The 65,746-nt window shown below is 41.3% G+C and overlaps 3 protein-coding genes across 3 annotated transcripts; all 3 read right to left on the minus strand.

The window, feature by feature from the left end:
- Positions 1-28,736: 28,736 nt before the first annotated feature.
- LOC111562954 (zinc finger protein ZFP2) lies at positions 28,737-32,036 on the minus strand. The gene is made up of 3 exons (XM_023261767.3): positions 31,917-32,036; positions 31,173-31,633; positions 28,737-30,916 (listed from the first exon to the last, which is right to left on the minus strand). Exons 2-3 carry the CDS (start codon positions 31,606-31,608, stop codon positions 29,532-29,534), a joined length of 1,821 nt encoding a protein of 606 aa, XP_023117535.1. The 5' UTR covers positions 31,609-31,633; positions 31,917-32,036; the 3' UTR covers positions 28,737-29,531.
- Positions 32,037-32,648: 612 nt separating this feature from the next.
- megf8 (multiple EGF-like-domains 8) lies at positions 32,649-54,243 on the minus strand. Its single transcript, XM_023261765.3, has 44 exons — positions 53,799-54,243; positions 52,854-53,043; positions 52,541-52,704; positions 52,231-52,440; positions 51,912-52,092; positions 51,549-51,637; positions 50,330-50,543; positions 50,033-50,216; positions 49,550-49,695; positions 49,349-49,459; positions 49,051-49,202; positions 48,776-48,877; positions 48,429-48,576; positions 47,888-48,051; positions 47,322-47,525; positions 46,529-46,726; positions 45,887-46,147; positions 45,645-45,763; positions 45,396-45,527; positions 44,885-44,998; positions 44,666-44,749; positions 43,835-44,074; positions 43,528-43,712; positions 43,124-43,337; positions 42,752-42,992; positions 42,499-42,631; positions 42,119-42,369; positions 41,717-41,827; positions 41,492-41,610; positions 40,474-40,711; positions 40,211-40,382; positions 39,397-39,560; positions 39,132-39,267; positions 38,811-39,042; positions 38,556-38,682; positions 38,255-38,465; positions 37,929-38,143; positions 37,636-37,831; positions 37,312-37,480; positions 37,017-37,209; positions 36,750-36,920; positions 36,482-36,612; positions 35,968-36,100; positions 32,649-35,780 (listed from the first exon to the last, which is right to left on the minus strand). Exons 1-44 carry the CDS (start codon positions 53,820-53,822, stop codon positions 34,281-34,283), a joined length of 8,673 nt encoding a protein of 2,890 aa, XP_023117533.1. The 5' UTR covers positions 53,823-54,243; the 3' UTR covers positions 32,649-34,280.
- A 314-nt stretch (positions 54,244-54,557) lies between these two features.
- On the minus strand, positions 54,558-59,731 carry trim35-28 (tripartite motif containing 35-28). The gene is made up of 6 exons (XM_023261766.3): positions 59,097-59,731; positions 57,744-57,839; positions 56,811-57,041; positions 56,675-56,697; positions 56,280-56,398; positions 54,558-56,185 (listed from the first exon to the last, which is right to left on the minus strand). Exons 1-6 carry the CDS (start codon positions 59,505-59,507, stop codon positions 55,647-55,649), a joined length of 1,419 nt encoding a protein of 472 aa, XP_023117534.1. The 5' UTR covers positions 59,508-59,731; the 3' UTR covers positions 54,558-55,646.
- Between the last annotated feature and the right edge of the window lie 6,015 nt (positions 59,732-65,746).

Here is a 65,746-nt window from a genome sequence, read left to right on the forward strand (position 1 = left end):
CCACGCTTCCTGAGGCCCTGCACATCACCTGCTTGCTGTGGCATTGACACGTCAGTCTCCCACAGCTAACGCAATGTGACAGTGTTGAGATTATAATATCTGGCCCATATTACCGGGCATTAACGCCATTACCGCACGCCGTCCGCTCAGGTGGGTCTGCTCCAGGACTGAGAGAAAGATGAGGAAATTGAGAGGAGACACTGTGGAAAAGGAGGGAGGATGACGATGAGATAGATAAATTTGAGAAAATGGGAGAAGCTGTTTAGATTCAGTAAAAGGCCTGTGCAGTTGTGGAGAGAAGCTATAAACATCTGACAATCAAATGGGGAAGATTGTGCGTTTGTCTGATTTTATGGCATTTCAGGAGGATGCGTTGAAGAGGAACTGTGGCTTATTGTGATACTGCGTGTGGCAAGTAAACCATTTACTGAATAATGATGATGAAATCTGCCATCCACATCACAAGAGTACAAGTGTTTGGATATGTGTGTGTGTGCGCTCCTTATAACAGAGGAGGGGCTGCTGTGTACTATGACAACAAAGAAAAGGGGTAAGAGGGGACAGCCCAATTGGATAAAGCTATTCTAATAATGAACAGCTGAACAAGCACCATCACTTCACATGATTTAATGTTTACACCATGCCACGCCTGGTTTCATATCACTTTTCCAGGGCCTCCATTTGTTTCACCCAAAGAAAACACTTCTATTCCACAGCCTTGTTGTTTTAATTAAGGAAATTAATAAATAAGAATAAATTAATGTGGCCTCCTCGCCTCCTCCTACCCCCCGGAACAGTGGCAAGCACCATCGCCTGCCTCTCTGCTTGCTCGCCTGCATGGGATGTATTTGCGTGCCATAATTAACGCTTAATAAGTAAGTGATTCATTATGATTAGCGTGCGGATTCGCCGTAATGGCCCCTCTCTGTGCTAGCAATCAACCTCACTCTGTTTATCCACACATAAGCCTCCTGATCCATCTCTGTCTGCACCCCCCAGTCTACATATCCGCCACTGTACCCCATTCCTCTAGTCCTGATGTTGGGCCATTTGTTGGGCTGCTGGTGGAGGTCTCTATCAATCTCAGTGTCATTAGGCAAGCTGAGGAGGAGGAAGGGGCCTCATTGTCAGGAGAAAGAGGAGATCACTCACTTTTGTGATGAGGTTTAGATGTGGAGGTGAAAGATTTGTTTATGTGCGAAGAAAATAATATATTTGTCAAGTGCAATAATAAGTTGGTGTAAAGAAGACTTCATGTGTCAAGAGATCACTCATTATGCTTCATCAAATGAGAAATGCTAGCACAAAGCCCAAGAATGGACAAGATTAATTCATAATTGTTGTAATTTTTGGGGTGAGGTCTAGTGGGGGTGTGCTTAAGTACTGTGACTCTTGTAATACGATAAAAACTAAATTAGCTGATGTCTCTTGGGGGCAGTTTTACATTGACTGATGTCCCTATGATGGAGGTGTTAAATACACAAGAGATGGAGAAATCAGAAAGATAATGCTAGTAATGACTCTCAGGGCCTTTGCCGGAAACACTGATGAGAGTAAAAAGTGGAAAAAGTCACTGGCTGAGTAAAATCATACTGTTGCAATTAATTGTTGGGGAATTCAAGCAAATCAAGGGAAGAGTATCTAATTTAAAGCCATATGTTAAGTGGAAGACATAGTTGTCACTATAATCATTCTCACCTTACTGGCTGCTGAAAGTTCACTTGCTGGTACATCTCCAGACTTGAAGCGTCTTGATTACATCACATACTGTTGAACTGTCTGCGTTGCACTCATCTACACAAACAAAGTGATGAAAATAGTTCAATGTAGAATAACAAATGAGTGCTTTTTTAGCCAAGTTAAAATCCTGCTCACTTTCTGACCTTTGCACACTTGCACCATGACCATATAAAGCTGGTGTGATAGTTAAATTGTTGGCGTTGGTGAATGTTGTGTCCCTATTTTAATGTCTGAAAGGCACAGATTAGACAGGAAATGAAATCCATACTTCTTGTTTGTGTAGGGATCTCAGTCCATAGTTTATCTGTAGCAAATATGATATTTCAGCAGCATAACTTCCAAGATTTACAGACTTTTTTATCACAAAATTATGTGTCATGTTTCCTTATGCTTAGAACATCATCCTCTCATGAAATTTAAATTTCAGCTGTTGTTTGGTAAATGCTTGTAAGATGGAAACAGTGTGTTGCTGGTACAGAGTCACAAAGTCTGCAGACAGAGGTGGTTACGATGGAGAGCAGGTTTGACACTATTGTTCACTTACGGTTTTCCTGTAACCATAACAAACATGAATGATATTAATTCAAATTTAGTCATCAAAGGCCATGCTTGTGCTTAAGTAAACCCTAAACTCAGCAGTTTCTAATCTATGGCTTTATTTTCTGTAGAATTGACCTGTACAGACCTTTAAAGGTGCTGAGAAATGATGTGACCACAGGGGCGGCAGTTTCAAAACGTGTGTTATGTTATTAATCAGGAGCACTGTTGCAATTTGGATGACCCTTATAAAGTAATTTTAGACATCCTATCACTTTGTGTGCACATATATTCAGGAGTGTACATACCCACACACACACACACACACACACACGCACACACACACACACACACATGCAGTAACAACCCCTAGGCCAGCATGGTGGGGATCCAGCTGAAGATCCACTCAATGAGCTTTCTCACCAACAACTGCACTTGACAGCAGCTTGCTTGAGCCATTTTGTACCCTTTGAGAAAGGTCTGTGCTTTCCTTTGGCTCTCTCTCCTTCCCCCCATACCTCCTAGAATGTTCATTGCCCAGAAAATAATTTCTCTAGTCATTTCAGCGCCTTTGTGAGCGGCAATCAATTTCTCTTCTCTTCATGATGGTCCCGCGTGTGGGCACAGAAGTTTGACCTTCTCTAAAAGATCTATCAATTTATCCGTCCATCCTGCAACCTATCCATTAATGTTTTCATCTTCTCCTGTTGTTTTTTTTTTCCTTCTCTCTGGCTGCTGACTGTTGGGTGGTAAAGTGGCTTTAAGCTCATGTGCTCATCAACACCTAGTGGGTGTGAGTCTGTGCAATTATACCACAGTCTTACAGCTGGACAAAAATCAGCTGTTGGAGAAAATGATGGTCATTTTGACTGAGGAGAATATGCACTTGAGACAAAGGGAAGGCAAGCCCATTTGAAGCATGGTGACAGTGGTGAACCCTGGGAGGGGACAAGGTCGGGCTAAGGCTAAACGACATATCACATTACCAGCTTGGGGTCACCCAATTTCTCCCAATCTACAACATTTCTGTTCCGATGCTGTTTAAAGCTAACCTATTGTTCATATGTCTGTCTTTTATTATCATGCTCTCTTTCTACTCAAGAATTCACATGATGCTCTGTAAGAATTAAAAGCAGAAGATTATATTTTTTTGTGCAGAGAAGTACATCAGAAAATAGGTTCATTGCATTTCTGTCATGAACTGCTACAACTAAAAACTGTCATCCTCAAAAAATGTATTCCGAAGTCCGGTAATAATGGTGCCTGTTATTGAAATAGTCTGCATTTCATCGTTCTTGTTGAAGACACACTGCAGTGTAGAAATGCAAATGAAATTATCAGTAGATGCACATAATTTAATTTTAAAAGGTGCACTTTGTTTTCTGTGTCAGTCCCACTGGGACAGAACTGACAACATAAGGAGTTTCCAAGATGCCCTCATGAGCCCAGATAGTGAAAGCAGGTTAGGAAGTCGTGACAACTGCTTCATGTCTTCCTGTCTGGAACACAAAGACAAACAACAAAGCATTTTTGACAGACAATTGAATTAGACCTGCACAGAAGTTTGTGTTCGACATAGTAGTCTTAAAAAAAATTGATTGCATTTTTCTTTAAAACGTAAACACATAAATAGGTACTATTTACTCTTTGCTTTTTTCTCTCCATTGGTCTGGTCAGCTGAAGAGAACTATGGTTCTGCAGGGCCATTCTCTATGGGCCTATTCTGCTGCATCCTCTGCATCTCACCGATTCCCTCCGTCCCTTCCACATACCCTGAACCTTTCCATTCTCATCTCTCTCCCTCACTCGTTTTCTCTTTCTCTCATTCACACTCCTCGCTCTGTCCCTTCCAATCTCTCTCCTCCTTTTGCACCCCCTCTCTCCAGCTCACAGGACAGTATTATATATTCCAGTCTCATGCTTTGCATGATTTGGGCAATAGATGAAGCCATATCCCTCTCTCCTCTTCGGGCTCTCCCCTCCCTCTCTCTCTCGCCTTGTTGTTTAATGTTTCAATTTGGAGGAAGCAAACATTCAATCAGACAGATTAACTGTTTAATGCATGTCATCAGTCAAACTGTCTGCGAGAGGGGGGCCCCTCGGCCTGGTGCTGCCTCTCCCCCCACAACTGCCGCTACGTCCTTCTCACTCCCTTGCTCTCCTCGCACACACTGTCTACTCTCATATAGACAGGCCCATCCAGGCTCCAGCCTAGACACAGGGGCGTCTGTGCAAACACACACGCACACAAGTACAAAAACACATATATTTACTCACGTAGTTGCAAACAGACATATACGTCAAACCTACACTGGCAAACACACGATATGCACGGACTCAGAGCCATGCACATTCATATACTTAGACAACTAGATACGTATGCATGAAAAGCCTCTTGCTCATATCCATATAGATATATTTTATCCAAAGCAGAGAATGCTTTTGGGCCTTGGCAGCCAAAATACAAAATGCGTGTGTGTGTGTGTGTGTGAGTGTGTGTGTGTGTGTGTGTGTGTGTGTGTGTGTGTGTGTGTGTGTGTGTGTGTGTGTGTGTGTGTGTGAGTGTGTGTGTGTGTGTGTGTTTGTAAGACACGTGGATTACACCAGACATTCCATGTAATTCCAATGCCATGTCCACTGACGTGCTGAAGGACACATCCACTGATTCTCTTACGATTGTAAAAACTGCTTTACACAATTAAGTCATGCCGCCGTAACAGACAACACACATGCACAAACATGTACACCCCCCACCCCCCTTCTCTCACACACATCCCACAGGCCAGTGGATAGGGAAATCAAAGTGACATGGAGGTAGAGCAAGGGGGAGTGAGAGATTAGAGGAAATGAAAAGAGTAAAGAGGAAAGAGGGGAAGAGGGAATGGGAGGCTGAGCGTGTTATAGATGGAGTAGAATGTAAAATAGGGAGTGACGCCCTCTTGGTTTGTCGATGATGATGTATGAATTCTGGATGTGCAGGATGATGTCTACAATGACAACCCAAAACATTTGGGATATCCTATATGCCTATTATTGTTTACCTGAAAATACATTATCAATGCACGGCGCATCTATCTTTAAGCATGGATGACATCTATACAGCTATCACCACACTAATCTGCCATCGTGCTATGTGGCTTTGACTTATTCTCAGTAATAGTTTCTTAAAACTGTATTTTCCCTTTAAGACAACATGATCACACTTTGCTTTGCTTTGTTCACGCCATAAACAGTCATCCACTAATATCAGTCGCCCTAGGAACCCCAAAATGACCTCCAGTATTTTCTGCTTTTCAGACTTTTTTCTAAAACTTTGGTATAGTTTGAAAACAAAATAGTTTTATATGTCCGACACTTAGAATTTCCAGCTTTTCTGGTACGAAGATCTTCTTCTGCATTAAATGACATCATCACAGCAATTTTAGCAATTTATAATTTTCAGTAATAGTGATTTATTTACATATGGTATTCACATATGGACTTGACAAATGAGTTTACATCACTGAAATCACAGAATTGAAATGTATCCTATAATAGCAGGCAGACAAACGGCTTTGGAATTTGAAAAAACAAAACAAAACCTTTGGTCATCGATATTCATTAGTTTGGGATTCTAACTTTATTGAATAGTTTGAAAAGCTACAAGCAAACCTTAGAAGGACAGGTATTCTATGTTTAATCATATAAGCTACATGATCAGTAATAGGTATCAAATAAATTCACACAATATGTATAAAATACTCATGATGATTCTACTTGTAACAATTTCAATATAAATATAAACTATGTTGCACTGTTGTCTTTATACTGCGTAAATTAATTGCAGATTTCATTATTTGACCGATGTTATTTTTATTGGATTTTACATGAAGTGATGTAGACTTTTATTGGTTTTGTTATTTTAATAAGCATTATTATTAAAGACCTGTGCCACACATATTTGTTGCCTTTGCTGTCACTGCCGTTACTAAGGTGTCTTACTGTCCTACAGCGTATCACTTGAGACTGTATTGATTTTTACTTCTCATTTTATTGGTTTTTGTAACATCTTGCCAAAACAACGTGTCAGTGGTTTTGTAGCAATACAGAAGCACTGCAGAAATGTCCTATGCTGAGCATGAGAAGTTAATACAATTAGCATTAGCTTAAGTACTAATATCTAATTCTTGGCCGTTTTAAAAAAAAAAAAGCATTTTCAAGAAAAAGAAGAAGTGCACTTACAGATTACCAAAAAACTAAGGAATTATTTGGAGGCAACAGACACAGTGTTATGCTGTTTGTGAGCTTATATATGGTTAAGATTCCCATGCCAAAAAGTGAGAGGCTCTATCAAAGTATAACAAGCTTATAAGTTTGCTGACCAGCTGTTTCACACACTGCCTCCCTCTGTCATTTTCTTCTCCATCGCTCTTAGTTTTCCTCTCCCTCACATTTATTTTTATTTTATCTCCCAGTGCTATGGAGCATCTCGTGCATCTCCCTCTCTCCCCGACTCTCTGACCACAGCACAGAGGGTGGCCAAACCTGGTAAGTATTGACAGGGAGCTCCAGTGACATGGAGAGAGCCAGTCAATGCCCAGACACCCAGGGCAGGGGTCAATGACAAAAGGTAGGCCGCCTGGAAAGAGAGCCCAGAAAGGAGGGAGAAAGAAGAGAGGAGAGAAGAGAAAAACAGTTGATAGATGGGGAGGCACAGGAGATACGTGGCAAGATAATATAACTTTGAGGCAAGAGACATAAAAGGTGAAAGAAAAGAAACAGGGGACATGCCAGACAGAAGTAGGAAGAAAGAGATAAAGATGTGAGAGTATATGATGAAACACGGGATTGTATTTCTAAGAGAGCATCCAAAGGACCAAACAAGAGAGTATTTTATGACCGTTTGGACTCTTGTGAAGTTGTAGTTGTGTGCGTTATATAGTAATAGTAATAAAAGTGATTAGAGCCAGTGAGGTCAAACTAATAAAAACAATGGTTAAAATGCAAAAAAAAAAAAAAAAAAACTGTTTGCAGATAATGAGTTCAATTCTACTAAGTGAAACTGGAAACTGAAGAAGCCAACATGGAAGTTCAAGAAGAACGGAGAAGCAGGGAACAACCAAGACTGACATGAATGTTCCTTAGAGACCACAGACAGGACAAGTGAGATAGGACGCTGGACTAGGATTAACAGACCTATACTAGCACACACACACAAACACACACAATGTGTATTGACACAGAGAGAGCGTGTCAGTATGTATTGAACGGCGGGCGGTAAGTGAGTCCTCTTCTCCCGCCCATTCCCTCCTCCATCTCTCCTTCTCTCTATCGGATATCAGTCCCTTCTCCTCTAATCATTTCCTTCCTTTTGGTCCTCTCTTCTTTCTAATGCAATTATCCCTCATTCATCCTTTCCTTTCCCTTTTCCTCTCTATCCCTCTTTTTCTACTTCTTCCATCTCTCTCCTCCTGGCGGTACTCCATTTTACCTTGCAAGGTTCTTTTTTTGTCTTCCGTTCCTCTTTCTCTTTATCTCACCAGTTGTGTTCTTTCTAACAACACTGTGTCTGCCATTGTCAGTAGTACTTATTGTTCCTCCTCGTTTGCTCTTACCTGGCTCTCTCCTTTGTTTTGATCTTCAGTGATCAGTCTCTCGTATCCTCAGTGTGTGACAACAAGGTTCTCATTAATCAATATCACTCTCCAAATGTGATAACATTCTTCTCCGAGCCTCTGCAACATGTCCAAGAGAAACATACATTATACTTGTGAATAAACAAGAAAAAATACCGACCAATCTATCATCACAGATTTTGCAGCAAAAGGTAAGTTACTTTAGGTTATCTGGCCGTTAGCAGTATTTGTCAAAGCTGTATAAATATGTTCACCATATCCATTTTACCTTTAAAACTACAGTTTTTTGGGTTAAGTTTGCATTTGTCTAATTTTGTTTAGTTTTTTAAGACTTGTTCTCTACACCAATTAAATTATTCTGCAGTTTTGTTTACACTAACACGTTTTTCACAAATAAGTTAAAAAGCTGCTTCATGTTAGTTTGAAACCTCACAGAATTTAGCACCAAGTCCAGACGTGTTTTATGACTCAAGATTTCTACTAATTGGCTTAACTTGCATGGCATTGTCATTGTTGCAGTGTTTGTAAGTTATTTAAATACAGTTTGTACGTAAAGTTTGTTCTACAGTTACTTTATAATCTTTGGTCTAAAGTCTATAGTCTGTTGACTCAAAGATAAGTCAAACTTACTGGGACTACAACTATAGAATTTTTTATATCGAGCTTTCAAGTATCAATCAGCAATTCTTGTCTTGTGTTTTTTTTAATGCTGGTGAGAAATCAAATCTACCACGTCAAGCTAGAGTACTGTGTGCTTTCTAAATGTAGAAATTTATATAATGAAAAAACTGAACAACAGAAAAAGCACGTTGCATTTGATGGAGAAATATGATGTTCTGCTCAGTATACATGAATAGAGACCTCTTTCCTTGGCCTCAGGCTACACTCCTGTTAACACTTTCTACCCACTGTTAAGTATCTGCAGGTTCCTTTGGTCTCAGGTGATACTTCTGCAGGCCACATCCTCTCGTCTCTGCAGGTGTAGGAGAAGAGACGGCCCCTAAAGTGGGAGCAAGCGGCGAGCTCAATTTTCTGGATCGGTCCCAAACCCACTAACAGGATACAAAGGATGTAAAAATACAAAAATTAATGCTGAAAAACAGATGAGGCATCACTGCAATCATATGCAGTGTCACCCTCGTAATGACAATACCCCTTAAACCACAGTGATTTACATTTTCTCACCAATTCATTTATTTAAAATTAAATAAAGAGCGGATAACAAATAGAACCGATACAACAGAAAGGTGGAAGGATCATATCCTTTCCACAGTTAGTTGCAAATGCTCAGGGCACTTCTCATCAAAGAGGTAGAGACTGGTTTGTCTTTCTGCCAATGCTGAAACGTACTGTCTCACCCTCTCAAAAAACACACACACTTGCCTGAACACCTGTTTAGGCCTGATATCTGTTTGGGTGGACCAGTCCTAGTGGATTGTGCTGGTGTGAGCAGGTAACCCTACTGCAAACACTTCCCCAATCATTTCATCCATGATACGCTACAATCTCTACAACATACTTGAATTTGACACTCCCTCCTCCTGCGGAGTTATTAGGCTGATGTTTCGTTCTGTTCTGCAACACTTCATTTCTCCTGTTAGGTATATAACAAGACAGATAAAAAATTGTGGCAGAGGAGGGGGGAGGGTGATATTTCTCAACAGGCACATTGGCAGACAACCACCTTTACTCGCAAATTTGTGAGCCTCGCTTCCTGCATGCCCCGCGCCCGACGCTCTGCCGGAAACAGATGGTTCCCGGAATGTCCTCAAGCAGACTTCTGAAGAGCTGCGAGTAGCCCGAGAGGCGCGAGGAGGAGGGAGGGCGGTGTGTTGTCTCACCGACAAACTTAACTTCATCTGCTTCTCCCGGTTGTTCTCCGTCTTCCTGCTCAATTCTTACAGTTCATTATAATTATGTCAAGCAGGATAGCTCTTGAGCAGCAACTAAAGTATCGTGGGCCTGCTGAATAACTGATTATTTCTGAGGATCATTTTCATTATGATGTTTAATTTTCGTTTTCTTGGCAGTGCAGTTCAAATATAAAGTGATGTAACTGAAGCCAGAACTGCCTAAACGCTATTTATACACCTGTCAAATTCTGCAGTAGGTTGTACGCAGAAACCAAAATGTTCCTTTCATTGCATTCTCATGTGAGCACCACTGGGTCTTGCTACCAACCAACCAACCACCCACTCGTGCTAAACAAACGCACCCTTCAAGCTGAAGCTACAGAGCAGATTGCAGACTGAGGAGTTGCATTCATGGGTAAATTCAGTGGAAAGAAATACTAATCCAAAATGGCAACATGGCAAATGAAAGACAACACAAATAAGACTGAATATATCTTTACATAGCATTGTTTAAACAGTACAGTTTATAAACTTAGTTCTTTCTTTATGCTTCAAGTTCACTTTAAAGTACTTCCACAGTAGTATTTAGCGACGTTAGCAACGTTAAATTTAGATGAAGAAGGAAAAGAGTCCAAAATTGTTTCAGAATCAGCCTAGAATAGGTGATAAAGACAGTAGGCTACAAACTCTGAGGGAAGAAATACTGTCAAATTTGAACATATCCTATGGGTTTAACAACTAATACAATTCAAACTTGGAGCCTTGTACAAAAGTTCTGATCAGTTAAAAAAATGCTGATTTTTTTGTCTTTAAATCAAAGTTACATTCACTTATTTATATAATCTAAACAATCTAACAGTCTCTTTTATTTCAAGCACTGATCTACAATAAAGGTAATATAGAATTTGTGAACTTTGTCTTCTTAGATAGAACATAGTCAGTCAATTTTCATACCCAGGCGAGGTTTACCCAGCTCTTATTTTACCACTACATCCCTGTTACCTGTACTAAAGCAGGTCTTGTCATTAATAAGCTGTGACACTGGGGGACAGAATTTTCACCTTGGACTGTGTGCGTGTTTCAGGGTTTGTTGATGGGACAATGCTGGGGATGCCCTGAGCTAAACAACGTGACGCCTTAGGGATCAGTAGTGGTTTCCGGTTAGCTGGTTGCAAAAAGGTGTTTTTCAGGTATTATAGCCTAAATCTGGCGACATCAGCGATTCAGAAAGAGTGAAGAACAGAAAGGGAGCAGAGAGAGATTTTAGTAAGTAAACTTCAGAGTTCTGATCGAGGTTTCAGCACCGCGGACAGCGAACACGTGTTGAGACCGGGTCGGTGGATTCAGCACCGCGTACAGCGAACACATGTTGAGACCGGGCCGGTGGATTCAGCACCGCGGACAGCGAACACGTGTTGAGACCGGGCCGGTGGATTCAGCACCGCGGACAGCGAACACGTGTTGAGACCGGGCCGGTGGATTCAGCACCGCGGACAGCGAAGGGAAACATGGTTCTGAAACAGCAATGAAGTGATGACGTGTGTGTGTGTGCGTGTGTGCGTGCATGTGATGCAAGTACAACTTTGATTTAAAATGCTTTTAGACTGTATAATAGATGCAATTCAGTTGCCTAATAGTAGCTAATTTTGTGCTTCTCCAAATGTTTACATTAGACATATAAGAGTATTTTAAAGTGATATTTCTGCTTTTCTGAAGAGCTTCAGTTGTGTGTGTGTGTGTGTGTGTGTGTGTGTGTGTGTGTGTGTGTGTGTGTGTGTGTGTGTGTGTGTGTGTGTGTGTGTGTGTGTGTGTGTCCAGCCTACAAACTACCATACCATTACCAGTAGATCATATGACATATAGCCATGGTATTCACCCTAAAAGTAACCTCTAATTGAAATAAGTTAAACTCCAAAACCACGGCAAAAGGCAAAGAAACATCAACAACCAGGGCTACATCTGAGCGCCCAATAGACTGAAAGTATCCTTTCCAATTAGGCCGCTGTAATCCGCGGCTCATCCCTGTCTTATGCCCCACTTGTCCTACACCCGATACGTTGATCCAGACTTCGCGGCACCTGACGATCCGGCCCCTTGTTACAGAGCACGAGGGGCTAATCTCACTGACCCGGCGCAACCTTGACCACCCACTCCCCCCTCCCCGGCCTTGGGCTTGGTTCATCGCCGTCCCGGACACACAACGCTTCCCGGGAGAGACAAAGAGCCCGCTTGATCGTTTCATCAAACGCGTCCCCGCTGCTATAGAGCATGTGCGCGCCGCCGACCTCCCACACGTCCCAGCAGCGGTGGATGAGGGGGAAGTCGATGCAACAGCGCCAACACAGTCAATGATCCATAAACAGGAGCCAATAGGCGAGTGGGTAATGAGGGACTTCATTTGAACTTTATGTAAACAGTAAGAGGCCGTACTTGGCTCGCTGAGGGAACAGACATGGAGGCTGTAACCTTGATGAATGGACGGCTAAAGCGTGACATGAACTGATCTCGAATCTGCTTATCTCAGAGTTGCTGTTACCTCGTCTGCTTATTAAATCAAAATTTTAAAAAAAACATAATAATAAACACCCAGTTTCTGGACAGATGATTTTACTCTCAGTCCAAAGCAATGGAAAATAAACACACACACATGCGCACACACAAACACTTAAACTCAAACACAGAGCGAAAGGGCGAGAGGAGCACCTTTCACCGTCCCCCCTCCTCCCCTCTATCTCTCGTTTTCACCCCACAACCCCTCCTTCTCCCCTCCTCCCTCCCTCCCTCTCTCTCTCCCTTTCTCTGTGGAAAAAACGGCAAGGAGGCGCGACTCGCAGGGCCGCACATAGCTGATCAATATTCGATTTAGTTGCTAATTTAGGGCCTTTCTATAGCTGTCATCCCGTGATGTATGAGTCCTAACCCGAGGTCGCCGCGGAAAAGAAGAAGAAGAAAAAAAAAATAAGAAAAAAATCAAACACCAGTCAACTTTTCACTTAACAATAGAGCGACTTGAATATTATTTATGGGCGAAAGACCCACTTTATGGGTGAATTGCTCCTATCGCTGGTGGGATGATGAAGCGCCTTGTAAGTACATGCCACACAGGCTCTGACACCGGCGTAAACAGACATGCAGGCAGGGGAGAAACATGTAAACACACGAGGAAGGACGCTGCTTTTAAAATAGGCGCAAATCCGTGCAAAGAGGGGAAATATTCATATCAGCAGACGTCAATATCTCAGTCTCTTGGAGTTCACAATGCAATCTGAACGCACGCGTTTGATTAATGGCGCCAATGTGATAAAGAGACCCCCCCCCCCCCCTACTCCCCACCCCCACCCCCACCCCCACCTCCACCCAACACTTGCCCGCGTGCACGCGCCCACACGCACGAGCCACAAGTTTAAAATGACACAAAAATATCCTATTTGTCATGCGGACTAATATTATGTATTATGGACCTAATTGTTTTTGCACATTGCTTTACGCACACACCCATCAAATCGGAATGCTGCTGCTTTATTTTGCGACTTAATGTCTTCCCGATCGATCACTGTACTAAGGATGTTATCAATAATTTGAAAGCTTGATTAACTTCAACGTTTTCATAACAATTCCACCACGTTTATCCTAACTCGAATTTTTAATTAACGCTTGCTTAATTAGTTCGAGATCGTTTGGGAGTGAGATACTTTGCTTTAGGGGGTGGGGGGAGGAGGAAATTAACATAAAAATCTCTGCTGATAAATTGATATATTATCAGGAAAGAAATGTTGTAGAAATTTCTAGGCGGAACGAGTCATAAACAGACATCCATCAACACGAGACAGCTTGAGACAACGTATAATTCTTTGGCAGTATAATTTAATTATTTAATGACTATACTATTGTAATTTCTTCAAATAATTAGGGTGTAAATTCTTTGTGCTCGAATCCTTCATAGACAAACAGAACAACTTATAACATGGAGCATAAACAGGAAACCAATTTCCTCAGGTGACAAACTATTTTAAAGAACAGTCAGTTTAGTAGCTATACTGCATGTTCTGAAGGACTTGAACTTGCAAAAAACAGCATCTTAATTAAAGCTGAGTTGCCACGAAAAAAAGGGGGCGAATACTCTGTGCAAATGAGATCTTCACCCAAAACAGTAGGGAATCCACTGAAATTACTGAAAGAATTTTTGTATATTTGTGCGGCAATTGATCCTTAAATGCAAGTAGTAGGCTGCCATGTGAACCACTGACTTAATAAAAGGCATTTTAATTAGAGCGATTAGTTAAGGAATCAATGAGCTGGCACTAGCAGAGCTCACTGGGAGACTTGAGTTCAGCTAATGGAGTAGTAGAACTCTAAAGTAAGCTTGTAATACCCTGCTTTGACAAACTCCTTTTATTATTTGTTGGTTCCTGCAAGTGTAACCTCCAAATTCTGAAAGTTAAGGTGGCTTTAAAAAGACGCCCAAGTGCCAAACAAAACTACCACTGAATATAATCAATAATAGATGAAGTTCTGCATTATTTTTAGATTCCTTTCTCCAATGAATGACTAACAGATCAACTAACTGTTTATGCTGGTGGAGCTATGTGTGATTCTCACCGAATTCAGATTTTTGTTTTTACAGAGGGCCATACATCACAGATCCAGTGTTTTTAGGAGCCTCTTTGCATATAAACTAGGATACAGAGAGTGTGAGTGTTCAAATTGGCTGCTGCCAGCTGCCATGCAGCCTCCAGGTTGTTTGGTGAAAGTGAGAGTGTGATTTCCCCAGACCCTGCTCTCTGGGGATGCCTGGCTCCCCCTGCCATCTCCACAGAACCCCACCGGTTAAACGGACAGGTCACTGACACACACACACACACACACACACACACACACACACACACACACACACACCCTCCTTGCCTGCCTTTCAATCTCCTCTCCCTAGATGGGCCCCCACTGCCACATAAAGGCCACATTTCCCTGGTCATTACTGGTGAGTCACAGAGAATCTCTCACCTCACTGTATACACAATAATCAGATCAAACCTGGAATTACCGTCATTAGAAATATTGCAGGAGGCGAATCATAAGGAAACGACCTCGTGAATAATAGCCTACACTGCCAATAAGAGTTGTAATTGTAAATCTGATTCTATCCCTCAACCACATGCTGTAATGAGCACCCGGCATTGTTTAAATGACTCAAATGAAATTGATGCCGATTCACCAAGCATGAATGACAGCTCCTATGAAGATGTGTGCTGGGAATGAAACACGATGGAGGTCTAAGAATGTGTGTGTGTGTGTGTGTGTGTGTGTGTGTGTGTGTGTGTGTGTGTGTGTGTGTGTGTGTGTGTGTGCACATTTTGGTTGTGTGTGTCTGCATGTGCGGATGGCGGCGGCCCTTGAATGGGGTGTTTAACAGTGGTATTAATAATCTCCATGATCTATGAGCTCGTCTAATGTCAGTCAGCCATTAGAGAGGCAGTCTCTCTGTGTTCTCCACACCTCGTTTCCTCCCCCCTCACGTGTGTCAGCCCCCCAAAATAATAGTGTGTTAATGGATGAGGAGGAGGGTGGATATGTGGGGGGGGATCAGAGTCCAGGATGGGAGGGATCATCAGGGAGATGGGTTATTGTTAACAGAGGAGATGATTAGACACGATGACTGACCCTTCCTAGTCAAAGAAGCAGGAGATGTGTGGCAGTAATTAGGGGTCAAACACTGTCCTGAAATGGGAGAAAAATGACACAAAACTATTTTAAGACACAGCGAATCAAAGTGTGTGATAATGAAAGAGTAAAAGGTAATAGTTTGACTGTATTCCTGTGAGATAGGGAAATCCAAGGCCAGGTGAGGTAGCCTAAAGTCATTTACAGGTCCTAATCTGGATGGAATGAGCCGTGAGAGGAAGAAGGAACTAAAGTGCACTGACTAACTGGTCTCCCCTGACCCCTCTCCAACTCCCACTCTCCCACCTCTACTTTTCCTCATCCTCATTTCCTCTCCCCTTCCAACCCCTCTTCCACCAATTCCATCTACAAAACAAAGTTGCCAGGCATTGACGGGACCCCAGGGGCTGTCAGAAAGGAAAGGTGGGAGTCACCCCCAGCTAAGAGAAAGAGGTAAGAAAGAGAATAGGGGGAAGAGAGAGAGAGAAAGGAAAGAGGGGGAGTGAGGAGACTGAAGCGTTTCTAATTTAAATAAACCCTTTGGCAGACTGAAACTGGCAGCGAGCTTCCCCTTTGCACGCAAGGAAAAGAGGGAGAAGAAAGGAAAAGGAGCAAAGAGAAAGGGCAAAAGGAAAGGGGAGACAAGATAGATGGATATAGAGATGTCTCCATGCCGGTTTGCTTGTCCGCATGGGAGATTTAGAGGCCAGAGGACGGGGAATGGGGAATATAGAGAGTGAAGTGGAATAAGATGGGGAGCCAGATGGAGGGGAAAGAGAGGGGACACAAATAATGGGGAAAAAACACTGACAAGATACATAGGTTAAGGGAGGAGAGAATAGGAAAGAGCTGTGAAAGTTAGGTAATAGAGAATTGTGTGTGTGAATAGATAGAGGTGTGATCCATCTGTTGGGAAGAGTTCATCCATTCCACCCCTACCGAAGAAACAGAGAGAGAAAGAGAGAGAGAGAAAGTAAAACAGGGTCTCTCAGCAGTGGGTCTGATCAGTCTCATCTCATCAAAACTTGGCTAAAGTTTTTTGGATGGTTCCCAGCTCCAATCTCCTGAAGCCGCCACACTTCTCCGTCACACTGTCTCCCCCTGTCTGTCCCTTTGGCTCGTCACAGCAGTGGCCTGCTCACTGGGCTATACACTCCTAATAGGCTGCCATGGAGAGAGGAGCTGCAGCAATACGAACTATAATCTAAAGTCTCACTACTGAACGCCAGAGGATACCCATTTTGTTTGTCTGCTGTTTATGTTGGATGAGAAAGAGGTGACAACAGGCAAACCATCCTAGCAGGAGATTAGGACAAGAGATATTCCTCTGAAAAGTCCCCAAAACACTGAGAAACTAAAAAAAAAAAAAAACAACACTGAAAAACCTACGAATAAAACATTGAAAGACTAAATGAAGTTCTGACAATATTTTTAACTGGAGCTGATAGAAATTTTAAACTAATGAAGCATCACAAATACAACTACGCGTTATGTAATACAGATCTTTTAAGACGGAAATGTATTGCCAAATGTATGACTTTTTGTTCATGGTTTGCCTTTTGTCGTCTGAAGGTCACCTGGAGGCTTTTTTATTTCCCACCACATCACTTAACATAATGTTTGATTAAGTGCCACGCTCATATGCATATAGACCAGCTATTACAAGTACATTATAGAGTCAACAAAAGAATCAGAGCCTGACACGTATGTTGACATTAAATGACAAGATGCGATTACACAGTCCCTGGATTAAAGGTGTGTGCGTGAAGGCGCGACACGCATGTTGTGTATATGCCCACAGGTAGGGGGAAAGTCTACAGGATAGATGGAGAGGCAGGAAAGAGAGAGAAAGAGGGGGAGAGAGACTCCCGACCCCCTCCTTCAAACATACACGCCGAGAACTGGCTCTGGCTCTGGCTTCGCTGGAGTGGAGAACCATAAATCTTCATATAGCGGCTGTTTTGATTAATGCAGCCGAGTCGAGCTAGGGGGCTGGACCTATCCCATTACGGCCTAATGGAAGATGGAGCGGCGCTGTCTCCACCACTAGGCCCCTGTCATTTGTTCCACTTTGCAGTCCATTTGGCCGAGAGACTACAAGCCACTCCATCAAAAATATTTTCAGAGTTAATTTCCGCCCGCTTAATTCGCCTTGATTCGGATTGCGTATCGAATGGCAGGATCGATTTTCGCCTGGCGTCTAAATTAAATAAAAGAGAGGGGGGTATACTTTAAGTCTGCGTTTTCTTTCTTTTCTCTTTTCCATTCCATTCTTCCACCTCTTTTCCAGCCATCTTTTACCGTGGGCTTGCTTATTCTTTTTTTTTTTTTTTTTTTTTTTTTACGATGCATCTCATTTCCTCCTTTTTTTCAGAATGTGATAGGCCCGTGTTTGCACAGCGGAGGCACAGATATGACTGTAGTTACAGATAAAGGGAGACCTATTGAAAGATGGGCTCAGCTGGATGGATTTATGAATTGGCCATATAGGCGAAATACTTTTATGACAGGTAGGTTAAAAACAAAGACAGACATACAGAAAGTAAGACAGAATGGCAAAGAAAGAAAGAAAGAATTTCTATATCCTTATATGACAACGCAATGACATCTCCACAATGTGTACATCCTGAAGAAGATTTGGAAAGCAGGGAGTGAAGAAGAATTGGACAGGCCTACACGGGAAAAGTGGGGTAAATTAGGGGCATCGGGGTATAGAAGGGGTGAAAAATAATAGGGGGGCAAAGTATCAAAAAAGAAATGAAAAGAGGCAAAAAGCACAGTGACAAATTGGTGGAGTGTGTCGCAAATTCCCTTTTAGATTTAAAGCCGTGTGTAGCCTATCGTCATATCTTTCCAGAGTAATTTATTTTCTCATTTCTCTCTCTCTCCCCTCACTACCCTTCTCTCTCTCTGTGTGAATTTATCTGGTAGTCACGTGGACAGAGGAGGGGGGAAAAAGTCAATAAAAGTCTCTGGCGACAACTGTTTCCCCCATCGGTCTCTCGTCTCCTTCTTGCATTATCTCTCTTGTTTTGCTTTCTATTTGTTTATTCACTGAGGCTGCTTTGCTCCTCCCTATTTCCTTCTCCTTCAGCTGAGTTTCCTGTTTCGGATCCTCTCTCATATCATAGGGCTACAAGCCTATACCTACTCCTCTCCAGAGAGGCCTATTGATTTTATTCTTCCACTAACAGCAAGCCCCACACTTTGAAATTACAAAATGAGGAAGCTGTAGGATCTATCCCTTGTATCTACCTCAGAAATGTTTCAATAAGCATCAGAAAGTTCTCAGAGGCTTACGAGTTGGAGAAGGAGGCTGCTGAGCTGGAGCTTGGAGAAATGAAGCCACTTGCAGAATGTTTAAATAACCAGGGAATTCAATTTTAGCCTATTTGGTTTTAGTAAATTATGACAAATCTATGAATGCATTTACAGCCACAAAGAGAGGACGACTTAAGAATGGAAGCACCACACATCATGTGAGCATTTGACTGAAGAACAAATCCTAAAACTTGTACTCCACACTAAGCACACTCAGTTTCCTTTCAAACCAAAGCACACAATCTGCATCCTTCACAATCAGGGCTCGGCAGACAATAACACCTATTTCAAAATATATAGTGATTATTGGCAATACTTTGGTATTTGTCAGCACATTTCACATTCAGCTAGTGAAATAAATTCAGAAAATTATATCTTCATGAGGAGAAAAAAAATCTGCATTTGCACTACAGTATGTCACAATATTACAATCACCAAGCCAGCTGAAATACTCCTATAGTGATGGAAATAGTATTTAGTCGCTTTAGGAAAGGAAAGGCAGTTCAATTTTGTGCATGTAGACCATTACAAGTGAAAGGCTTGCATTCAAACCTTTACTTGACAGTGCATTATGGCTCCTGTCAGTATAATCTTTTGCTGCTGCTTGCTTTATGCTGATCCCAAAACAATAACTGACAATATTCCTTAAAATGCAAAAATGTAAAGGCAATAAATTCTACCTTTTCACCTTGACTGCTCTATTTTTCCACCAGAAACAGAAATTTGTAAAGAGCCTTTCCTATTCATGTATTGACAAGTGAAGTTATTAATGGAAAATTTGTGTGCAGCAGCACAGCCACAGATTGTTTTTTATTGTTTTATTTGTGCGTCTATTAAATTCTCACATCTTTTCCTCCCCTTGACAGGTATATATAAGCTAACAAAAAGCATTAGCTTAACAATAGAAGGAACTATTAAATACTGTGGGCTTTCACTTGTTTTGCAATCAGACAACAGACATAATTATCATTTGAAAAGCCACTACAGAAACAATACAAATAATGCCTTTTCCTCATTTCTTAGCCAATAACACACTGGCAACAGATACTGTAAATTGTATTGTCCTTAACTACAAATGCATGAATGTGTAGGCAGATTTTATATATCATTCCTGGAGTAAATTTGAGATATTGTGAAGCTAATTTCAGCCGAGATTACTGTAGAGCTACATCAGATAAATGCCATGTCATTTAAATTGTTTCAGCAATATAAAAACTCTTTTACATTGTCAGACCATCACAGAGCACTTAATTTTAACTTTAAAATGTCATGCTGCGGATAAATCTTGGCTACAATACTTGAATAAAACTAATTGAAGGGATCGTTATTACAAATGCTGGCTTGTGTTTAAAAATGACTAGACTGATAGCAGCATATATAGCAGTACAACATCTTTTACAACTAAAACATCAATATCGTCCTCAAAAATTGTCAGTGTTGTGTCATATTTTATGTGTGAAAATGTGTCATATCTTAGACTGAAATAGGTTTCTAAACTCTTGATAATAAAAAATCTTGAAAACTGTATCCGTCAAATAAATGCAGTAGAGTGAGAAGTACAATATATACCAATATAGAGCATTAGAGGAAAAAAAATAATGAATGCACAAGTATCCTAAAATTGTACTGGTGTAAATGCATCTTGCTCTCCACATTACAGTAATACAATGCTAAGTTCAAACAAAAGCCTATTTCCACACAGATATATGTGGCAACAACTGGGACACTTTGTCCAGCAGATTATAGTCCGTGGTGTTGATGAGCTGAAAGGCTTGATAAAATTGAAGGGTCTCTATGCTCTGGGTATCCTTGGGGGGTTCACACTTCCACAGCAAACAGGACTGATGGCCAGCCCACCCAAAATGACTTGTTCACTCAGCCCCTCCAATATCAGTGTCTCTATTTCAGTCGCCACATCTGTTATTGTCTGATTCTTAAGAAAAAAAATAGCTGAGCAGAGGATAATGAAATCAAAGTCCAACACACACAGTCAACAAGCCCCTGGTAAGAAACACTGTGTCAATATTAATCTCCCTGACAGAAAGTCGAAATATGGCATCTGTCACACATCATCTTCCCTCTCTCCTGTCTGTCTTTGGAGTGGAAAAAGATGGAAAGAAGGCGGCGTTGGTGAGCATGAAGAGGGGGAAGTTGTTGGAAATTGACATGGACCAGAAAGGGCAAAGGACTCTAGGATTTTAAGAAATGTTTTGTTGTTGTGTCTGTCTTGTATTTTTATGTATTTTCATTTTTCGTACATCAAATAATATAAAAGTAAATTTAAGGGAGAGTTACAGATGATGGTGTAGCAAAGGCAGTCCGAACAAAACATTTTTTTAATGTTATGAGGGACCCAATAGCTCTGTGATAAGGCTCACACCATATAGAATTAAACTTGGTGAGCAGCAGATCCCTGGTTCAATTAACTGCAATTACCCATTAACCACATGCCACTCCTCTGCTCCCTTTCAAACATTCCCCACATTGCCTTATCAAAAAATACTGTAAAGGCAATCACCCAATCAAAGAAATCCAAAAATACTTGATACAAAAGACTTAACATTGTAACATCAGACACAAGTAGTGATCATTTTCAGTCTCTTTGATGTCGATTCAAAAAGCAATATTGATTTGCTTGCCATTGGAGCAGAGACAATAATAATCAATGCGCAGCAGCATATATGTCAATAATTAAATACATCTTCAGTTTTGATTCTACCAATAGGATGACCCAAAGTCAGACATTTTCAAATCTGTTTTCATCTGTTTCAAATATGAACATTTAGTGCTTTTTTTAGCCAACAGGCAGTCATAAGCGATGCAGCTTTCAAATATTGTAGAGCTATATTAAACTACAGACACGTGCCACATGCTGTAAATTGTTGGTAGACGACCAAACTCGCATCTGAAAATATTCCCCAATAAATAACCTTTTATTACAGTTTGAATATAATTTGCAAATGATTACAATGTTAAGATATTTTAGGATTACAGGATAATTATGAAGCCTTTTAGCTAAGCACATATTCATGATACAATTTTTAAAATGTTCAGTAGTAGTGGAGTTGCTAAAAAATATTGAAACTGATGTCTTTTTTTTGTTATTCAAAATCTAGAGTACTATCAGCCTTAAGATCTAATTACATAGCACTTAACAATATTTGAAGTTTAGATAACTATTCCATTTTCTCACCTCATTAGCAACTGACACCTAAACTTTAATATACATGACAAAAAAAAATGTTTGTGATAACAAAACATCAGCTCAAGGTCCAAGTACATATTCAAGGTCAAAATGTGAAAAAGCAACAAGTCTGAGTGGGACATGAGCTTTCTGACTTCAGGGCAGCAAAACTAATATTGCTGTTGTAACTTGGTGCTTAAGGCCAGTGATCACGACGCAAGATCTCTTGGTGATGAGATATAAAATGTCCTTCTATATTTCATCAGTTTTCCCATGCTTGAGGTTTCTCCTCCCCATGCACATCCGCTTTCCTTTATTTATCCTTCAATCATCCACAACTCTCTCCCCCTTTTCAGCCTGTTATCTCTTCCTCCCACTCACCTCACCCAGAACACTTTCCTTTCTTTCATCCTCTTTCCATCTGCTTCCTATTCCTCCCACCTCTCCTCTTCCTCTCTCCCTCTCTCTGTTTTTTTTGGACATTTCTCTTAGTCCTTTCTGTGTCCCTCCACCCAGCCACTCCACCCTCTTTTCCCCCTCTTTCCCCTGTGATGAATGAGTCTGTCTGCTGGGTGCAGTTCATATTTACTGAGCAGGGGAGCGCACACTGTCAGTCTCTCTTGCCCTCCACATCTCTATTCCTCCGCTAAAGAGACAGAGAGAGCAAGAGGTTACAGTGGGATGAGAGAAGGAGGAGGGAGGCCGTGGCCAAGAGATCCACTCCAGCAGTCACCACGATAGCAGTTTTCTTGGTGGGTAACACGTTAGTCTGACTAGGATAGTTTCTCAGTGCCGGCAATAGAGGTGGTTGAGGGAGAAAAAAAATATCTTCCTTAATTCTTGAGCAACCTGTCAATGTGGTGATACTAATAGGGAATAAAAAGCGTTTTTCTCTCCTTTTATGTGTAACTCAGCAGCCCACTCTCAGCACTCAATGCAACACAATTTAATGGTGTTTTCTCCTTTCTTTGTGCGAGCCATGCTTTTAGGCACATTTGGACTTGAGAGGGAGAGAAGTAAGAGCCACTACCAGCTGCAGCTTACCAAAGGCCCACAAAATACCCAGTTTCATCTACGCCCACACACACCAGTGTGTTGCGGTGAGTCAAACTGTGTGTTTTGACCCGTGTGTTGACCCTTTCATGAATGAGAGGAGTGGATGTGGGCCTACCGGAGCCCAAAGGGACAGGCCAAGAGCCGCCGCAAAGCCCTGCAGAGCCACCATCTCTTCCCACACACTGACCTCCGAGGCCAGCCAACACCAAAACCACTGTAGCGTGACGACACCAGTGACATCCAGCGCCAACGCACAAAATGCGTTCCTCTGCCAAATTGACAAAAATACAGACAGTAAATACAAGGAAAATTGGATAGCTCAAATTACATCACAAAAAGAAAATCCCCTCAACTGCACTTTTATAAGATTCAATATGGGGTAATTTAATTCTCAGACTGCAGCCTAAAACACTACCAACTGTCTGTCAAAGGGGGCAGATTGAAAATGTTTTTGCCATTTGGCTTTGGGACAGGGAAGGCTAAATAAATGTAAGGTTTTAAGTTTCGATTTGTTGATGACTCGCACTAGACTCTCAGCTATTGCAGCGCATCTATATCTGCACTGATGAAACATAATGTCACTGTAAACATTCAAATAATGCAGCCAGATGTAAGAATCTAAAAAAGGAGCGTGAAAGAGAATGAAGGGAAAATAAGAGCAGGAGAGGGAAAGACTAGAATGCTGACATGAAGGAAGGAAAGCATCATACCATAATCATCTGAATATTAGGGAAAATTGGACACAGGAAAGGCGAAAATTGGATATGGGAGAGATTTCTGAGGAGCCCAGAAAAGCCTGAATGCAGCAAATGTGGAAACAATGACCGATATCAAAACGGATGGAAACAAATGTAGGCCCCCCTGGATAAATCACTGCTGTAAAATATCCTTTAGAGATCCTAAAAGCCATCTTCAGCAGACAAATGAGAGGGTCAGAGGTCTCACACAGGGACCACTATCTGCTGTGTGCAATGAGGGAGGAGGTATAATGTTGCTTTACAATGGCACATAAAGATATCTTCTGTGTGCAGGGCAGACCACAGGCTTATGTTCTAACAAATGGCCCAAACTTCTGCGTGAGAGACATTTCCCAAGCTCGCCTAGTCCCTGAAGCATCCTTTCCACAGCTATCCATTTCCCCCTGGTGCCTCAAGAGCGGAACTACTGCCGTCCCTCACTGGCCTTTTTGGGGAGAATTCTTCAGCCTGGTCTAAACCCGATGTCGGCCTCAAACTGTGATGTATCCGGGGATCACTCAGCTGGTGATGAGGTACACAGTCCACGGAATGGGTAAACAGTAAGTCCTTTATTTATCAGGATGCATTTTCTGCCACCCGTGTTTGTGTGCAACAGCCATCCTCCCCCCCTCCTCCACCTCCTCAGCCCTGGATCATATTTGTCCATCTGCCTGCCACGCCGATGGAACATTCCAAAAATGGATGCTGTGCAATCTATCTCAATTTTCCAAATCTATTAACTTTCTTTGTGTGGCCTGCCTCTCCTCGAGCCCGATCTTTAAAAACCGTGGTTGTTCAACAATTATGATAACTGCAACAGGGGGAATTAGAGAATCCACCCATTCATCTCTCTGCCCCTCCTCCACACAGACATGACGCGGCTAAATGAAAAATGGACACGCTTTAAGAAGTATTGATTCCAGCTTTAAACAAAGGTCCAGTCAATATTATTTACTCCTAAATATATCTTTGTTATCTGCGGTGGAGTCGTAGTTACTGCTCTGTCCCTGTAATTGCGGACATAAAAATAATAGACCAATTCCCACTGAATTGACCGAGACAGGTCTAGTTGTGGCCCTTGTCCTAGTGATGCATATCCTGGGTGTAAATGAATGTGAGCAAGGTTTTCCTCTGATGATGCCCTACTGAGGCGGATATATATTCGAATCCAAAGCGGAAATAAAATGAAAAAGACACAATGAAAAACTAGGAATAAAAACATTGCATTTCAGACATCTGACACACAAAAAAATAATAATCTGTTTTCTTTCCTCTATTGTTTTCCATGCATTTTTTAAAAAATTGTGTTTCCTACTCATGGCATTTTTTCATGTATTTAGAGAGTGTTTCTTAGAAATATCCCATAAGCCCCCTGGGGTTTCTTTTCTCATGTGGGAAATCCACATTTGTTGTTTTTTTAATAGTATATTATTTTTTGTGTCTTTCACAACCATGACAGACTTCTTCCTGACAAAGCATGCCTATGAGTTTCTTGTGCTGCTCCATTCTTTATCTTTTTGCACACACAATCAAAACAGACACAATGTGTGCACAAAATATTATTTATTGGTAATTTCAGAATACAATTTTCCAAAGCAAAAAAATAGTAAAGGGCCATAAAAGTATGTTGCAGGCTTTGTAAGACTTTGGTACCCTACCAAAAACTATCTTCTGCAAATTTACCATTACAGCTTTAAATATGTACTGTATGCTATGAAAACATGAATTTTAGTTTTTGTATGGAATCATGCATGTAAATAGAGAGTCTCAGTATGGAGAAAAAAACATGTCAATGTACTTGTGTAAACACACAATGACAAGTGTTCATGAAGTCACAATCACAGTAAGAAAACTGAAATAGGCCTCTTCGATAAATGGGTCTCCTTGTCAGCATAAAGGCTGTATTTCAGGTGGAAAGTTTTTGACTGGGTCACACTGTGTTAAACAACTCCTTAACGATTCATCTAAGATTATAAACATATTTTTTCCAGATGTCATGATTCTGTTGTTGCACTCCTTGGAATGATAAGGACTGTCTCCATTAGACTGGTGTCCACATATACCTGTACTTGCAGTTTGGCAGCAGATTTTATTACCAGATTAAGCTGAGCTGTCAGCTCCTCGGTTTCATCTGGTAATTAAAGCTGCATGCACAGACTGGATGTGTGTGAAGTTGCCTGAATGGAGCAGAAGAATGGGCTTGTTTCTCATCTTGTTTCTTGTTTTGATGTACTAAATACCTTCCTGTCACAACTTAAGTCAGTGATTTGCAAGTGCCATGTAGGTCTGTTACTTGCAAGTCAAACAGCAAAAGTTGCATCAAACTCCAGTTCTGGGATGCAGATATTTGCTAATGGAAAACCCATTTTCAATTTGGAAAAATAGTTTTTTTTTCTTACCAGTTTTCTACTCAGATGAAACATATAAACGTCAGAATGGTGAATTGATCACGATAAGCTGCTGATACAATAAAGAAATTCTCATGTAATTTACAATTACCACAAGCCAGCAAGAACTCTTGTTTTGGTTTGCTAAGACAGTTTAGTTACTTGCAGTCTATGCTAAACATTTTCACAGTGAAAAACCATCAAAACTCAACAACTAGCAGTCTACCTAATGGATATGAGGTACTGTACAACTGAGTGTCCTTTAATGGTAATAAAACAACAGCTGTGTGCAAGAGGTTACTATTAGTTCTCTGATTTTATTTAGTGTCAGCAGCAGACTGTGTGTGAAATGTTATATATATATAGGTATGCAGGGATTAACTGTTTGCTACAGAAGGAAACAAAGCTAAAAAAGACAAAAGCTGCATAAGGAAACACTGAATTTTCAAATGTGCAATTCTGAACTAGAAGTTAATATTCCAATGAGGGGGGGAAAGCGAGGGTAAAGCACTTAAACGGAGCATCTATGTACACAGAAGGATTCCTTCATGATTTGATGTGAGGTGGTTCACTTACTTGTGTAACTGAGCACTTCCTCAGCTTGTGATGCTTCCACATGGTGTCCACTTAACCTTGTGCTGTCTTGTTCATTTGTCCTCTCTTCTGCAGCTTGTCACCTTGTGTAGGCTCCATAATGTCATTATGGGTGTGTACGTCATTTCTTTTTAGGTCACCCAGGTGTGCTTCTTCTTATCCAGTGGACTTTATCTTTCACACTTTATATTGCTTTATTTTGGCCTCCCTTGTCATCCTTTTCCCCCCTCAAAGCTCATCTTTCAACTTAGCCTGAGCCTGTTTGCAAACGGAGACTAAACATGTCCAAATGAAGCAGCAGGTCCGCTTCAGTTTGTTGTTAGCTAGCTAGCTGGTTGTTGCACTGCACAGGCTCAGGTAAGTTACTGACAGTATTATCCATCCTGCTCATGTCAGCCGGCTTCTGACTTCAAAACTCTTTCGTTAAACACGCTCAGTATTTGGCAACTTTGACACTTTTAACTTCACATTGTGGCGACGCAAACTAACTCTGCTAATTAGTGCGCGGTAAATTTAACTCGCGTGCTCCACTTGCTGGAATATTGACAGCAGCGTTTGATTTGTTCACCTGCTCCTCGAGGACGAAGTTTCTGTGCGGAGGACGGCTTAAGAAAGATGTATCCGCCCCGGCGGGATACGCTGTACAAGAAACAACGCTCCGGTGACTGTAGCGTTTACAAACAGCAGCACTCAAACCTAAGCTTCAGAATAAACCTTTATTTCTCACAAATACATTACAGCACCGTCTATTTGCATGTTCTAATTGGGGTCAGACTGCAAGGTCAGCCATGATGAGGTGTTAAATAAAAAGATATGAAACAAATATTGATCAAAACCCAGCCCGTAAGTGGAGAAATTTTGTTAATAAATAAAATTTGTAAACTGTCCTGCTTATTATAATTAATGTAGTGAATCAATTAAATGTATACTCACCGCCCACTTCATTAGGCACAACTGTTCAATTGCTCTTTAACACAAATAGCCAATCAGCCAATCACATGGCCGCAACTCCATACGTTTCGGCATGTAGATGTGGTCAAGACAACTTGCTGAAGTTCTAACCAAGCATCACAATGGGGAAGAAAGGGGATTTAAGTGACTTTGAACGTGGCATGGCTGTTGGTGCCAGACAGGCTGGTCTGAGTATTTAAGGAACTGCTGATCTACTGGGATTTTAACACACAACCATCTCTAGGGTTTACAGAGAAAATATCCAGCGCATGACAGTTGTGTGGACAAAAATGCCATGTTGATGTGAGAGGTCAGAGGAGAATGGGCAGACTGGTTGGAGATGATAGAAAGGCAATAGTAACTCAAATATCCACTTGTTACAACCAAGGAATGCAGAATACCATCTCTGAACGCACAACACGTCCAACCTTGAAGAAGATGGACTACAGCAGCAGAAGAACACCCTAGGTGCCACTCCTGTCAGCTAAGAACAGGAAACTGAGGCTACAATTCACACAGGTTCACCAAAACTGGACAATAGAAGATTGGAAAAGCATTGCCTGGTCTGATGAGTCTTGATTTCAGCTGCAACAGTCAGATGGTCAGAATTTGGCGTAAACAACATGAAAGCATGGATCCATCCTGCCCTGTATCAACGGTTCAGGCTGCTGGTGGTGTAATGGTGTGGGGGGTATTTTCTTGGCACACTTTGGGCCCCTTATTACCAATTGAGCATCATTTAAACACCACAACCTCCCTGAGTATTATGGCTAACCATGTCCATCCCTTTATGACCACAGTGGACCATCTTCTGATGGCTACTTCCAGCAGGAGAATGAACCATGTCACAAAGCTCAAATCATCTCAAACTGGTTTCTTGAACATGACAATGAGTTCACTGTACTCCAGTGGCCTCCACAGTCACTATAACTCAATCCAATAGAACCTTTGGGATGTGGTGGAACGGGAGATTGGCATCATGGGTGTGCAGCTGACAAGTCTGCAGCAACTGTGATGCTATCACGTCAATATGGACCAAAATCTCTGATCAACACCTTGTTGAAATTATGCCACGAAGAATTAACGCAGTTCTGAAGGCAAAAGGGAGTCCAAACGTTTATTAACAAGGTGTACCTAATAAAGTGGCCATTGAGTGTACATTAACTAGCCTAATAAAATTATTGCTGCAAAATCAACAAAAGACAACTTATTACACTTTTAAAGTGTAATAAGAAAAAGACTCATGTTCAGTCAGAGCTCATAATCCTTGTGGTGACGAAGCAGAAGTTCAGATGAATCTCCAAACAGCCTCCAAGACTTTTCAAGTTTTACTCAACACTATTGAAAAAATCCTGCTCCTAAGAGCTGAAACAAAATAACTAAACTTTGTCAGTGTTCCTTATTAACACTGTTGATTTACAGTCATTCTCACTGGGCATGTTTAGGATGAGTGCACAAATGGTTCAAATATTTTGGTACTGCCCATTGACTTAGCACACACACTGTTTTTATGCATTTGTCATTTGTTTAATGTATACGTGTGTACAGATAATTCAGCATTCAACAGTTAAAAAAACTCATTGCTCACTGATGTCTACCTCACAATATGTCACTCAAGCCTCAATTAGTGTCTTACAAAACCAGTTTAGAGTTAACCTGGACAACATCATATAAGTTCCATGCGATAGCACATTTATTCAATTAACATATTATAATAAGTTAAAACAATAAGTGGAGTCGGGAGGTTTACAGAAAGTTCATATAAATAATTTGTTACAGATGTGAGTATACACTTTAACACATTCATAAAAAAAAATAACTAGCTGTAGACCATGTACAGCTACCAAAAGTGCCGCTTTAAATCAGGACTTTCTTATGTACAATCTTCTCAGGTAAGCTCAGCGACATTTAGCCACGTGCCCAGAGAGATGGTGAGAACGAGCAAACCTACGTAGGCAGTTGGGGCAGGAGTATGGCTTCTCCCCTGTGTGAGTTAACATGTGAGTTTTTAAATGGCCAGACAAGCGAAAACTTTTCCCACATTCCTGGCACGTGTAGGGACGCAAGTTAGTGTGGCTTCTCCTGTGCTTGCCCAGATCGCCGGAGGAAGTGTATCGGCGGTGGCACTCTGGACATTCAAAGGGCTTTTCCCCAGAGTGTATCCTCTTGTGCTTGACCAAGTCACCAGACTGCGTGAAACTTTTATCACATTCAGTGCATTTGTAGGGTCTCTCACCAGTGTGGGTGCGTTGGTGATTTCGCAGATGTGCAAGGCGAATGAACCTACTGCCACAGACTGTGCAATGGTAAGGTCGTTCTCCAGTGTGTGTCCGTAAGTGTATTTTTAGAGCCCCGAGATCTCCTATCTTCAACCCACAGTCCCCACACTGGTGAGCTTTCTCATTGGTGTGAAGTTTGGTGTGAACCCTTAGGTTTCTTTGAGTGTTAAAGCTCTTTCCACACACATTGCAGTGGTAGGGTTTCTCACTTGAATGCGTCCTCAAGTGAAGATCCAGACTGGACTTGAATCCAAACTCCTTTCCGCATTCAGAGCAAGAATATTCTTTCTTGGCAGAGTGTGTGGTTAAGTGACACTTGAGGTGGTGTGATCTTAAAAAGGCCTTCTCGCATACCTGACATTTGTATGGCTTCTCCCCCGTGTGTATTTTCATGTGTTGCCGCCAGCCACTGCGCTCCACGAACCTCCTGCCACAATCCTTGCAGACAAATGGCCGGTCACCTGTGTGGGTGCGCATGTGATCCTCCAAACTTTGAGGCGTGCGCACCTTCTTGCCACATTCTGGACACTGCACACCAGTGTCCAGACAGATTGGTTTGTCCTCAGGTTCTGTGTTATCCGGTTCATGACATAAGTGAGGTCCTTGACCCCACGTAGCTTTAAAACTCTTCCCACAATCAGCACAACTGAGATGTCCTCCTCTAGTAACCACAGACATGTTGTGCCAGCGCTGGCAGTGATTCTTCAGATTCTTCAGGTACTGGAAGCTGCGTGCACAGGTCGGGCATGGATGAAGCCTGCGGGGAGGGGCAGAAGGGTGGACTTCATGTATGTGGTTCCGAAGGTGTACTTTAGAGGTGAAGGTGCTGCTGCAGACCGTGCAGGTGTGTTTGGGGATGAGGTTTAGTGTGTGGCTTGAGAGGCATTTTTTCAGTTTAGCAAGATACTGTTTCTGATGAACCCACTTCACGTGCTTCTCCAAGAAGTCCAAGTCAGTAAAGGAGACGGTGCAGTGAGGACATGGAAAAAAATCGGATGATGATTCTACATAGGAGAGAAAGACATAAACAGAGAAAAAAAGACAAAGAATTAGTGTTTCCATCATCCCTGTTACAACAATTTGAAATATACTGATTTAGGGCTTTAAAAAACACAGCAAAGCTTTATGAGTCATTAGGCTGAGGTGATAGCTAAAGTATTCCCATGAAATCATCTGACACCTATACAATAGAAAAGGTAAATAATAACTACCCCCAAAAATAAGTTTTAAATAGTTTTAATATAAATTGCTGTCTTCTACCTGTGCAGATCTCCTCTCCCTCTTCAAAATGCTCTGGGATGTTGTCAACATCCTCTGCCTCCTCTTCGCCATCTCTCTCTTTTTTAACCCATGCCTCTGATTCCTCCTTGACAGCAGCTTCAGTGAATTCACATTCTGGCTGATGGTCAGAGTCACACTCGTCCTTTATGTGTCCTTGTGGATTATGAGCAGCTGTCACAATATCAGGCTTAGTGTCTAAATAGCTTGATGTGTCTCCACCGTGCTCTTCGCTGATCTCCTGTGAATGTGGTTCCTCCTTTATCTGGATATTAAGACCACCTACATTCATGTGTACTTCATGAGAAGTTTCCTCTAAATCACCCTCCTGCTCTGATTCATTTTCTGTTTTCACTGGGATTTCATCCTGTTGTTTCACTGCTCTCTTTGCTTTCTTCTTGGCAGATTTCATCTTCATGTTGTCACCATTAAGTCTTAGCGTGCTGTGGACCACAAGAATATATCAAGAAGGCGAGTATCTTACAAATAAAGGCAGTCACATTCAAGGCGACGTAAGATACACAAAACCGAAACAAGTTTGAATGTAATCCGGTCTATTTTGGTCTCCTGGTCTTTATGCTAGCTAACGTTAGCATCATCGCTATGCTACATAACAACAGCATTAGCCTAGCAGCAGAGCTAGGACTGGGGGCTCAGCTACGGCATCTATCTTGTAGCTGTGCGGTTAAGAGTTCCGCTTTTGCCTGCTATGAACAAGAGACTCACAATTTGTAAAGTAAGGATTCAGCCGAAGTTGCTTTGAAATAATTTAAGCTAACGTTTAGAAGCTGTTTACATTAGTGTGTACGGTTAAAAGCAGGGGAAGAGCAGCACACACTTCCTTTGGTTCTGGCCAACCAGCTAAGATCAGTGATGTTCATTTTACGCCCCCAATGCCATTAAAGCGACAGTGGAATATCTTATAAACACTACACTTAGCTTTAGAATGGTTGAATCTATCTATCTATCTATCTATCTATCTATCTCAAAGCGTTTTAATTAGGTTCAGTTATGGAAAAATGCAAGAGGAAAACTGTCTGCACCAGATAACAATGAACTGGTGGATTGATTATTTAGGATTTTTCTGAATAATCTACAGTTGATAGGCTGAGACATTTAGTGCAAGTCTCGAGAAAATAGAACCTTCTCTAATCTTCCAAATCATTTTGTACAATTTTAATTCCTAACAATTGCATTGTTTGAGATGTGAAATCATTTGGTGTTAAAAAAAAAAAAAAACATATCTAACTTTCAAACTTTTAGATCTCCAAACTGAAATGCTAACATTATGGCACCCCCTTTTGGGGATCATTAATTTTCTGGAACTGTCCTCAACATGTCAAAGTGATGTGCCATCTGGTTTTTTTTTTTTGTCAGAGACACAAACATAAGGATTATAGGGCTGTCCTGTTAAAAATAATACCACATAATTCTCTACTGTACAAAGCACACACACAGTCATGTTCCACAGACTTTATTTCAGCTGACGCAATCTTCTGTACAACACGGTTCCCTTCTTTGAAAACAAAACAAAAACAATCACAACGAAAGTTATGTACAAAAATAAAGTGTTAAAAAAACAGCATACACAAAGGTACAAAGACAAAAAGAACTGTATTAATGCTTATTTGTGGATGTGTGGCTGCTATAAATAGTACAGTATTCATTTGAGCTTCAGTTTGCTTAACTATGCTGCAGTTCATGAAAACAATCTCTCGTGGTTTTGTTTATGTGATAAGAAGCCAGTAGCGTTCTGAGTTCGTCCACGACAATGTGTGCCATCTCAGGCTGGATGACACCCCTCTATCGTATTTCACATGAAGAATGGGGCTCATTGGCTCCGTGCAGTGCAAAAAGGAAAACAAAAATACGTACGTCAACAGTGAACAAGCAGTTCAGTCAAAAATGCTATGTAATCTTCCCTTGTCTCACCAGGAGAACTTTCAAATGTAACTCTTTCCAATGTCACTGTAATTTCAACAGAGTAACATTTTTCCGACTGTTTTTTTCCATAACCATTTTAAAACCAAATTGTAGCTACAATTGGCGAATACAATCACCTAAGCAGACAAGTTGCCTGAAAAAAGCAGTCCAGCAAAACATACATTGAACATGAACAAAATGTAGTTAAATCTTTAAAAAAATTTTATGGACGAGTTCTGTTGTCATTAAATTATTAGTGTCAGGAACTAAGGACTAATATTGAAAACATTATTCCTCAACTCTTTTACAAAAAAGCAATTCGTGAAACAAAATGTAAAATGTTATTTTTACATCTTCTAGGTGCTGCACCACACACATTTCCATTACCACAAGTATTAAGTGTAAGCCAGCTGACTCACAGACAAGGCAAGAAGTGAAGGCAGATGAGCAGAAAGACAAAAAAATGTAACAGCAGGTGGATGAATATGCAAAAACATACTCAGGAGTCTGTTCAACATAAACATGTAGCTTAGAAGCCTGCCATATACTGAGCTATAATTATAAATCACACATATGACTATGATATAAAAACCATTTCACAAGCAATTTTGACTTTTTTCCTGCACTGGACTGACAATCAAAATCTTGCACATTATGCTGAACCAACCCAAGCTGTTTGTTCTTAATGGCAATTTTTGATTGTCACTTTTTGGGGTTTAAAGCACACATTGGTTCCAAAGCGAGCAGACATATTTTTTTTCTACACCCCTGTTGGTCAATGAGAGTAATTTTTAACGACCAGCTTCAGTCTTAAGTCATACTAGACTGACCTGTATAGTGATCACAGACACGATGTGACAATATCTTTTTGATACGTATAGCGGTTGTAGTGCATTCTAGAGACAGCTGGCTTGGTCATGTGAAGCACTGAAATACAGTATAGCAATACATAATACAATAAAAGACACTTATTGATTCATTATACAGTGTATGTACATCTCTGTTCAAAATGCTCAAGTTAACAGACTCTGACATAGCGTTTTCTTTTTGGACTTTGTCTTTGCCTTATGACTGTTTCTTTCAGAAAAATTCATTTACCAGATATACCAAACACTTTATAGATTTATTCCATCTTTCTTATTTAATTTATAACTTCTGCTTGTTTACCTACATAGCCATTGTGGTCAGGTGCTGATGCCCTAGCAGTCCCTTGCGCCCTGCACCCGCCCCAGGATGCCCTCCTCCACTGCCATGGCCACAGTATTCCTGCAGGTTCTGACGTAAAGTAACCAGTGCAGAGCCCAAACAGGCACGATTTGGAGCTAAGACACCCCCAGGCAGCTGGAAGAGGACAGTGGCCACCCCAGCCATGCCATCATCTGTAGGCTCCAGAGTGATGGGCCCGACTTTAAAGGAGGAATAGGAAAAGCCCATTAGCTGAGAGAGGAAAGGGTCAGAGCGGCAAAAGTGCTGGTAGCCACTGTATGTGGATGGGTGGTGATGATGGGAGGCTGGGGTGCCAGTTGTGGTGCTGGCATAGTGATGGGTGTTCAAGTAATGCAGTGGCAGGTGCTGGCCACTGTTGCCCCCTCCTCCCAAGGTAAGGTGATGATGGTGGTGGGCTGTGGGTCCAGAGCCTGCATCATGTTTATAAGAGACAGCTCCTGCTCTGCCCCTCTGGCCCACCACCACTCCACCCAACTTACTAGTACGGGAATGAGCAAGCGATACAGTGCTACCCCCCACGCCTCCACCAGCTGATGGCAGGTAGATGAGCTGAGGCTCCTCCGGCTCAAGGTATATGGTGAGTTTAGCAAAGGGCCTTGATGCCATTTTGGTCATCTCTTGGATGTGGCGACGCTGCTCCCGACGGAAGTCCAGGAACTGCTTGACTTTCCACAAAAGAACGCAGACAGACAGGAAAAGAAAAAAGCAAGAAAAAAAAACAGAGAAGAAGACAAAAAGATCTATGTGGGCTTGGTCCTGTCGCAGAAACAGCAGGCCCTGGGACTCGCCCTGTTTCTCGTCAGTTCCCACACCTCTGAGAGCAATGTAGAAGCGGCTGGATTTCAGGGAGTGCACCTCGTGGGGGAAGGTGATGACCACACGATCTCGAACACCACGGACAATCAGCACCGTCTGTGGTTTCCACACAGTGATGTAAGTAATGAGTCCTTCAGCACGCTCTTCTCTGATTTCTCTGTCTGACCCAGAGGGTTTTGCCTGCAGCTGCAATGGGTTGTGGGAGAGCACAGGACCTCCAAGGCTTGATGAGGCATTGGCAAACACCTTTATAGGGGAAGGAGGTGAATCTTTATCTACCCCTGTAGTTGTTCCTCGAGTCACTGATTCCTCCTCAATCTTGATGGCGTGAATCCCTGTGTACCGATCCACGTCCACAATGAAGGTGTCATGAGAGTTGGACACATACACTTCCACCTCACCAAAGGTAACATCAATGGTGACTCGAATATCCACATTGGTGAACTTTGGCTGGGCAGCAAAAAACACAGTGCGCCCCTTTGGCAGGTTCCGAATAGTGGGAAAATGGAAGCAGTTGGTCTGGGATGTGGGATCGAAGCAGCACTCTGTGTCCACATTGAACTGACGATAGCACTGACGCCCATTCACGGGTGTGCCATTGAAAGAATCCTTGCACTTAGCACACTAAATGAAAGAAGAAAACAAAAACATTCTCAGCAAAACCAAGTAATTGAAGCAAACTTTTTATTTAAGTATAAACATTACTTAAAGCAAAGAAAATGCAAGGATATATTGTGATATAGATCCCCATCACTGTATATAAAAATACGTTCTGTCCTATGTGTATGTTCTGCAAAGTGAAAACTCATACTTGTTGCCTGTAGCAGTCTTTCCGGTCACTCTGCGGGCTGCTGAGGCATGAGGAGGTCTCTGTGTTGTTTTGACAGGGACAACCTGTACCATCATGTTCATTGCATGTGTCTGCATGGCCATTGCACTGACACCTGAAACGAAAAGGCAAACTTAGAATCCTAAACAAGAGGAAAATATAGAGATTAAACGGACCGTTACTACATTAGAATCTAAAAGCATTTTTCATGATTGCCTTTTTGGGACATTTTTACTTCCTATTTTTTTACTCTATAGGCTTCTAAAGATTTCCATTTGATTATTAGCATGATGTGTTGGTTTAAGGCAAAAAACAAGCAATAGGACAGTAAGTGAAAATGTGCATCTTTATCTGTCTGACAGAGCTGGTACTGCGTATACCCAAAATAATGGTGATTACTGACACTGCAAATCTTGCAAAGGGCTTATATTATTTTAGATATGACAAATGAGCACTTTGCATTGTTAGTTAGAACTGCTCAGCAGATATTACTCACTTTTCACACTTTCCCTGCAGTAGGAAGTAGCCACTGAGGCAGCTCTCACATTTGTCCCCTACACTGTTGTTCTGGCAATTCACACACATGGCATTATCTTCTGTGGGACCCTCAGAAATCCATTTCTGAATCTGATAAAAAGACAAAGACAGATGGACCCCTGAAACTTAACAAAGAGTTGAACAAAGACAGCGCACGAGCTGACTTACTGTTGTGTTTGTTTTTGCATATAAATCAAGAGAAGATCACAAGGATTTCGTATACTTACGGTGCTAGGATCTAGAGGGAACAGCCGTGGGTTTTCAAGAGCCTTCTTATGTTCATCCCGAGATAGACACACAGCACTGTTTCCCTTGCAAAATTCCCGACATGGATGACAAGTGCCGCCTCCCTTGGCAGAGCCCACAAACAGAGGCTTGCACTTCTCACAATGCTTACCCTGATATTGGGGCAGAGAGAGAGAATTAATATTGAGGACTGAATATATAAAAAAGAGGTGAATGATATGTGGATGTATATTACCATAAGCACTTACTATGGTATTATTGTGGCACTCAAGACAAACATCTGGCTTGTTAACACCAGCGCAGTTGCTGTGCTTGTTACAGCTGCATTGAGAAGAGCAATTATCCCCTACAAAGCCAAAGTGACACTGACAAACTCCTGGGGACACACATGTCCCATTCACACAGCCTTGTGCACACACTGGCTCACACTGACCAGAAACACTGTAAAGAAGAAAAACATAAAGAGGAGATTTGGATGAACGTGTCTATCTCAACCAAAGCATAAGCTGGTATTTTTTAAATACAACTCTCCTCATGTATTACCTGTTGAGAATGTAACCCTGTTTGCAGGTGCAGTGGTATCCTTGGGATAGGTCATGGCAGTCCTGAGTGCTGTTGCAGTGGTGATGGCCATTAGCACACTCATCCTCCTCTGGACAATGGAGGAAAGACCAGCTGCTGTTTCTCAGGGGGCAAACACCCTCACTCACACCTGGGAAAAGAAATTAAAGGAGGAGAAGGACAGTGAATCAGTGAGTAGCAAAGCAGAAATGTAGCTAAATTAGGTGAATAAAACAGCACTGGATTTGTTACACTCTGCAATACTTGGCTTCTCGAACCCAACAAGAAATGCACAATTTTTCTCACCATCAAGTCCTCCTTGCAGGCAGCGTCCAGCCCCATTGCCGCCCCGGGTAGCACACCAGCCACACTGAGGCCTGGCAATGCACTGGGAGCACTGGGTGAGCTGGGAGCACTGAGGGGAGCACGAGTCCCCCCCAGAGAGCAAGCGACCACACTGGCCTGCCTCACATCGGAGGGGCACAAATGATGGGCTCATGCACTACAAAAAGAGGAGGTAAGTTTGCTGTATATGAACAGCATTTTATTACATTTAAAAACTCTAAATACTTTGCAAAGTTCAAGCACTGCAATCTTACCTGCTGCAAAGTCATACTCCACACACAATGCTGCCAGCCCCCATCGGAGCCTCTGGAGCCCAGACAGAGGCTGCAGTTATGGAGACTGTGGCAAGGAGGAGGGCATGGCAGAGGAGGAGATGACTCCACCTGCATGGGTGAGACATTGAGCAATGCGTAGCTGAAACACGTCCAGTCATAAGTGGGATTGACACTCAGGATGCGCCTCGTCTCGCCTGGAGGAAGATGGAAACATTTTTCAGTGAGAGACTTTATGAGGACAAAAATGCCCTAAATGATTAATCTTTAGCTTCTTAAACACTTCTTTAACACCATAACCAGTGTACCTGTGCGTTTGAACTGTCGAGTCCACATGCATTTTCCAGAAGCGGTACACTTGGGGCAGTCAGAAGCTTCACAGCTTGTCTCAGTGCAGTTGCTGGACAGGAAAATCTCTCTCTGGTTGATCCGACAGTCGTGTTCAGATGTACAGCTAACAGAGCTGCTGATACAAGCCCCTTCTGGACAGTTTGTGCACCACTTACACTGTAATGCCGACTGGGAAATTGTATAAAAAAAACAGATCTTAGCAGTATCTATCTCGCTTAGAGCAAATAACCGTGTTAGGGTATGTGCGTCACACGTTACCTGTGACGAACTGGAGAATGTTTTAGGATGTCGGGCAAGACATTCACTGCAGGTCTTGAGTCTTCGGCACTGATCTGGTTGACGAGGGGTTGGGGAACAGGGAGACTGTCCAGTGAAGCAGCCCATTCTAATGGAGAAGGAGGGACAGAATTGATAAGAGTTGGATATATTTCGTTTAGTAGCTGCAGATTACTGCAAGTTCAAGAACAGGCTGCTTTTTTTTGTATTTAGTGTTGATTTCAGCAAAATTGTTACCTCTCAGCAATATCGGAAGAAGCACAGGTTCCCCTACACCAGATGCAGCTGCCAGTGGTGGTGTTGCAGGCCTCTGGTGTGGGGAGCAGGGCACAAGGGTCAGAGGGCACAGACAGGGTTAGAAGCCTGCCCAGCGTGACTCCATTGAAGCCTCCTGACAGGAAGAGACGACCACCCCAGCTTGTCATGGCAAGAGATACAGAGCGATTTACTGGATCTCCTACAGCTGAGGCTGAAGATCAGAGGTAAAAAATGGTTAGATTATTGTATATTTAGTTAGAATTTATAAGTTAACATACAACTAGACTTTAAATCAGTCACCTGGTTGTATCCAGGTGTTACAGTTAATCTGGTACAGAGACACAGAGTTACTGTAATCTTCAGCTTCTGTCCTCCCGCCGACAATGACCATGGTGTCTTTGATCAAGGCTGCAGCATGGAAGAAACGGGACAGGGGCTACATAGCAAAGAGATGATACAGCAAGAATAGGTAAGTTATGCTTATACAGTGGTGAGACAGAGAGTAACTCAATGGATTGAGGAGTTGTTAAAAGGTGACAGACAATAGATGAGGTCAGTTTCTTACCTTACTACCCTGTGAGGGGACCAGCAGGGACCAGGTGAGGTTGGGGTAATATAGACTGTAGAGCTCGCCTGATGGCTCCACTGTCTCAACATGAAAGCGGTAGCCTCCAAAGACATAGATGGCATCAGTCTGTTCATGGTAGACTGCTGAGTGGCCATATAATCCTGTTTGATGAACACATCAGGCAAAACAGGTTTACATGCAGAAAACAGTGAGGTTGCTGCATCTATATTTGTGTTGTCTGTTTTTTTTTGTATATATTTTCAAAATGTGATAGTACATAGTTATGCTGGAGTAGACAGTAATTTTTGGCATCATCAGGCAAAAAATTCTTTAGTAAACTTTTACAAATAGTAATTAAAGTGGTCTAGAGAGGAAACAAATCTTGTGCACCTTCCTTTGACGCCCTTTTCTGGCTTTTGAAAATCTAGCCAACGACAGGAGATTTTAGCCAGAGCAGGTAAGATATTATGAAGAACAACAAAGCCAGTGATGAGAGAAAGATGTGGTGCAGGGAGTTAGACAGAACATTATTCACTCTGTAGAGTGTGGTTCAAATCCCATGTGAAGCCTCAACTAAATGTTAACTTTTAGTTTGACCATTTTGCATGTTTGAAAAGTGTGCCTTTGACCATGCTCAGCTGGTGGGCAAACAGAGAGGGGAAAGATGAGCTGCAGAAGGACGACTATTTTCAAATTCTAGCAGTTTGTTTGTGCCATCTCCAGATTTCTGCCTCCAACAGCTTGACGTGGTGCATCAGTGAAAGCTACTAAGTGAAAACTATGTTACACATTTACAAAATACTTCATGAACCTGTAGGTGGTGTGCCAGTGTGTAGGGCAACGGTCCAGTTTCCAGAATGAGGGTTGAATTCTAGTAGGTGGTGGTTGAAGCCATTCTCTGGAGAATAACCTCCAATTAATAATACAGAAGCGTCTCGACGTACAGTAAGAGTGTGACCTGCCACTGGGGGCAGCACTGTGCTCTGTCAGAGGCAGAAGAAAACACAGTAAGTTTGTGGTGAAATGTGAGATTTTTCTGATATTTTGTTTTTATACAATAAGTCTAAGTCTAACCTTGTGTTCTCTCCAGACTAAACTGCTGAGATTGAGACTCCAGGTATCCATGGCAACCCCGTTTTGAGTGACACCGCCTACCACCAACATGAAGTTGTGACTGGCTCCGTAGCTTCCAGAGCCAAAGTCATGACTGGTTAGTAGGGCGGAGGCGTGGTGATAGCGAGCGCCGGGAGTCGAGCCTTCTTCCACAGAGCTCGTCAACATTTGGGTCCAACGATGTTCTGACACAGAATATCTAAACCAACCAGTGGGAATATCTTATTTTACACATACAGACAGAGCATTGCACTATATACATAGTATGCAATTATACCTAAGAAACATGAAAACTACTCAAAACCTGACTTTTAAGCCCCTTTCAGACATGTGACATTAGTGGCCTCATCAATCCAGTAATTCAGACATAGGTCATTTTTTCTTTACTGCTCTTCACGGCTGACTCAGATATACCCACCTCAGTGCGATATTTGTCATTCATGCGAGACCATGGAATACATCAAATGATGTGGAATATGTCATAATAATAGACTAAAACTAAACTAATAGCAGATCATTAAAGTGTACAAATAACTAACAGATCAGTTCACTGAAAGTGAAAGCTCAGGACTCAACCTGCAGACGGCGGCGATGTGACAAAATGTCAAACTGCAGCTGAAAACTGTGGCTCTGTGTGACAGCTCATCTGTCTGAGGTGAACAAAAGTCCAGTGTGGCCTGCTGTTAGATGCTGATCAGCCCTTTCTCTGAGTCAGGATAATGTAATTATTACCTAATTAATGAAGTTAGTTCAGACTTGTGCCGTGTAGAAACTGATACAGATATGTTACTAGGTCCAACCAAGAAACACTGACCGCGCAACTGGCAACAGGTGCAACAGATAAGCAACCACGGTGTGCATTCAGACATGTAGCCAACCCGTTTGGTTCCCGTCAGATTAACAGAACAGAGTGCATGTCTGAAAGGGGTACTAAAATCCTGTAGCTTCAGTATTTATATTCTTAAGTTACACTTCTTACCTGTAGACATTTCCCAGAATGCCCTCTGAGAGAGAAAGCCCTCCATACATCCAGAGGTTTCCCTGTGGTCCAGACACCAGAGAGTGCCCCATCCTATGGAGGAACCTGTGAGCTTGGTTCTGTGAAACAAGAGTGCATAAGAATGTGAGATTGTGTGTGGTTTTGTGTGCGCAGAAATGCGCAAAAAGTGTTTATTTTGTTTGTTTATCTTTGGTCAGTCCCTACCACAGTCAGCTGTGTGTCCAGCAGCGTTTCCCAGACCAAGCTGTTTGAGTCCCGAGGAACGGAACAGTCAGATCCTGCCCAGCTGTCTGAGCACACACAGACTCCAAGAGACTAAGACATAAAAATGTGATGGTTATCCATGTGCATGATCATATGTTCTCTCATTTTAAGCTATTCTTTTTTTGTTGAATTATAAAAGTGAACTGTACTGGCTGGGTAATATCAATAAGAAACATTATTCAACATCATAATATAATTTTAGATAGTACATAAATACAAAAATATGCTCTGTTAAGGTATGAATTTTAACACTTCTGGTCCTGGAAATAAATAATCCTTTTGTCAACTGGAAAATTTTGCCAAAGGTAAACTTAAAAAAAAAAAAAATGTCACAACTCTTACTATATTACAAGCTCCTCTTCCTTCTGCTATCCCACAATCTTGAGGACACATGGGCCGGTTGCAGTGTGGTCCCCCATATCCCTGAGGGCACTGGCAGAGGCCACCTTGACACTGGCCTCCACCTGGACACACAGATGATCGCTCTTCACCCTCATCAGAGCTCTGTTGACACCGTCGTACCCAGAAAGAAGCATTGAAGCCTTGAGGTTTGTTTGAAGACACATTGGCTTCAAAGTAAACCGAGATCACACCTAGTGGTAAAAGAAAGGATACGATTATGCAAGGGTAACTTTAACCTGCCTGCTGCTGGGTTTTAAAGCAAATCATGTGTTTATTAGTGAATAAGTAGATTTTTTTAAGTGTTCAAGTTTGAAGCAAACCTGAGGTGGCCTCCACTGTGACAGGCTGAGTCCTTGTGGTGCCACAAAATGCTCCAATTAGGTTGTGATCGGAATGTACAACTCCATTGCCCAAAAAGCGAGGAAGACCATCAAACACATAGACATATGAGCTCTGCAAAATAAATCATATTGAGTGTAATGAACATATATAAGGGCATACTGACAGTTTTTGACACAAAAGAGTAGGTAACCTGTAAATCTGTGGATCTCATTAGATCATGTCTGTACTCACTTTACAATGTGTATGGGAATCTGGGTGTAGAGTGAGGGCTACTGGGGGACAGAACTGTCTGGGTAGACAAGGTGCCAGGTTCTCAGTCACAGAAAGAACCCACAGACAATGAGATAGCCCTCCTTTCCCCTCTGTGCCACTCCGCCACCCCAAAGAAGAGGAAAGGGGCATTGCGGAGGAGGAAGTGGATGAGAGCAGGACAGAACGGCCCTGGCACTGGCGGTAGCATGTACCATTGTTCCTAGATGGACAGACAAGTAATGATCAAAGAATTACAATATACCAAAATCAACAAAAGATATGTCAAATATCTTTCTATACAGTCCACTCAGTTCAGACACAAGAAAAAAAGCCATGTGGAGGTGTTCTTACCTTGGGTCTCCATAGTAACCAGGCAAGCAAGACTCGCAGTGTGGTCCTTGAGTGTTGTGGGTGCAGTAGCACTGGCCTGTCTGGTTGTGACAGTATCCTCGGAGAGGGTCACCATGTCCATTACACTCACAAGGAACACAGCCGCCCCCACCAGCCAGGGCTGAGCCAAAGCTACCTGGACGACAATGCTCACAGTGATTCCCTGTCGTCCAATCTGAAAGGTAGAGGAAGAATGAATGAACATTACCAGAAAAAATGTCCACCAATAAATAGCCTGATACCTTTCTCTTTCAAAATGGAATAATTGCATATGAAGTTTCAGTTTTGTGAATTGTGAGTACATTAAAAAGAAAAAATAACAGAAAGACAGAGGATGTATTTAAATGAATCTACTAAAGTCTCACCCTGGCATTCATCACAGATCCCTGGAGCAGTAATACAAGTGGAGTGGAAGTTGCATCCACAGTCTACATCACATTCAACACCACTCAGAACTAAAGTGGCAGGGTCAGATGTCCAGCCCAGGGAACATTCACACTCAAACCGCGGGCTGCCGCTGCATTGACCCTCACGACACTCATTGTAACAACTGTGGGATGAGGAAAATTAATGTTCTCTTATCAGATTTTCAAAAACCAGAGAGGACGTTTATGCTAACAAAATGAAGGAATGAATCAACAGATAATTATATTTTTGGGCAAAAACACTTACGTCTGGTTGCAGTGCAGCGTGCCATCCCCTGTGTATCCCCTCTCACAGTGGCACTCATAAGAGGTGGGAGTGTTGATGCAGGTGGCAAAAGGGTGACAGTTGTGGAGACCTAGCCTGCATTCCTCTACATCAGGGCATGTGGGGTAGGACCAGATCGCATCCTGCTCTTCGTCGTCCAAATGTTCCAGTTCCATCTCCATTTCCAAGGGTCGAGGTGGGGCTGATGTCTGGGGCTCAGGGCTGCAGCAGTCAAGTAGACATGAACTTAAAAGATACACTGTATGCAGCTAACTATCCATCCATCATATTTAGGCTCCATAAAGAAATGTTCTGTTTGCATAATAAGGTTGTCAAGACTTTTAAGGTATCTAAAGAATTTTAAAAATCCAGCCTTTATTAAGAAACAAAAACACGTAAGATAATTGTTTGTAAAATAGATATAACAAATAACACCAAAGTGGTTCCTTACAGCACTTAGACTAGGATAAGTATACTTGCAAATGAGTCTTGCAAAAGTTTAGTAAAAAAAGATCTTCACTTTTATGGCATCTAAAATACACAATAAAAACAAAACAGTCAGTTAAGATTGACTAATTATTGTCATATTATATTTTTTAATGCATTTAGCCCCATTTACGCCAAAGTCATTTTACTGTGAAAAACAAGTTTAGGATCCTCTTTAAGGACTAACACAAATACATTTTGTACATGTAGTATACATGTTAAAGTATAACATTACCCATAGTACAGAAGCTCTGCTCCTGCTCCTGAAAAAAAGTCATATGCTTATACACAGCTTACTACATGGCAGAGTGAAAACAGGCATCTTACTTTGCAGCCCGTGCTTCAGCTACAGCCACACTGCAGTTATACACTGATGGATCATCCATTCCTGCCCAGTCTCCCCTCAGACATCTGAAGAAACAGACAAAGGCCATGGAATAACAATAACATAACATATAACATATCAGCACTTTGTAAATACAGACGCTGGGGTGCTATATGGACGTTTACAGGAAACTCTAATAGCTAAGTATTTGCCATACTTACTTTCCAATTGTGGGATTGTTGTAGTCACCACACCAGCCACACTGGAACGTTCGCAGGCAGTCTGTGCATGTGTTTAAAGCTGAACACTGCTTACATTGGGGGACTGAGTGAACACTGACAAGTAAAAGAATAAATAGTAAGAATATTTGATAATGGAACCAAGGTTCAATTCAAGTCACTGACATACTAAACCTACATGTTTTTGCTTGCATAATTTGAGTGTACCACTATATGTGTTCAAGCTGAACATAATCAATACACCTAATAACAAGATAGCTGGCTAGTGTACAGTTCAGACAGCAAGCATTTGGACACCAAGATGCTTTTTGTTCTTCAAACTCTGAGGAAATCCTGTCTATAATAAAAAGTGCCAAGTCTCATCTTTAATATCAGTACATTTACAGCAATATTTGAAAGAACTGTGTGCAACTTACAGTCTAAACTGCATGCACGACTTATGTGTAACAAATCTAAAATACAAAAAAAAGGCTTAAAAATGTCCTCATTTTACCTGTCGTACCAGTCCCTGCACTCTCCATAGGGGTATTTTGTGAGGTAGGCAGCAAAATAGAAGCAGGCCTGGGCTGACTCACACCATGCACACTGGCTGGAGTTAGAGAGGCACTCACCACATGTTTTTCTCCTTTACAAGAAAAAGAGGGGAGAACAATAAAAGTGAATCATATGTTCTTGCGGAAATCTTGTATAATCTGAAATAACCCAAATTAGAAATTGTTAATAATACTGTTTTTCAACTCACTGGTTACAGACTTTCGGACAGCCCCTTGAGTCACGTATGGATCCATCTAGTCTTCCCCGTCGACTGCACTGGTAGTCACCTTTCTTGCTTGAGTTTATCTGCCACTCGCAATAAGGGTCCTGCAGGCCAAAGTTAAGTGTGTGCGAGTCAAAATATGTAATAGTTCTGAATTAAGCTACACAATATCTGCCGCATAGTGAAACTTGATGTCCAGACGTTTTGAGGTGTTATCTAGGTTCTACCTGAGTACAAGCGGAGCAGTCTCTGTACTCTTCACACAAGGTGCAGTGCTGGGGTGCCAACAACAGATGGCGCTGACCTTCCCCTTTGCCGTCACCCTTGTCCACCTCAGGGCAGGGCTCGAGGTCCGGGCTTTCTCGCAGCAGGCAGCGGGACAAAGACGGGCACCAGCCACAAGACTGGTCAGACAAACAGGCCAGACAGGACATGTATCCTGAGCAGGAACCTGAACGGTAGGGCTCCAAGAACAGGAAGGAGATCTCCTATAGACGGAGAAGAGGTTTTGGAGAAAAGAGGGTATGATGTAAATGCAAGGGAAGACTTTTTGATTTGAATAATACCATATGTAAATTTTATTTATTTCCAATTTCGGAATTCGTGCAATTTTAAACTTTGCTGTTGTTTATGTATGGCCATTAGCCATGGTTCATGTATGCAGGCTATTGTTTGAATTACATAATCCCAATCTTGTTATTTAATTGCCAAACCTCATGCTCTGCTTAACTCAAGAAAACTTAGTGTGTAGAAAAATGACACAAATCTAAATGAGTAACCTAACTTAAGGTAGTTTTTTTTTAAATTTCACTGCTTGCAAGTTAACTCTCTTTGCTGTTGTAGAGAAGTTTCGCTGTGCCAGTACTCACACTTCCTCCAGGCAATGTCCTGTTCCAAATCAAGGCCATCTCACTGGTCTGTCCTGAGCCTGAGTTGTTAAGGTAGCCCTCAGCTTGGACAAGGTAATGGTTGCCCCTAGTCAGGTTAGAGAACAGTCTACTCCCATCTGTACGAGCAAGCAGCTTCAGCTCCTTTTCCTGCTGGGCTGCCCAATGACCCACCACCTCCTGATCAGCCAGCAGTTTCATGATGTAACAAGAATTCGAGACAAAGAAAGAATGGAGAGGGGTTAGTTAACAATAAACATAATGAATATTTTTGACGTATAATCTAAAATATAACAAAAAGCTGTTGGAATATGTCAGCATTTCAGCAATGTATATAAGATAATACAATATTCTATGATAAGGTAGCAAATTACAGTCACATAATTTTACAATCCATTAACTATAGTCATCATTATTTTTGGTGGTGGGGGCAGGGGGTTTCAAGACCCATCACTTCAGTTGAAATAATCGTCAGAAGACATACTGTCTTGCTGTCAAGTGAGGTGTATGTAATTTATGGCAAATGCAGACTAAGCCCAGGCTGAAATAGATACACAAAGGATTTATTTGTTGTGCACTTATTACCTCACACTTATCTTCTAATAGTTACAATGTTATTCCATGTGGGACAACAAAAACTAAATTATGTGTATTGAATACTACATTACCTTGTGTAGAACAACTAATCTTATCAATAGCAACAAAAAATTAATAATAATATTAATTAATTGAATAGAAGACACAGTTTCTGTTGCTGACATGTGCTTTTCCTCACCAGTTGGCTGGAGTTGGGTCCTGATGCCATTCGAGCATCAAAGTGTAGCCTCTGGATGCGAGCCCACATAGAGACAGTCTCTGTAGGAGGGGGTGCAGGTGGTGGTCCCCCCCACAATGGATGAATGAAGCCTCTGAACTGTAGGGCTACGTCCATTTCTGTGGTTGGGCTAAGTATGATGGTAGTGCTGCGGAGGATGGACACCTGATGGAGGTGAAGAGGTGGAAGGACAGTGGAGGATGGATGGAAGTGGAAAAACATCAACAGAAGCACTATTCTCTGAAAACTGCACCATAAATATAATAGCGTAGTTGAAAAAAAGAGCCTTGTCTATGCAAAACAGAGAAAGTGAAAAAGGGACATGAGCATTGGAGTCAAGAGATTAAAAAGCAAAGAGCACCAAGGAGGAATGGACAATAAGAAACACAATCATAATAGTCAAGTTGGACAACTGCAGTGGAGTCAAAGCAATATTGGAGGAAGGAAGGAGGAATAAGTGTAAGCAGAAAGGGAAGTTCTTACAATCACAACTAGTACAGTTTTTATTTAAGATTTGGACTCCATACCTTGTCAGGCTGGGAGTCGTTGCGGGGGTGCTGGAAGGTGAGCAGGTGCAGTCCCGGGACATAGTTCTCGGTGCGACAGGAGTGGAGGGAGGTTAGGAAAAGGGTACGCTCCCCCCACCAGCCGTACGCCCCTGAGATCTGGTCCACACGGCACGCACTTCGCTCTGTGAGACCGAGAGGGAGAGGTCAGAACACAAAAAACATATCTGACCTCTTAAAAACTTACAATACAGCAGTTTCCTACAGCGTACTACTGTACTGAAAAGGGTGCGATCTATGACTCTTGTGTGACGTGTGTTCAAAGGGAGTAAAATGACATGACCTCACTGCGCCAAAAGAAGCACTGCGATTGGACAGGCAAGTCAAATCATGGTCTGATTAGCCTGTCCAGCCTCAGCTGAGTGTGGTCAAGTCACCATACTTCATGTCTGAAGCACACCCAGCACGGGTCTAGTCCCTCCCATGTCAACTCCCAACATCGTTTTTTTTTTTTTTTTTTTTTTTTTTTTTTTACCCTCCTTCCTCCCTCCCTGGGTCTCACCTGACACTGGTAGGCAGGACTCATTCTGAACACACCAGCCAAAATCACCAGGGGCACGGGCCAGAGGAGGTGGAGTGCCACTGAACACCAGACAGGACTGACAGTCTGACAGGAAACGAGCCAGACCCAAGCAACCGGTGCTGCCACACTGTGAGCAGAAAACAGAGGTGACACATTACATCTGTAATCCAGACAGACACATCAAAGAAAAAAGAAAAAAAAAGCAACTGGATATCTAATAATATGGGAATCTATAAAAATTAAATATTTTAACTTTTTTTTTTTGTTTTGGTATGAAGCAGTCAAACGCAAAGTAAACCCCAAGGCTGCTTTGAGGGAATTGTTACCGGGTTCGTAGGTTGGTACTCTCGACAGCGGCCTTCACACCAGCTGCACTCTGGGTTCTTAAGGCACATACTTTCATCTAGTGCCTCAGCACAAACAGCGTCCTGGTGAGGGAAGACGCACACACATACACACACATTTAGATTATTGCTACATGCACTTGTTCACAGCATTTTTTTCATCCATTCTCCCATCAGTCTTTAAACATCATGGCATATTTGTCAGTTTCCAAGTTAGATGACTTTCAGTTCTCTTGCTCTACGACACTTTCACTCACCCTGTCCCCTTGATCACTACTGACAAACAGTGGTACTTTGTAAGCCACAAGGTCTCCACGGGCAACACCACTGTAACCTCCAGCAACCAGCAGCACTCGTCCCTCCATGACAGCAGCAACGTGTGAATAACGTCCCCTCACCGCATCACCACCTTAGAAAAACAGATATATTCTGTCGGTCCTTCATGTGCAGAAGTATCAGCCACCAAGAAGGTATTGGAATACGACTAAGAAAAATTAGACCCCATAGATCTTAGACTGTGAGTTGCAACAGGGGCTACAGTCTACAAGAACTCACCAAGTAACCATCTCTCCCCAGTAGACACCCACTGGTGACAACCCAAATGGTACAAGAAGATCTCCTCATCATAGCACTTCTCTTCTTGGTAGTGAATATGTACATTCCCTCCTGAAAGAGAAAAGCAGAAAGAAAAGACAGAAATATACACAGAGCTGCACTGACTACAATATTTTGTTCGCTAATTTTCTGGATTCTCACCGTAGACCACCATGTAGTTTCCAATGACTGTGGCTGAGTGGAAGGCCCTCTCTCTCGGCCCGGTTGCTGGGAAACGGGAACGAAAAGATGTCCAAAACCGTCTGTTTACGTGGAACACATCGGTGTTGTTCACCCTGACGCTAAACCTTAGAAAAACACATACAGTATAGTTTTAGTATCTATGAAGATGCACTTTTTTTAAATTTTGTTCGATAATTATTCAAAATTCTGTTCTTTCATTCTATTCTTTGCTAGTCCTATCTTTTTCTGTCCATGGAGTACATAATTAACAATAATTCACAAGTTTTCCCATAGGAATCATGCAATCTCTCATCTAATCCAATATGACAAAACATAAACAAATATATTTCATATGAATCAGAAAATTGTAACACTTCCCCATTTATAAGGACACAAAGAGAACTCTGTATATTTTTTTGTATCTAGTTGTACTATTGCACCCATTATGCATGAGGTGTGTACCTGGCAGTGGTAGGCCTGTGGCCTCCATAGACCAGCAGTGTTCTAGAAGGGCTGTGAAACACCATGGAGTGGCCAGCTGTGGCCGGTGGCTTCCCACCAGTTGGATGAACTGTCTCCCATCGCCCAGAGCCATGCAGGCCAAACCGATACAGAGTAGAAGAAAACATATCCTCTTCAGTGCGACCTAAGAAATGAGATAACGTAAGATTTATTTCTCAAAGGATAAAAAAAAAAAAAAAAAAAAAAAAAGGCAATCCAAACACAGACTGCAAAGCGACACCATTATATCAAACCCACCTCCAAATACATAGAGATAACTGTCGACTACAGCTGCAGCATGATTAGCCAGTCGAGGGGCACCATGTGAATGAGAAAAGCCAAGCTGTTGCCAGTCATCCTGGAGGGGTCGGTACATCCAGACATCACTGGCCAGTGAGCCATTGGCTAGCTCTCCACCAAAGATTACCATATTACCCATATACTCTACTGCTGTGTGGGAATGTCGAGCCACCTGGTAACACAGGAGAGTGGACAAGTGTAGGAAGAAATAATAAATGAGATTAAATGAAATAAATGAGGTTACATGAAATGCAATAACCTGATTACTATAAAATCTTTATTGACATACTAAGGCAGTAATCTGATTCTTGCCCAAACACGTTGACCACATCTGTCATATGATAAGTGTTTTCAACATATGAAACTGAGACAGAGGTGTTTTGTGCAATGTATTTTGGCATATATATATATATATATATATATATATATATATATATATATATATATATATATATATATATATATATATATATATATATATATATATAGTGAAAATAATGTCAGGTCTCCAGCCCGCAATCAATATGGTTGCATATGCAACCTTTGTTTTTGAAAGTGTCCAAGTTGAAATTTCAACAGGTCGCATTTGTGCAAGTTCATTTTTGGTCACACACAGCTCTCTGAGCACACCGCAGTCACCCAGCAGGAGCTACTGCAGCCTGTAATGTGGGGCGTTTAGGGAACATTGGTAAATGTGGTGTCTATCGATAAGCAGATGTTCAGGAAGTGATGTGTTTTGCCTGTGACACGGTTGGTTGCACTGGTGCTACCAGTGAAAAAGTTAATCTTGAGTCCTGAATATTGTATCTTAGTTACACAAATTATGAAATAATCAGTGGAAAAAAAATACTGAGACTGGTATATTCCACCTTGAGTTGAAGCAACATTTCTGCAAGGACTTTATTTGTATTTTTTGTGTATTTTCGAGTGCTCATTTACTTGGTGTGACCCTTGGTGAGCAATAAAGAAACTCTCCAGGAGGGAGAATTCGGGCTGCATTAAAATGGTTTCAATCAATCTCCAGATTAAGAAAACCAGATTTCTTGCTCATTACATTGTAAGGACATAACTGATTGTAACCAGGTCAGCTGTATGCATGGTAATTGAGTAAAGGTGATGCAAGAGCAAGAAGAAGTTAAAATGGGAATGTTTGAGAGTATATCCACAAAACACTTACAGGAGAGTGACCATAAGACCTGCTTTCCCATTGGTTGGATGTGAAATTGTATTTAATCAGGTCACCAAGAGCTCTGTTTAGATCAAATCCTGCAGGGAAGACAATATTCAAACAAGTAAAAACACTATCAAATACTGAACAAGAATATGAGTCAAATAGGGGACAGCACAAAAAACAAAGATAGTACTGTTATGTTTGGTAAAAATCTAACCCTGAAAATGGAGTTATTTTTTTAGGTGATAAACTGTGTTACTTTGCCACAAAAGAATGAAAGACATGTAACTGAGAGGTGTGCTAAGGAAGTAAATAGAACTCTAAATATGGAAACAACATCAGTGGAATCTGTCAGTATGCCACTCTCACCGCCAAACAAGTACATGGCTCCAGTGGAGGACAGGTACACGCCAGCAGAACCTGTCCTGGGAGGTGTGTAGGGGTTTCCCTCACTCACATGCCACCACTGTCCTGCCCCACTGTCATCATGAAGACCAAGCTGGCAGCTGTGACCCAGGAAGCCTGGGTTACACAGACAGCGCTCTCCTTTCTGAGAGAAACATATGAAAAAAAAAAATCAACATTTCAATAAAAAACATAACTAAGTAAATAAATAAAGGCTTATTTAGTGAAACATGAGTGACACTTAAGGCTGTGGTTATCAAATGTTCCCCTTCTTTACTCTCACCTTGTCACAATGGCCATTCACAGAACAAGCCTGGGCGCACAGAGGAGTTGTGCACGATGCACCTCCCCAACCCTGATGACAGTGGCACTTTGAAGTAGAGGAATCACAGCGGCCATGACCACCACAGGCTCCAGGGCACAAAGAGAAGGTGTATGTAGCATTGAAACCCAGAAGGTTGTAATTAGCATCACTGAAGAGATGAAGCAGCATCTAGAACAAGGAAATCAAATAGTGGGCACAAGTCATATTTGCTTTTGACTGCAAATGCTAATTAGACTACAATTTCATTTATGATGTCTTAATTGGTTACCTTGCCAGATTTGGCTTCAATGGGTTGAGGCAAAGTGTTGCCACTGAGACTGGCTAAAAGAGGGCTCTGGTAGGAGTCTCCATCATACACAAACAGGTAGTCATATGTACACTCTGTATCCATGAAGGTGAAATTCAAGACAATGCGATGGCTGTTGCTGGGAGCTGGAAGACATTAAAATGGTGATAACTATCAGCGTGGCTAGTTTAAAGTAGTAATCACTACTGCTGGAAAACTAATCATCTACTGGGTGTAAGCTACTTGTTAACGGCCAGTTTAGCAGTACAAAAGACACTCTTGTAGCTCATTATACCTTTGATAAGCCACTCGCAGTTCCCATTGACAGAGTAGTTTCCTGGTCCATCTGTGACATAGCCAGGTGGTCCCCTGAGCACCTGCCTGTGGCCCTTACAGTCCCCTGCCTGGCACATAGGTGATTCCGCCACCAGCAGAACCACCAGGATGAAGGAGACAGGGAGGGGGGAGGCCATCACTGGCACTACCTGACAGAAAGGAAGAACAGTGTGAGGGAGAATTATTTAGGTCTGATCTGAATCAACACATTATAATCCTAAATGCTGGTCTGGGGGATAAACATTGTACTGTACATTATGTCTTAAATTTAAGAGATGTCCACCTGATCTGCCACACAAGACAAAGAAACTATGCCAGCCAGATAATTGCTTCTATCGGTAATTCAAGAGTCTGGTCCAATAAGTAACTTCGTGTGGCCCTTGCAATCCACCATCCGGATTTTTTTGCAGTCTGATCTCACTGCAAGAATCCAAGTCTATGCGACACTTCTGTAAAAGGATATGTCATTTACACTGCACAACTTAAAAGACTTACAGATGATCAATTTACAATGATTACTGGGCAATACGAGGCTCCGCATCTGCTTCTGGAGAAAAAAGAAACACTGATTCGGATGTAGCTGTTAGCCCTGCATACACTCACATACATGGTAGCTTGCAAACGCTACCAGTGCAGCAATCTCAAACAGCAAACACAACATGAAACGATGCGTTAAAACGTTGTGCTATATAAAAAAAATCCATCCTAACACGGCTTTTATTAATTTCGTTTCTCACGTGCAACTAGGTCCAAGATAAGACCTCGAATTAGCAACAAGGGGCTCTCCGCAGGCTATCACAACAAAGCTAACGGAGAGGGTTTCTAGGCTAAGCTAGCTAACAAAAATACCGTTAAAAGCCGGGGGCCGTTAGCTGGTCAGTTAACACAGTTGCAGCATACTTACCAATTCCCGTCTCTTGGGCCGCATGGTAATTTACATTTTCGGTGGTCCTTTAAACGTTAGCTACCACATGAGCTAACGTATCGTCGGTAAGGGCTGAAAACTGACAGCTAGCCCAATTAGCCAGTAGCTGAAACGGATTCACTGCAGGAGGACAAGCAGTGACTGGAACCACAACACGGTGCTCGGCTAGTTTGCTCGCTAGCTAGCGGTCCAGATGCGCAGTCGCCAGTGGCTGCAGTCTACCAGGATAAGTCGTTCCTAAGAGTAATTTTTCATTATATAATTGCAAAATGGTGACCCTAAAGCTACGACAGTACATTTAGAAGAAATGTTGCCAGCCAGAAATGAAATGTTGCAACGGCATCGACAAGACTCCTGCGGTCCATGTTATGAACAGGCGCCGTTGTTTTGGTGTTTGTGGCTGGCTACCCGTAACCGGTGGTTGCCAACACAAAAGAAAGCGCTGCAAGGGGCCTGTCCCACCACTGCCATCCAGCGGAGATGGAAAACAATGTTTGAACATCTGGATACAAACCACACACAGTATTGTAATTAAACAATATATTTATTACAAATTCAGCTAAGAATCACAGATTAAACACAGCCAAAATTATGCCTACATAATTTGTTACACCAATGCAATCATCTTTCAAGGCATCGTTTTACTAAATAAAAGCATAATTTGGCTGTAATTTTGTCTCAAGTGCAGTGTTTATTTTAGAAAACTGCATATGATTCCAATCAATGAAACAAAACACATTGATTTTAGACCATTTTATTAAAGTGTGTCATTAGACAAACTGAGAGCAGGAGCAGTGTATCTTAGCTTCAAACTAAAAATGGCAATCAACATTGCAATGCAATTACTCTAACCAACAAACTGCGATTCGGTGTACAATCAAAGACCAAAATATTTGAGCAGAATCAACAAAATCAAATAAAAGCAATCAAATAATTCATTAAACCAAGCTTTTCAAACATAAAGACATAAGGAAATAAAGTATCTCTAAATGTATCAAAACAAATAACTACCATAACATCCCTTTAAGTATAAAAGAAAGCAATTTAAAATATGTTTATGCCAAATCAAAGGTTCAAACCCAGATGCAGCCACTGTCGGGCCCTTGAGCAAGGCCTTTAACCCTTCCTGCTCCAGGGGTGCTGTACTATGGCTGACCCTGCGCTCAGACCCCGATTGGGATCAGCAACATTTCACAGTGCTGTAATGTATTTGTGACAAATAAGAGCAAATTATTATTATACTGTTTTTTGGCCTCTTACACATGAAAAACTGAGCCAGGTTCCTAAAACACTTTCACAAAGAGAAACAGGTTAATTAGCTCTTAAAACATCATCACTATCAGCATCCAGCATCTGCCATGCTGCGAGTTACTGCAGTGTAATTATTTACTCTCGTCTATCTCTCCATAGTAAAGTGAAAAAACACTGGTCTATTCAGTTTCCTTTAGCAAACACACAAGGGCAAAACTAATCTCCGTTATCCTCTGGTGACCCTGAAAAAGTCAGTGTCATGCTTTGATCACATCAGTTTCTGCAATGTATTGTAGTAATATTTGAAAAGCTCTAAGAAACGACACCATTATCTATCTTCGCCTTTCTCAATCTGCTGTCTACATGCTTTAAAGTTGGTTTTAAACAATGCACTTCAAGTGACTTTTCTGACATGCTGTTATAATTGTTTCTGTGTTGATCCATATTCTGATGTTTAATGTGTTGTCATTGTTGGATTCCAATCTTTTATTAAATGATGTACATAAATCTGTAAATCACTCCTGTTGAAATAGTAAATGTTGTGTCGTGTTTATCTTGCTTGTTAATCTTGGTCTATTATGACGTGTGCACAGCAATTTTTGCTGAAGCCAGGGTCATGGGGGTACTATGAAGGCCGGGTCCAAAGATAGGAAATATCTCTTCCTCATCAAATTTGTGCGTAAGAGTGACCAAGTGCTTTGATGCCCCCGCATCCCAAAATGACACCTCTCCTTTATCAATATTTAGTTTGATGCGAATCTTTTCAGGACGCTGCTGCACCGGCAGCTCTTTACGCTCAGCTGTTAGAACGCTATACACCCCTTTGCTCAGTGCTATGGCCCACACGCCACGATTTGTTGAGACCGTGAACTTCTTTTTACGGACCAATGACTCTTTGCATACTCCCACAATCCACTTAGGGTTGTCACCAACGTTGATGTCCCATTTGTGCTTTCCAGAGGTGTAACCTTCAGCACCCAGGACAAAGACACAGGGATCAAAGCGCTCTGGGTTGTCAGGGGCAGTCAGACGCTCCGAGCTTTCTTTTACACCGGTCAGGTCAGCATTCAAGTACAGCCACGGAGAGGCTGTGTTCGGGTTCAGAACCACTGGATCTGCACACACAGGAAAAGACAACACATAACACTGTCATATTGTTTCATGAAAGATTTCTTTTTAATGAACCGACTGCATTGGTAATGTACTCACAATATTTGACATGAGACTGCAATTTCTTCCATATATTGAAGCTCAAAGAACCAACATGCTTGCCCATGTCCAATAGACCGTCATAACGAAGGGAAGGTTCAAGAGATATCCATTGGGCTCTAGAGCAGAGATGTATAGTTAAGAGATATTTGTAAATCCACAGAATGCAGCAGAAATCTGGATAAAGTAGATCTTGGTCTAGCTCTAAGTTATGCAACTCAAGTGTGTGACTGTGATGTGCAAACATTAAATTGAAATATCTAACAATCATGCAACTATCTGATAAATACATGCTAAATAGCACTTTGTTGTGACTAGAATAATTTATTCTTAGATTTTGAGATATAAAGTACATACTACTTCTGATTGCTACAGTGAGTTTGACAGTGACTTACTTTCTTTTCAGATTCTGGAAATTCTAAAACACAAAAGGGAATAATTGAGATTTGTTTAAAGCAAGTTCTAAAAAGTAATGTAAAACATTGAAGCATCAGAGACAAAACGAGATAGTGCTGAGGTGCTCTCTCTCACCCGCAGCAGTGCCAGATCCTCATTCCCTATCTCTTTCTTCATACTGTCGATGAGCTCGTTCAGAGTGGCGATGTCCTTGTTTGTGTGCTCAATCTGACTCTGCACCTTAGCAATCTGCTCCTCCTCGTCAGTAGCCAGTGCTTTTAGACGCAGAGCTTCTTCTGTGACAAGCACTTTGTGGAGTCTCTCAAACTCTGCCTTGATCTGTTTCTCTGCCAGCCCCGCTTGGTACTGCAATAAGCCACAGACAAGAGTTTGCATATCCAGTGCACATTAGAGGCGCAATCATTAATCAGATAATTTATTAACTAGCTGTCAACTATTAAATTAATAACAATTTTAAGAAATATTTCATTGCTTTAGTAATTTGGGCTTTGGAGGTACGACTTTTTGAGAATATCATCTTGGGCTTTGGTAAACACTGATTGCCATTTTTTATTTTATGACGTATTATAGATCAACCAACTAATAAAGTAACCAAATAAGAAATCTTCAGATTAATGGACAATACAAATAATTATTAGTTGAAGCACCGGTGCATTTCAGGTATGAAATAAGGTAGACGGACTCTCTGGTGTGTTATATATCTTGTACTATCTTCTTGTGCTTCTTTGTGCACCATGAATTCAATACACAAAGCTCTTTCAATTTTTAATGCAATTTTGTTGCCTTAGAAAAGTCAATATGATGGTCATATTATTTTACAGATCACTGTAGAGAGCCTTTTCCTCCACGGAGGACAAAGGTCATGATCTGGTACAGAGCCGTCTCAATGAAACTGAGCAAAGGGAGGTATGAATCTAGGGTAACCTGCTTTAAAGAATAAGAATGTCAAAATGCAATGGACCGATGTTGCAGCTTGTATAGTTACAGTTAATGATTATACATTGATAAATGGAGCATAAAAGTCATGTAACATGTCAGTAACTTTACCTTGATGTACTCCACTGTATTGCTGAATTTATGTGCCATTTTCTTATATGACTCCACTTTCTTTTCAAAAATCTGGATTTTGAAGTTAAGCTCCTTCTGCAAAAGCATAAACAAACAACACCATTATTATTAGAGACACAACAGGGTCTTTATCTTGGTGGAAAAAGCTTATCAGAAATTAGCAGAAAGAGTAGACTTAGACCATGGGTATTGCTGGACCAGGGTATACACAAACCCTGTACTAAGCTGCACTGGATGAAACCATACCAGGTACGGTGGCGTGGAAATATAGAAGTACAGAAAAATAAGTGTTATAATTCCATGTGCAATATCTGCTTTTGTTTCTTGGGTGCCAGATAATAGACAAGTGAGTCACCAGGACCAGTTGTAATATCAATTCCAACCTGTTTTGCAGACACACCTTTTGGGATGGTGGGGGGAACAATGAATATGGGGAATCAGAAAGAGACCACAGGAGAGTGATGCTAGAAAATAAGGTTGCTGGAAACTACACGCCATTTGGCTAGAAAATTACTCTTTGGAAATATTAACGAACGTATCAGAATTTTTAGTAGGGGAGACATTTGGTGAATTTTGGAAAGGCAAGGACTACGTGTGATGTATCATCCTATTCAAATCTTGATTAAAATATATATGAAATGCACTACAGTATTCGTAGTACACTACACATTTATTACCACCTAGCTAAAAGTTTTTTCAGATCTGGTGGACTGATCTTCCTACATCCTCCTGCCAAAAGCTGCTTGCTGTCCGTGGGAGCAATCATTCTTATATCTCTACATGATTTTCTCTGCTCTGGCCCATAAACTGTCCAGTTTATTTTTTTACCAGCTGAAAATGCTTTATAGCTTGACAAAAAGTTACTGCTGCCTGAAATGTTAAAAATTCATCAAAATGACTTTGTTTCATTCATCATGGCTGTATTATGAAGATTATAACCCACAGGATCATAGGAAAAGAGACGAATTCTCAGTTTTGGACACAAACCCCATCCATAAATTATGTATGGGCAATTTTAACACATGGAGCAAAAAAAAACAAAACTGTATTGCCAGTAATCATCCTAATGCAATGCCTGATGGGACTATAAACATGGCTACGACTTCAACAGGAAGTGCATGATCACTTTATGGCACAGCAGAACGACCAAAGGTCTCCCTACATTAACAACATACTGTTTAGTCTCACCGATTTACTTCCTTTCAATCTACAAACGTATGAATAAGGTTGTTCTTTTCTTTCCCGGTCTAAAACTAATGCTTCCAAGAAAGTGTAACTTAAGGAAATGTTTGTCGGTTGACGTCCTGTTACAACAGGTCAGGGCACGTTTACCTTGCATATTGGCGCTCCGTCTTTCAAAGACAGCAGCCTGTGTGTGTTGTGGAGACTGACACAGTCCACACACAGAGGCTCCTCGTCTTTCTCACAGTAGAGCTCCAGCGGCTTCATGTGCAGGTTGCAGAGCTCCTCGCTGGGTCGACTGTGGATCGGCTTGGGTCGGTTCGTCTGCTCGAAAGTTTCGCAGGCGCTCTTGAGCGCACGGTTGGGGATGGCCTGTCCTTCCTGGAACTCCTTCCTGCAGAACGGACACTTTTTGTTGAACTGCAAACTCTTCTGCAGGCACTCCTTACAGAAGCTGTGGGTGCAGGGCAGCAGGTGGGGGTCCTGGAAGATGCCCTGGCACACGGGGCAGGTGAGGTCCTGCTGGAGAGGCGAGGTCTCCTCGGACATTTCCTCATCCATGTCTTGGGGTTGTACGGGCCCTCTTCGGTTGACTTTCGATTTCGACAGCAGCGGAAACCAAACGAAATAGAGACTCGCCGATGTGATATGTCCAAGGCAGTAAGTAAAAAGGACTTTCAGGAACAGGCAGGAAGTAGAAAAGAATCGCTGCACTATGGCCGTGCGTCGTTGCAAGTTTGGGTCTTTTCCTGCGATTCCTCTTCCGTGTTTCTGTGACAAGCAAAAACGTGATCGGGGGTTTTACAATACTGCCCTCTAATGGATGTTTGTAAGAGAAATTATTATGCGTAATTCGTGCTGTGGAGATGTGCCTGTTTACTCGTCTTCACATCTGTAGGATAGAGAGAGAAAAAATGTTATAATGATGTCTTTACAGGCTTGTACGTCTATAAAGTATCTATCTATCTATCTATCTATCTATCTATCTATCTATCTATCTATCTATCTATCTATCTATCTATCTATCTATCTATCTATCTATCTATCTATCTATCTATCTATCTATCTATCTATCTATCTATCTATCTATCTATCTATCTATCTATACAGGCAGTAAGCTGTGGGGATTATTATTATTATCCATATCCATCCTTATCCCATGGCATCACATAAGTACAAAATGGCATATACAGCACATTTACTAATCATTCATTGTACATTTACCCGACTGACACCACTGATTATGTCTTATTATCACTTGCACTTTATTTGAACAAATTCAGATGCTGTATTAAACAGAGTTTTTGACAAATCCATACATTTGATGTATTTTAGGTTATGTTTTGTATGATCAGTTTTTGCAGTGGTCTTGGGGTTGAATTTTTCTTCACATTTGCCATGTTTTTTATGTTTTGATTTCTGTAGCTGTACATCATCTTTCAGAAACTAAAATATTTCATATTCTAATCTGCATACCTATTCATCGAAAATCCATGCAATACCACTGATATGTGCAATAATGTTATTTCTAGAACTAGTACTTATGTATATATATATATATTTTTTTTTTACTACATTCTTTAAATTGTTGTACCATCTTTGCTGCTGTAACACTTCAAATTTCCCCACTGTGGAATTAATAAAGGCTTCTCTTCTCTTATACCAGTGATTAAATCCTTCACAGGTTCTTTTTTAAAAAAATGTCTTTCTAGAAGGTATTGATCCCAGCAAATCCAACAGGTGGTGCCATAGTGCTATTGTGTACCACTGTGTTGTGGCAACTGTGGAACACACTACATTCAAACTCATCATGCCTTTGTATGTCTTTGTCATTTAAAGGATCTTAGCGACCATTCAAAACAGGAAACAGAACAGTGCAGTTCAGAATGGCCAAGAAGAAATGCAACTTAGCTTCTTTGGACTGGATACAAAAGCCTCAGGAAGTAATCAGACCACTTCCCCTTTTTTGTAGGTCTGTTGCAGATTTAATTTTCATTCATGCCCTTCAATCTACACTCAGCAACTCACAAGACAAAGCAAAACCAAGGTAATGGTCATGTATAAAAAATGAATAAAAAAATAAAAAAAATTGACATTTCTCATTTACAAAAGTATTCAGACCCTTTGCCGTGACAAAGTGTACCAGAGCTGTATCTGTACTGTGCATTTTTAGTATTTTTTTATTTAGTATTTTCCTTCTAGTACAATATTTATTCTTAATATATATTTTACACATTATTGTGCATTTTAAATATTAGTACAGGTTTTCTATTACATTAACATTTCTATTATATTTAATATTTTTCTATTGTTGTGGTGGTCACTTTGCTCTTTGTGCTTACTGCTGTAGATAACAGACTTTCCCCTTATGGGGTCAATAAAGTATTTCTATTCTATTCTATTCTATTCTATTCTATTCTATTCTATTCTATTCTATTCTATTCTATTCTATTCTATTCTATTCTATTCTATTCTATTCTATTCTATTCTATTCTATTCTATTCTATTCTATTCTATTCTATTCTATTCTATTCTATTCTATTCTTAGTCCTTGTAACATTCTGCAGATCTTTATGATAGCATTGTGACAAGACATAGCAAGGGTATGAAGCCATATCTAATGCTTTGAGTGCTCCCAAGAACACACTGGCCTTAAAAATTGTGAAATGAAAGCTATTTAAACCTCCAGTACCCTCCATTGAGTTGATCATCCAGCCAAACTGAACAACTGAGCAAGAAGCACCTGGGTCAGGGAGGTGACCAAGAATCCATAGGACAACCAGTCTCAGTAGCACTACATCAGTCTGGCCTTTATAGTCGTGCAGCTAGAGGGAAACCAAATAAAAAACACATGACAGCCAGTTTGGAATTTGTCTCACGGAATTAAAAGACTCAGAGAACATGAGGGAAAAGATTATCTTTTATGTGGACACAAATATTGAAACCCCTGACTTGAACTCCGAGCATTATGTCTAGCCCAGAAATCCAGGTTACAAAGCCTGTAGACTTATCTCAAAAGTCTCAAAACTGTCACCTCTACCTTTTTCAGATAACTGACATAAAGGTCAGAACACTTTCATAAATTAAAAATTTCATTTTTTGACATTTATTAAAATTTGAAAAAAAAAAATCGGTCTGGGGTCTTTCTGTGTGAAGCTTGCATGCTCTGCTTGTGCCTGTGTGGCCTCTCACTGAATGCTCTGACTTCCTCCCACAGTCCAAAAACATGCTGAGTTTAGTTCATGATTCTAAATTGTCCCTAGGTGTGAATCTGTGTTTTGTTCTGTTTGTTTTGAGTCACACTTAGTGTTGTCTGATTGTCTTGTTATTATTTGTTTATGTTAAATGTACTGCCTAATATTGTTTACGCAGACACAATCCATCTGTCTTACACCCCCTCGTTTTCCATGTATTCAGTGAGTTCATATACTGGAATTAATTAGAAATTTCCAGCAGCTTTGATGTTTAAACAGCACATTAGGAGGCCAGTTTAATTTTAATGGTTCCTATACCCTTCTCCCAATCTACAGACAACAGTCATGGTATTCATTGACTGCCAAGTGTGGTGTATGATTTTGATGTCACTCTGATATTAGGATAAATGGTGCAGCTTTAAAACCTCATCACATTTAGCAATAAGTTTAACTACTAATTCACTTCTGAATAAATGTTAAGTTTATTCCCGTCACAATGTAGTGAACATGTGAAAGAGGCTTAACATCTTTGTTCTCAAGTTAGCATTTATTTTCAGCATTCATTTTTCTGAACTATATATGCTGCACTGCTAAAATATAAAGGGTGAGTATAATGGCTGTGACATTCAAAGCACCAAATGTCACACCGGAAATCCACAGTGGTGTTGTGGGTTCTGTCTTTTCTAAGTACCGTTGCATAAATCATCTTTTTTTCTTTCTTTTTTTTCCTGAGATTTGCCCTCCCATGATGGTTTGCAGCACTATGTGCTGTAAGGAGGATGTTTCCGAAATCAAACTGACACTGACCATGATTATGCATCACAACTAAAGAAAAAAAATCATTGTAAAATGTAGGATTCAGACAAAATTCTGTGTAATACCCATGGTAGTAGTACTCATGTGTAATACCCAAGGATGGAGCACCCAGTGGAAACTCATGCAGGTGCAGAGAGAACAAGCAAACTCCACAAAGAAAGACCTGGATTTGAACTCATCACCTTTAAGCTGTGAGGTGACAGTGCTAACTACTAGACCATCATGCTGCCCTAAACCACAATCCACATTGTACGTGTCAGAGATTTGATCTATAACCACGTCCTCTTTTCTTCTGTTAATCAGAAATTTAAATTCTAATAATCTAATATTTGAAATATCCCTAACAACTGGATTTCATGTGTTAAAACTATATCATGTCAGTGCATGTAGCCATTGTGGCTGTCATCGGGCATGCTGTGGAAGGAAATTCTTCTGGAGGTGCTTTGATGCTTCGTATTTGAATTTATGCAACTGTTATAGCAGTTAACTATTTTAACCATTTAATTAGAACACTGTTACAACAGGCTCTATAAAATGATTGACAGCTATTCAAACTTACAATATGACTAAAACATTGCAGAAGAGCATTTTAGGAATTAAAACTAACACGTGTTTTTTTTTTTTAAACAAAACAGTTGTTATTCTTTCACTTCCTCCAATAACAGACATCCATGGTTTCACTGTTACCCTTTTAAGCAAAACCTAGGGATTTATGTAGAAAATGATAACTGATTTAACTTGCATGGCTTAGTCTTTGAGACAAGCATATGCTACTGGCAGGATCAACCAGGCAGCCCACAGAGAATAATATTTTTTTGTGGATATCCAAATGAAACAAAGTTCTTAAAAGGCTTTGCCTCAATCCATATAGAGGTTGTCAACATTTATTTTTCTCCTATATGCTTTCCAATAACAAATCATTTTTGATAAAAATCTGAAAACTGTGATTTTACATGAGATTTTAAGGAGCTCTGCTTAAACTTATACTTACATCCTACATGCTGCATTTCGGAGAAAAATGAATGCAAAAAAATCAGGTATTGTCTGATTGTGGGCTGAACTTTCATGGCCAGATGTTAACACTTCCATCTGCTTTTCTTACTGCATGAACTTTGCAGAGCACGAGAAAAAAAAAGGTGTGAAAAAAAACAGGAACAGTCTCTGAACCTGTTGCACAGGAGATGGGGGAAGGGTGAAATAGACCAACATCTGAAACCCACCGCTGTCACAGGTGTCATGCTTGCATGGTGGTGTGACTACATAGACATACCAAAACAAGAAAGGTGTGAAAAAGATCTTGACTGCATCTTTGAAATGACTGAACATGTAAATGAAGGAGAGATTAAACTGATATGCAATGTATAAATAGTAGGGTTTTGATGATAAGCTGATTTACCCAGATAGAGACTTTCATTCATATTTTACAGTCTTATCTTTACAGTAATTTTGTGTATATGCCATGCACAATGTTGTAATAGTGTCTTACTCTCTTTCAAATAGGGATGCACTGATGTATCAGCTGTGCATCAATATCACCTTGTTCACATCCATTGGCCTATTGGCAAATAACATGGCATTCTTCAATGGCAGTGGACAATATTTACCTCTTATGCTGTATCAATTTTACACAATCTGTTATTAAAAAGGCTTTTGAAACAGTCCATCCATCCATGCAGTATCTATACACCATTCATGCAATTTAGAATAATCAACTAACCTCAGCATATTTTTGGACTTTGGGAGGAAGCCAGAGTATCCGGAGAAAACCCACGCATGCACAGGGAGAACATGCCGACTCCATGCAGAAAGATCCCGGGAAAGCCGGGACGCGAACCGGGGATCTTCTAGCTGCAAGGCGAAAGTGTTAAACAACCAAGCTACTGTGCTTGTATACATTCCCTTTAAAATATTACTTCTATGGCCAGCAACTAAATTCACCTGAGAAATTATACATTTTATTTACTTATTTAACAGTTTCAATTTGTTCTTTTGCAAAATTGCAACCTGCTCTAAATGTGTGTCCAATTGCATGATGATGGTTATCCTCTATCTCTAACCCTCTGTCATCCCCTCCCTCCATCCACTACCTCATCCCTTTCACCACAGCAGCTCCTCCCCTCACACTGACCCCAGAACTGTCCCTCACAACAGAGGATGGGACTACAGTGTCCTGAAAAAGCAGCAGGTCCAGATGGTATATGTCTGAAGCTGCTGAAGAACTGTGCTGTTGAACTGCTGAGCCGTTCCAGAGGATCCTCAACTTGGGTTTACCGATAGTGTTCTGGTTCTGTGGAAAACATCTTGTCTTGTACTGGTGCCCAAAGTAAGGCTCCACGTTGAGAGAAACGACTACAGACCAGTGGCTCTCACTTCACGCCTCATGAAGACACAGGAGTGTCTTCTGTGCCACTTTCTTAGACCACAGGTTGCACATTCACTTGACACCATGCAGTTTGCATACCAGGAGAATGCTGGACTGGACAGGGCAGTCCTCTGTTTGCTCAACCAGGTCTATTCTTTCTTGGATTAACTGGGTGGATGTATGAGGATCACGTTCTTCCACTTCTCGAGTGCTTTCAACACAATTCAATCTCTAATAATAATAATAATTTCTTTAAAAAAAGGTAAAAGTAGTCCAAACCCCCTCATAAACTGTAAAATAAAACATACTTATGTTAATGCTGACAGACCAGAAAAAATGCAGATGTCTTCCTGAGTTTGTCAATGTCACTGTAAGTGAACATACTGTGACTATAACTGCAGACAACATTTTCCACAAAGTCTGCAGAA

This window comes from Amphiprion ocellaris, chromosome 9, assembly GCF_022539595.1.
Source record: "Amphiprion ocellaris isolate individual 3 ecotype Okinawa chromosome 9, ASM2253959v1, whole genome shotgun sequence".
Taxonomy (NCBI): domain Eukaryota; kingdom Metazoa; phylum Chordata; class Actinopteri; family Pomacentridae; genus Amphiprion; species Amphiprion ocellaris.

Coding starts and splice junctions, on each gene's coding strand:
- LOC111562954 (XM_023261767.3), bottom strand. CDS start 31,608: ATGAAGATGAAATCTGCCAAGAAGAAAGCAAAGAGAGCAGTGAAACAA. Junction 30,917..31,172: donor GGGAGAGGAGATCTGCACAG/GTAGAAGACAGC, acceptor TCTCCTATGTAG/AATCATCATCCGATTTTTTT.
- megf8 (XM_023261765.3), bottom strand. CDS start 53,822: ATGCGGCCCAAGAGACGGGAATTG. Junction 45,764..45,886: donor ACTGCTCCGCTTGTACTCAG/GTAGAACCTAGA, acceptor TTTGGCCTGCAG/GACCCTTATTGCGAGTGGCA. Junction 39,043..39,131: donor TAACACCTGGATACAACCAG/GTGACTGATTTA, acceptor TCTGATCTTCAG/CCTCAGCTGTAGGAGATCCA.
- trim35-28 (XM_023261766.3), bottom strand. CDS start 59,507: ATGGATGAGGAAATGTCCGAGGAGACCTCGCCTCTCCAGCAGGACCTC. Junction 57,840..59,096: donor ACGGAGCGCCAATATGCAAG/GTAAACGTGCCC, acceptor ATGCTTTTGCAG/AAGGAGCTTAACTTCAAAAT. Junction 56,399..56,674: donor TTCCAGAATCTGAAAAGAAA/GTAAGTCACTGT, acceptor TCTCTGCTCTAG/AGCCCAATGGATATCTCTTG.